Here is a 72,089-nt window from a genome sequence, read left to right as displayed (position 1 = left end):
AATATCTTCAGATAAAAACCGGGGAGAAGCTTTCTGAGAAACTGCTTTGTGATGTGTGCATTCCACTCAGGGAGTTATACCTCTTTTCTCATAAGGCAGTGTTTGAACACTGTTCCTGTAAAACCGAAAAAGTGATATTTCGGAGCGTATGGAAGACTATGGCAAAAAGTGAAATATCCTGAAATAAACCCAGAAAGAAGCATCCCAAGAAACTACTCTCTTATATGTGCATTCATTTCACAGTGTTAAAACTTACTCTACGTTGCTCGGTTTGGAAACTCTATCTTTGAGGAATCTGCGAAGGGATATTAAGTGGCGTCCAGAGGCCTATGGTGAGCAAGGAATGGTCTTCTGACCAGAGAGGAGCTTTCTGAGCAACTGCTTTGTGATATGTGTATCCATCTCATAGATTTAAATCATTCTTTGTATTGAGCAGTTTGAAATAAGTGTTTCTGTGGAACCTGAGAAAGGACATTTGGAAACGCTCTTTAGAATATGCTAAAAAAAAAAAAAATCCTCAGATAAAAACCAGAAGGAAGTTTTCTGTGAAACAGCCCTGTGTCGTGTGAATTCTAATCACAGAGTTCAGCTTCTCTTTTCATTGAGCAGTACTCTAACACTGTGTTTAGTTCCCAAAGGGATATTCGGGAGTGCTTTCTGGCATATGGTGAAAATGGAAATATCTTCAGATAGAAACTGGAAAGAAGATTTCAGAGCAGCTGCTTTGTGGTGTGTGCATTCCACTCACAGAGATATACCTTTCTTCTCATACAGCATCGGGGAAACTCTTTTGGAGAAATAGGTACCAAGTGAAATTCAGGAGCATGCTGACTCCTATGGTGAAAGGGAAAATAGCCTCAGACAAAAACTGGAAAGAAGCTTTCTATGAAACTGTTCTGTGATATGTGTACTAATGTCACATAGATAAAGCTTTTTTTGCATTACGCAGCTTGGAAACTCTGTCATGGATGGTTCCGCGAAGGGATATTTGGGATCACATTTGGGCCTATAGTGAAAAAGAAAATATCATCAGATAAAAACTGGAGAGAAATTTTATGTGAAACTGCTTGGTGATGTGTGCATTCCACTCAGGGAGTTATAACTTTTTCTTATAAGGCAGTGTTTGAACACTGTTCCTGTAAAACTAAATAAGTGATATTCGGAGCACATTGAAGGCTATGGCAAAAATGAAAAATCATCAAATAAAACCCAGAAAGAAGTATTCCAAGAAACTGCTCTCTGACATTTTCATTGATTTCACAGTGTTAAAGCTTACTCTACATTTCTCAGTTTGGAAAGTTTGTCTTTGAGGATTCTGTGAAGGGATATTAAGTGACACTGGAGGCCTGTGGCGAACAAGGCAATGTCTTCCATTGAAAATTGGAGAGAAGATTTCTCAGCAACTCCTTTGTGATGAGTATTAATCTCATAGAGTTAAATCATTCTTTGGATTCAACAGTTTGAAGTCACTGTTTCTGTGGAATCTGAGAAAGGACACTTGAGAACACTCTTTAGAATATCCTGTAAAATAAATAACCTCAGATAGAAACCAAAAGGAAGCTATCTGTGAAATTGCTCTGTGTCGTATGAATTCCACTCACACAGTTAAGCTTCTCTTTTCATTGAGAAGTATTTTAACACTGTTTTTGTTTAGCCTGCGAAGGGATATTCAGGAGTGCTTTGAGGCTTACGGTGAAAAAGGAAATATCTGCAGACAGAAACTGGAGAGGAGTTTCCGAGGAGCTGCTTTGTGACGTGTGCATTCCATTCACAGAGTTATACTGTTCTTTTCATAGTGGATTGGGGAATCCTTTTTGGAGAAAAAGCTACCAAGGGACATTCGGAAGTTTATGGGTGGCTGTGGTGAAAAAGGAAATATCCTCAGACAAAAATTGGAAAGAAGATTTCTGTGAAACTACTTTGTGATAGATATGTTTATTCATCTCACATAGATAAAACTTTCCTTATATTACTCAGTTTGGAAACTCCATCAGAGATGGATCCGCGAAGGGACACATTCGGAAGCACATTCAGGCCTACGGTGAAAAAGCAGATATCTCCAGATAAAAACTGCACAGAAGCTTTCTGAGAAACTGCTTTGTGATGTGTGCATTCCACTCAGGGGTTTTTATCTCTTTTCTCATAAGGCAGTGTTTGAACACTGTTCCTGTAAAACACAGAAAGTGATATTTCAGAGTGCATTGAAGACTATGGCGAAAAGTGAAATATCGTCAAATAAAACCAAGAAAGAAGTGTTCCAAGAAACTGCTCTCTGATATGTGCATTCATTTCACAGAGTTAAAGCTTACACTACGTTGCCCAGTTTGGAAACTCTGTCTTTGAGGAATCTGCGAAGGTATGTTAAGTGGCACCCGGAGGCCTGTGGTGAGCAAGGAAATGTCTTCCGATGAAAACTGGAGAAAAGGTTTCTGAGTAACTGCTTTGTGATGTGTGTATTCATCTCATAGAGTTAAACCATTTTTTTGTTTGAGCGGTTTGAAATCACTGTTTCTGTGGAATCTGAGGAAGCACATTTGGGAACACCCTTTAGAATACGGAGAAAGAAATAACCTCAGATAAACACCACAAGGAAGCTTTCTGTGAAACTGCTATGTGTCAAGTGAATTCCCCTCACACGTTAAGCTTCTCTTTTCATTGAGCAGTTTTCTAACACTGTTTATGTTTAGTCTGCGAAGGGATATTCCGGAGCACTTTGAGACTTATGGTGAAAACGGAAATATCGTCAGATAGAAACTGGAGAGAAGCTTTCCAAGGAGCTGCTTTGTAACGTGTGCATTCCACTCACAGAATTATACCTTTTTTCTCATAGAGGATTGGGAAATTCCTTTTGGAGAAAAAGATACCAAGGGACATTCACCAAATGGAGGGCTACGCTGAAAAAGGAAATATCCTCAGGCAAAAACTGAAAAGAAGCTTTCTGTGTAAATGCTTTGTGATAGATATGTTTATTCATCTTAAATAGATAAAACTTTCTTTATATTACACAGTTTGGAAACTCTGTCATGGACGGATTTGTGAAGGGACATTAGGAAGCACATTCAGGCCTATGATGAAAAATAAAATATCTTCAGATAAAAACCAGAAAGAAGCTCTCTACGAATCTGCTTTTTGCTATATTTTTCATCTAACATCAATAAAGCTTTCTTTATGTTACTCAGCCTGGAAACTCCATCATGGATGGATCCATGAAGGGACATACACGATCATACTCAGGCCTATGGCGAAAAAGGAAATATCTTCAGATAAAAACTGGAGAGAAGCTTTCTGTGAATCTGCTTTTAGCTATGTTTATTCATCTCATGACGATAAAGCTTGATTTACAATACGCAGTGTGGAACCTCTGTCATGGACAGATCCACAAAGGGACATTCAGGAGCCCATTCAGGACTATGTTGAAAGAGGTAATTTCTTCACATAAAAACTGGAGAGAAGCTTTCTGAGAAACTGCTTTGTGATGTGTGCATTCCGCTAAGGGAGTTACACCGTTTTTCTCATAAGGCAGTGTTGGAACACTGTTCATTTAAAACTGAAAAAGTGATGTTTCGGAGCGCATTGAAGACTATGGCGAAAAGTGAAATATCCTCAAATAACACCCAGAAAGAAGCGTTCCAGGAAACTACTCTCTGATATGTGCATTCATGTAACAGAGTTAAAGCTTACTCTACATTTCCTAGTTTGAAAACTGTCTTTGAGAAATCTGCGTAGGGATATTAAGTGACGACCGGAGGGCTGTGGTGAGCAAGAAAATGTCTTCCCTTCAAAACTGGAGAGAAGTTTTCTGAGCAACAGTTTTGTGATGTGTTTATTCATCTCATAAAGTTACATAATTCTTTGGATTGAGCAGTTTGAAATCACTGTTTCTGTGGAACCTGAGAAAGGACATTTGGGAACGCTCTTTAGAATATGCTGAAAAATTAATACCTTCAGATAATAACCAGAAGGAATCTTTGTGTAAAATAGCTCTGTTTTGTGTGAATTCCACTCACATAGTTAAGCTTCTCTTTTTATTGAGCATTATTCTAATACTATTATTGTTTAGTCTGTGAAGGGATATTTGGGAGTCCTTTGATGCTTACAGTGAAAACAGAAATATCTTCAGATAGAAACTGTAGAGAAGCTTTCCGAGTATCTGCTTTGTGACGTTTCCTTTCCACTCACAGAGTTATATCTTTCTTCTCATAGAGGATTGGGGAATCCCTTTTGGAGAAAAAGCTACCAAGGGACATTCAGGAGTATATGGATGGCTATAGTGAAAAAGGAAATATCCTCAGACAAAAATTGGAAACAAGCTTTCTGTGAAACTGCTTTGTGATAGATATGTTTGTTCATCTCACATAGATAAAACTGTCCTTATATTATGCAGTTTGAGAACTACGTCATGGACGGATCCACGAAGGGATATTAGGGAGCACATTCAGGTCTATATTGAAAAAGGAAATACGTTCAGATAAAAACAGGAAAGAAGCTTTCTGTATATCTGTTTTGTATTATGTTTATTCATCTCACATAGATAAAGATTTCTTTACATTACACAGCTGGGAAACTCCATCATGGACGGATCCTCGAAGGGACATTCGGGTGCACATTCAGGGCAATGGTGAAAAAGGAAATGTCTTCAGATAAGAACCAGAGAGAAGCTTTCTGAAAAACTGCTTTGGGATATGTTTATTCCACTCAGAGGGTTATACCTCTATTCTCATAACGCAGTGTTTCAACACTGGTCCTGTAAAACAGAAAGAGTGACATTTTGGAGCGCATTGAAGACTATGTTGAAAAGTGAACTATCCTCAAATAAAAACGAGAAAGAAACGTTACAAGAAACTGCTTTCTGATAAGTCCATTGAGTTCACAGAGTTAAAGCTTGCTGTATATTGGGAATGCTCTTTAGAATATGGAGAAAGAAATACCCTCAGATAAAAACCAGAAGGAAGCTTTCTGTGAAACTGCTATGTGAGGTGTGAATTCCTCTCGCTGAATTAAGCTTCACTTTTCATTGAGCAGTTTCCTAACCCTGTTTATGTTTAGCATGTGAAGGGAGATTCTGGAGCGCTTTGAGGCTTATGGTGAAAAAGGAAATATGTTCAGACCAAAACTGGAGAGAAGCTTTCCGAGGAACTGCTTTGTGACGTGTGCATTTCCCTCACAGTGTTACACCTGTCTTCTCATACAGAACCGGGGAAACCCATTTGGAGAAAAAGGTACCAAGGGATATTCGGGAGCACGTTGACACCTATGGTGAAAAGGGAAATAGCCTCAGACAAAAACTGGAAAGAAGCTTTCTATGAAACTGCTCTGTGATATGTGTAGTCATCTCACATACATAAAGCTTTCTTTATATTACACAGCTTGGAAACACTGTCATCGACGGATCCATGAAGGAACATTCGAGAGCACATTCAGGAGAATGGTGAAAAAGGAAATATATTCAGATAAAAACTGGATAGAAGCTTTCTGTGAATCAGCTTTTTGCTATGTTTATTCATTTCACACAGATAAAGCTTTCTTTACATTACATAGCTTGGAAACTCCGTCATGGATGGGTCCGTGAAGGGATATTCGGGATTGCATTCGGGTCTATAGTGAAAAAGGAAATATCGTCAGATAAAAACTGGAGAGAAGATTTCTGAGAAACTGCTTTGTGGTGTGTGCATTCCACTCAGAGTGTTATACCTCTTTTCTCATAAGGCACTGTTTGAACACTGTTCCTGTAAAACCAAAAAAAGGAATATTTTGGAGCACATAAAGGACTATGGAGAAAAGTGAAATATCTTCAAATAAAACCCAGAAAGATACGTTCTAAGAAACTACACTCTGACAATGTGCATTCATTTCACAGAGTTAAAGTTTACACTATATTGCCCAGTTTGGAAACTCTGTCTTTGAGGAATCTGAGGAGGTATATTAAGTGGCTCCCGGAGGCCTGTGGTGAGCAAGGAAATGTCTTCCGTTGAAAACTGGAGACAAGCTTTCTGAGCAACCGCTTTGTGACGTGCTTATTCATCTCATAGAGTTAAATCATTTTTTGGATTAAGCAGTTTGAAATCACTGTTTCTCTGGAATCTGAGGAAGGACATTTGGGAATGCTCTTTACAGTATGGAGAAAGAAATATCCTCACATAAAAACCAGAAGGAAGCTGTCTGTGAAACTGTTATGTGTCATGTGAATTCCTCTGGCTCAGTTAAGCTTCTCTTTTCATTGAACAGTATTCTAACACTGTTTTAGTTTAGTCAGCTAGGGGATACTCGGGAGTGCTTTGAGGCTTATGTTGAAAACGGAAATATCTTCAGATTGAAACTAGAGAGAAGATTTCCGAGGATCTGCTTTGTGACATGTGCTTTCCATTCACAGTATTATACCTCTCTTCTCATACAGCATCAGGGAAACTCTTTTGGAGAAAAAGATATCAAGTGATACTCAGAACATGTTGATGCCTATGGTGAAACTGGAAATAGTCTCAGACAAAAACTGGAAAGAGCTTTCTATAAAACTGCTCTATGATATGTGTATTCACCTAACATAGATAAAACTTTTTTACATTACGTAGCTTGGAAACTCTGTTTTGGACAGATCCATGAAGGGACATTCGGGAGCACATTCTGGACTATACTGAAAAAGGAAATATCTTCAGATACAAATTGGAAAGAAGCTTTCTGTGAATCTGCTTTTGCTATGTTTATTCATCTCACATAGATAAAACTTTCTTTACATTATGTAGTTTGGAAACTCTGTCATGGATGGATCCGCGAAGGGATATTCAGGATCACCTTTGGGCCTATGGTGAAAAAGGAAATATCATCAGATAAAAACTGGAGAGAAGCTTTCTGAGAAACTGTTTCATGATATGTGCATTCCCCTCAGGGAATACCTTTCTTGTCATAAGGCACTGTTTGAACACTGTTCCTGTAAAACAAAAAAAGGTGATATTCGGAGCACATTGAAGACTATGGCGAAAAGTGAAATGTCATCCAATAAAAGCCAGAGAGAAGCATTGTAAGAAACTGCTCTCTGACATGTCCATTAATTACACAGAGTTAAAGCTTACTCTAAAATTCCCGGTTTAAAATGTTTTTTTTTTGTTTGTTTGTTTGTTTGTTGTTTTTTTTTTAGGATTCTGCGAAGGGATATCAAGTGGCAACAGGAGGCAGGTGGCAAGCAAGGAAATGTCTTCCATTGAAAATTGGAGAGAAGCTTTCTGAGCAACTCCTTTGTGATGTTTGTATTCATCTCATAGAGTTGAATCATTCTTTGGATTGAGCAGTTTGAAATCACTGTTTCTGTGGAATATGAGAAAGGACATTTGGGAACGCTCTATAGAATATCCTGAAAAAGAAATAACCTCAGATAGAAACCAGAAGGAAGCTTTCTGTGAAACTGCTCTGTGTCGTGTGAATTCTGTTTGTACACTTAGGCTTTGCTTTTCAATCAGCAGCATTCTAACACTGTTTTTGTTTAGTCTGTGAAGGGATATTTGGGAGTGCTTTGAGGCTTATGGTGAAAAAGGAAATATCTTCGGTTAGAAAGTGGAGCGAAGCGTTACGAGGAGCTGCTTTGTGACGTGTGCATTCCACTCACAGAATTATACCTATCTTCTCATAAAGGGTTAGGGAATCCCTTTTGGAGAAAAAGCTACCATGGGACACTAGGGAGTATAGGGACGGCTATGGTGAAAAAGGAAATATCCTCACAGAAAAACTGGAAAGAACCTTTCTGTGAAACTGTTTGTGATAGATATATTTATTCATCTCACATAAATAAAACTTTCTTTCTATTATGGAGGTTGGAAACGTCATCATGGAGGGACCCGTGAAGGGACATTCGGGAGCACATTCAGGCCTACGGTAGAAAAGGAGATATCTTCAAATAAATATTGGATAGAAACTTTCTGAGAAACTGCTTTGTGATGTGTGTATTGCACTCAGGGTATTATATCTCTTTTGTCATAAGGCAGTGTTTGAACCCTGTTCCGGTAAACCGAAAAAGTGATATTTCGGAGCGCATTGAAGACTATGGTGAAAAGTGAACTACCCTCAAATAAAACCCACAGAGAAGCGTTCCAAGAAACTGCTCTCTCATATGTGCATTCATTTCACAGAGTTAAAGCTTACTCTACATTGCCCAGTTTGGAAACACTGTCTTTGAGGAATCTGGGAAGGGATATTAAGTGTCGCCCAGAGGCTTGTGGTGAGCAAGGAAATGTCTTCCGATGAAAAAGGAGAGAACCTTTCAGACCAACTGGTTTGTGATGTGTGTATTCGTCTCTTAGAGTTAAACCATTCTTTGGATTCAGAAGCTTGAAATCACTGTTTCTGTGGAATCTGAGAACGGACATTTGGGAACGCTCTTTAGAATATCCCAAAAAAGAAATAACCTCAGATAAAAACCAGAAGGAATCTTTCTGTGAAACTGCTCTGGGTCGCATGAATTCCACTTACACAGTTAAGTTTCTCTTTTCATTGCACAGTATTCTAACACTGTTTTTGTTTAGTCTGCCAACTGGATATTTGGGAGGGCTTTGAGGTTTACGGTGAAAAAGGAAATGCCTTCAGATAGTAACTGGAGACAAGCTTTCAGAGGAGCTGCTTTGTGACATGTGCATTCTACTCACAGAATTATATTTTTCCTCTCATAGTGAATTTGGGTATTCCTTTTGGAGAAAAAGCTACCAGGGGATATTCGGGCGTATATGGATGGCTATGGTGAAAAAGGAAATATCCTCAGACAAAAACTGGAAACAAGATTTCTGTGAAACTGCTTTGTGATAGATATGTTTTTGCATCTCAAATAGATAAAACTTCCCTTATATTATACAGTTTGGAAATTCCGTCATGGACGAATCCATGAAGGGACATTTTGGAGCACATTCAGGCCTACGGGGAAAAGGTAGATATCTTCAGATAAAAACTGGATAGAAGCTTTCTGAGAAACAACTTTGTGATGTGTGCATTCCACTTGGGGAGTTACACCTCTTTCCTCAAAAGGCAGTGTTTGAACACTGTTCTTGTAAAACCGAGAAAGTAATATTTCGGAGCACATGAAAGACTATGGCGAAAAGTGAAATATCCTGAAATAAAACCCTGAAAGAAGCATTCCAAGAAACTGCTCTCTGACACGTGTATTCATTTCACAGAGGTAAAGCTTACTCTACATTTCCCAGTTTGGAAAGTCTGTCTTTGAGAATTCTGCGAATGGATATTAAGTGGCAACCGGAGGCCTGTGGCGAGCAAGGAAATGTCTTTCATTGAAAATTGGAGAGAAGCTTTCTGTTCAACTGCTTTGTGATGTGTGTATTCATCTTATAGAGTTAAATCATTCTTTGGATTGAGCAGTTTGAAATCACTCTTTCTGTGAAACCTGAGAAAGGACGTTTGGGAACGCTCTTAAAAATATGCTGAAAAAGAAATATACTCCGATAAAAACCAGAAGGAATCTTTCTGTGAAACTGCTCTGTATCATGAGAATTCCACTCGCACAGTTAAGCTTCTGTTTTCATTTAGCAGTACTCTAACACTGTTTTAGTTTAATCAGCTAAGGGATACTCGGGAGTGCTTTGAGGCTTATGATGAAAACAGAAATATCTTCAAATAGAAACTGGAGAGAAGATTTCCGAGAAACTGCTTTGTGATGTGTGCATTCCACTCACAGAGTTACATTTTTCTTCTCATAGAGGATTGGAGAATCCCTTTTGGAGAAAATGCTACCAGGGGACATTCGCAAGTATAAGAACGGCTACAGTGAATAAGGAAATATCCTCAGACAAAAACTGGAGGGAAGCTTTCTGTGAAACTGCTTTGTGATAGATTTGCTTATTCATCTCACATAGATAAAATTTTCTTTCTATTACACAGTTTTGGTATGCCGTCATGGACGAATTCACGAAGGGACATTCGGGAGCACATTCAGGCCTATGGTGAAAAAGGAAATATTCAGATAAAAACTGAAGAGAACCTTTCTGCGAAACTGCTTTGTGATGTGTGCATTCCACTCAGCGAGTTATACCCCTTTTCTCATAAGGCAGTGTTTGAACAATGTTCCTGTAAAACGAAAATTGATATTTCCTAGTGCATTGAGGACTATGGAGAAAAGTGATATATCCTCAAATAAAACCCAGAAAGAAGCATTGCAAGAAGCTGTTCTTGGATATGTGCATTCATTTCATAGAGGTAAAGCTTACTCTACATTGCCCAGTTTGCAATTTCTGTCTTTGAGAAATCTGCGAAGCGATATTAAGTGGCACCCAGAGGCCTGTGGTGGGCAAGGAAACGTCTTCTGTTGAAAACTGGAGATAAGCTTTCTGAGCAACTGCTTGGTGATGTTTGCATTCATCTCATAGAATTAAATCATACTTTGGATTGAGCAGTTTGAAATCACTGTTTCTGTGGAATCTGAGGAAGGACATTTGGGAACACTCTTTAGAATGTGGAGAAAGAAATACCCTCAGATAAGAAAAAAGAAGGAAGCTTTCTGTGAAACTACTATGTGTTCTGTGAATACCTCTGGCTCAGTTAAGCTTCTTTTTTCTTTGAGCAATTTTCTAACACTGTTTATGTTTAGTGTGTGAGGGGATATTCAGGAGTGCTTTGTGGCTTATGGTGAAAAAGGAAACTTGTTCAGATAGAAACTGGCAAGAAGCTTTCCAAGGAACTGCTTTGTGACGTGGGCATTCCACTCACAGTGTTATACCTCTCTTCTCATACAGCCTCAGGGAAACCCTTTTGGAGAAAAACGTACCGAGAGATATACGGAGGCACACTTACCCCTGTGGTGAAAAGGGAAATAGCTTCAGACAGAAACTGGAAAGAAGCTTTCTGTGAAACTGCTCTGTGATATGTGTATTCATATCACATAGATAAAGCTTTCTTTACATGACACAGCCTGAAAACTCCGTCATGGACAGATTCACGAAGGGACATTCAGGAGCACATTCAGGACTATGGTGAAAAAGGAAATACATTCAAATAAAAACTGGATAGAAGCTTTCTGTGAATCTGCTTTTTGCTATGTGTATTCATCTAACACAGATAAAGCTCTCTTTACATTACGTAGCTTTCAAATTCTGTCATGGACGGAACCACGAAGGGATATTCGGGATCACATTCAGGCCTATGGAGAAAAAGGAAATATCTTCAGATAAAAACTGGAGAGAAGCTTTCTGAGAAACTGCTTTGTGATATGTACATTCCACTCAGGGAGTTATACCACTTTTCCTCTAAGGCAGTGTTTGAACACTGTTCCTGTAAAACCGAAAATGTGATATTTTGGAGAGCATTGAAGAATATGGTGAAAAGTGAAATATCCTCAAATAAAATCCAGAAAGAAGCGTTCCAAGAAACTGTTCTCTGGAGTTAAAGCTTTCTCTACATTGCTCACTTTGGAAAATCTGTCTTTGAGGAATCTGCGAGGGGATATTAAGTGGTGCCTGGAGGCCTGTGGTGAGCAAGGAAGTTTCTTTTATTGAAAATTGTAGAGAAGGTTTCTGAGCAACTGCCTGTGATGTGTGTTTTCATCTCATAGAGTTTAGTCATTGTTTGGAGTGAGCAGTTTGAAATCACTGTTTCTGTGGAACCTGAGAAAGGACATTTGGGAACGCTCTGTAGAATATGCTGAAAAAGAAATACCCTCAGATAAAAACCAGAAGCAAGCTTTCTGTGAAACTCCTCTGAATCGTGCGAATTCCACTCACACAGTTAAGCTTCTCTTTTCATTGAGCAGTATTGTACCATTGTTTTTGATTAGTCTGTGAAGGGATATTTAGGAGCACTTTGAGGTTCATGGTGAAAGCGGAAATATCTTCAGATAGAAACTGTAGAGAAGCTTTCCGAGGAGTTGCTTCATGACGTGTGCATTCCACTCACAGAGTTATAGCTTTCTTCTCATAGAGGATTGGGGAATCCCTTCTGGAGAAAAAGCCACCAAGGGACATTTCGGAGTTTATGGACGGCTATGGTGAAAAAGGAATTATGCTCAAACAAAAACTGGAAAGAAGCTTTCTGTGAAACTGCTTTGTGATAGATATATTTATTCATCTCACATAGATAAAACTTTCTTTATATAATACAGTTCGGAAACTCTGTCGTGGACGGATCCGCTAAGGGACATTCGGGAGCACATTCAGGACTATCGTGAAAATGGAAATATCTTCAGATAAAAACTGGAGGGAAGCTTTCTGAGAAACTGCTTTGTGATGTGTGCATTCCTCTCAGAGAGTTATACCTCTTTCTCGTAAGGTAGTGTTTGAACATTGTTTCTGTGAAATGGAAAAAGTGATATTTTGGAGAGCATTGAGGACTCAGGTGAAAAGTGAAATATTTTGAAATAAAACCTGGAAAGAAATGTTCCAAGAAAATGCCCTCGGATATGTGTATTCATTTCACAGAGTTAAAGCTAACTCTACATTGCCAAGTGTGGAAACTCCTTCTTTAAGGAATATGTGAAGGGATATAAAGTGGCTCCTGGAGACCTGTGGTGAGCAAGGAAATGACTTCCGGTGAAAACTGGAGAGAGGCTTTCTGAGAAACTGCTTTGTGATGTGTGTATTCATCTCACAGAGTTAAATCTTTCCTTGGGTTGAGTAGTTTGAAATCACTGTTTCTGTGAAACATGAGAAAGGAAATTTGGAACGCTCTCTAGAATATGCTGAAAAAGAAATACCTTCAGATAAAAACTAGAAGTAAGTTTTCTCTGAAATTGCTCTGTATTGCGTGAATTCCACTCACACAGATAAGCTTCTCTTTTCATTGAGCAGTTTTCTACACTGTTTATGTTTAACGTGTGAAGGGATATTCAGGAACGCTTTGAGGCTTATGGTGGAAAAGGAAATATGTTTAGATAGAAACTGGAGAGAAGATTTCCGAGGAGCTGCTTTGTGACATGTGCATTCCAATCACAGACTTACACCTTTCTTCTCCTAGAGAATTGGGGAATCCCTTTTGCAGAAAAAGCTACCAAAGGGACATTCGGGAGTGTATGGATGGCTATGGTGAAAAAGGATACATCCTCAGACAAAAACTGGAAAGAAGCTTTCTGTGAAACTGCTTTGTGATAGATATGTTTATTCATCTCACATAGATAAAACTTTCTTTCTATTATGCAGTTTTGAAACGCCGTCATGGACGAATTCGTGAAGGGACATTCGGAAGCACATTCACGCCTATGGTGAGAAAGGAAATATCTTCAGATAAAAACTGGAGAGAAGCTTTCTGAGAAACTGTTTTGTGATGTGTGCATTCCATTCAGGGAGTTATACCTATTTTCTCATAAGGCAGTGTTTGAACACTGTTCCTGTAAAACCGAAAAATGATATTTCGGAATGCATCGAAGACTATAGCGAAAAGTGAAATATCCTCAAATGAAACCCAGAAAGAAGTGTTCCAAGAAATTGCTCTCTGATATGTGCATCCATTTCACAGAGTTAAAGCTTACTCTATGTCACTCAGTTTGGAAACTCTGTCTTTGAGTAATTTGTGAAGGGATATTAAGTGGTGCCCGGAGGCTTGTGGTGAGCAAGGAAAAGTCTTCTGATGAAAACTGGAGAGAAACTTTGTGAACATCTGCTTTGTGATGTGTGTATTCATCTCATAGAGTTAAATCAATCTTTGGATTGAGCAGTTTGAAATCACTGTTTTTGTGGAATCTGAGGAAGGACCTTTGGGAACGCTCCTTAGAATATGGAGAAAGAAATATCCTTAGGTAAAATCCAGAAGGAAGCTTTCTTTGAAACTGCTCTGTGTCGTCTTAATTCCTCTCACTCAATTAAGCCTCTCCTTTCATTGAGCAGTTTTCTAACCCTGTTTATGTTTAGCTTGTGAAAGGATATTCAGGAGCGCTTTGAGGCTTATGGTGGAAAAGGAATTATGTTCAGACGGAAACTGTAGATAAGCATTCTGAGGAACTGGTTTGTGACGTGTGCATTCCACTCATAAGGTTATACCTCTCTTCTCATAGAGCATTAGGGAACCCCTTTTGGAGAAAAAGGTATAAAGTAATATTTGGGAGCATGTTGATGCCTATGGTGACAAGGGAAATAGCCTCAGACAAAAACTAGAAACTTTCTATGAAACTGCTCTGTGATATGTGTAATCATCTGACATAGATAAAGTTTTCTTTACATTACACAGCTTGGAAACTCTCATGGACAGATCCACGAAGGGACATTCGGGAGCACATTCAGGACTATGGTGAAAAAGGAAATATCTTCAGATAAAAACTGGAAAGAAGCTTTCTGTGAATCTGCTTTTTGCTATGTTTATTCATCTCACATAGCTAAAGCTTTCTTTACATTACGCAGCTTGGAAACTCCCTCATGGATGGATCCGTGAATGGATATTTGGGATCACTTTCAGGCCTATGGTGAAATAGAAAATATGGTCAGATAAAAACTGGAGACAAGCTTTCTGAGAAACTGCTTGGTGATGTGTGCATTCCACTCAGGGAGTTATAACTTCTTTCTCATAAGGCACAGTTAGAACACTGTTCCTGTAAAACTAAAAGAGTGATATTCGGAGCACATTGAAGACTATGGCAAAAAGTGAAATGTGAAATGTCGTCCAATAAAAAACAGAAAGAAGCACCTCAAGAAACTGTTCTCTGACATGTCCATTCTTTTCACAAAGTTAAAGCTTACTCTACATATCCCAGTTTGTCTTTGAGGGTTCTGCGAAGTGATATTAAGTGGAAACTGGAGGCCTGTGTCGAGCAAGGAAATGTCTTCCATTGAAAATTGGAGAGAAGCTTTCTGTGCAACTCTTTTGTGATGTTTGTATTCATCTCATAGAGTTAAATCATTCTTTGGATTGAGCAGTTTGAAATCACTGTTTCTGTGGAATCTGAGAAAGGACATTTGGGAATGCTCTTTAGAATATCCTAAAAAAGAAATAACCTCAGATAGAAACCAGAAGGAAGCTTTCTTTGAAACTGCTCTGTATCACATGAATTCCACTCACACTGTTAAGCCTCTCTTTTCATTAAGCAGTATTATAACACTGCTTTTGTTTAATCTGCGAAGGGATATTCAGGAATGCTTTGAGGCTTACGGTGAAAAAGGAAATATCTTCAGATAGAAACTGGAGAGAAGATTTCTGAGGAGCTGCTTTGTGACGTGTGCATTCCACTTACATAAATGTACCTTTCTTCTCATAGAGGATTCCGGAATCCCTTTTGGAGAAAAGGCTACCAAGAGACATTGGGGAGTATAGGGATAACTATGGTGAAAAAGGAAATATCCTCAGACAAAAACTGGAAAGAAGATTTCTGTGAAACTGCTTTGTGTTAGATATATTTATTCATCTCACATAGTTAAAACTTTTCTTATGTTACGCAGTTTGGAAACTCCATCATGCACGAATCCGCGAAGGGACATTCGGGAGCACATTCAGGCATGTGGGGAAGGGGAGATATCTTCAGATAAAAACTGGATAGAAGCTTTCTGAGAAACTACTTTGTGATGTATGCATTCCACTCAGGGAGTTATACCTCTTTTCTCATAAGGCAGTGTTTGAACACTGTTCCTGTGAAACCGAAAAAGTAATATTTCAGAGCACATGGAGGACTATGGTGAAAAGTGAAATGTTGCCAAATAAAACAGGGAAAGAAGCATTCCAAGAAACTTCTATCTGACATGTACATTCATTTCAGAGAGTTAAAGCTTACTCTACATTTCCCAGTTCGGAAAGTCTGTCTTCGAGTATTCTGCAAATGGATATTAAGTGGCGACCGGAGGCCTCTGGTGAGCAAGGAAATGTCTTCCATTGAAAACTGGAGAGAAGCATTCTGAGAAAGTGCTTTGAGATGTGTGTATTCATCTCATAGAATTAAATCATTCTTTGGATTGAGCAGTTTGAAATCACCCTTTCTGTGGAACCTGAGAAAGGAGATTTGGGAACGCTCTTAAGAATGTGCTGAAAAAGAAATACCCTCCGATAAAAACCAGAAGGAAACATTCTGTGAAACTGCTCTGTGTCATGTGAAATCCACTCGCAGAGTTAAGCTTCTGTTTTCATTGAGCAGTATTCTAACACTGTCTTAGTTTAGTCACCTAAGGGATACCTGGAATGCTTTGAGGCTTATGGTGAAAATGGAAATATCTTCAGATAGAAACTGGAGAGAAGATTTATGAGGAGCTGCATTTTGACGTATGCACTCCACTCACAGAGTTACACTTTTCTTCTCATAGAGGATTGGGGAATCCCTTTTGGAGAAAAAGCTACTAGGGGACATTCGGGAGTATGTGGATGGCTATGGTGAAAAAGGAAATATCCTCAGACAAAAACTGGATGGAAGCTTTCTGTGAAACTGCTTTGTGACAGATATGTTTATTCATCTCACATAGATAAAACTTTCTTTCTATTACCCAGTTTTGAAACACCGTCATGGACAGATTCACGAAGGGACATTCTGGAGCACCTTCAGGCTTATGGTGAGAAAGGAAATATCTTCAGATAAAAACTGGAGAGAAGCTTTCTGAGAAACTTCTTTGTTATGTGTGCATTCCACTCAGGGGGTTATACCTCCTTTCTCATAAGACAGTGTTTGAACACTGTTCCTGTAAAACCGAAAAAGTGGTATTTCAAAACGCATTGAAGACTATGGTGAAAAGTGAAATATCCTCAATTAAAACCCAGACAGATGCGTTTCAATAAACTGCTCTCTGATATGTTAATTCATTTTACAGAGTTAAATCTTACTCTACTTTGCCCAGTTTGGAAAGTCTGTCTTTTAGGAATTCGTGAAGGGATATTAAGTGGTGCCAGGAGGCTTGTGGTGAGCAAGGAAACGACTTCCGATGAAAACTGGAGAGAAGCTTTCTGAGCAACTGGTTTTTGATGTGTGTATTCCTCTCATAGAGTTAAACCATTCTTTGGATTGAGAAGTTTGAAATCACTGTTTCTGTGGAACCTGAGAAAGGGCATTTGGGAATGCTCTTTAGAATATGCTGAAAAAGGAATACCCTGAGATAGAAACCAGAAGGAAGCATTCTGTGAAACTGCTCTGTGCTGTGTGAATTCTGCTCACACAGTTAAGCTTCTATTTGCATTGAGCCATATTCTAACACTGCTTATGTTTAGCATGCAAACGGATTTTGAGGAGCGCTTTGAAGCTTACGGTGAAAACGGAAGTGTGTTCAGATAAAAACTGGAGAGAAGGTTTCTGAGGAACTGCTTTGTGACGTGTGCATTCCACTTACACTGTTATACCTCTCTTCTCATACAGCATCAGGGAAACCCCTTTGGAGAAAAATTTACCAAGGGATATCCTGGAGCATATTGATGCCTCTTGTGAAAACGGAAATAGCCTCAGATAAAAACAGGAAAGAAGCATTCTGTGAAACAGCTCTGTGATATATGTATTCATCTCATATAGATAAAGCTTCCTTTACAGTACACAGCTTGGAAACTCTGACATGGAAGGATCCGCAAAGGTACATTTGGGAGCACATTCACGACTATGGTGAAAAAGGAAATATTTTCGGATGAAAACTGGAAAGAAGCTTTCTGTGAATCTGTTTTTTGCTGTGTTTATTCATCTCACATAGATAAAGCTTTCTTTACGTTATACAGCTTGGTAACTCTGTCATGGACGGATCCCCAAAGGGACATTCGGGAGCACATTCAAGACTCTGGTGAAAATGGAAATGTCTTCAGATAAAACCTGGAAAGAAGCTTTTTGTGAAACTGCTTGGTGATGTGTGCCTTCCACTCAGGAAGTTATACCTCTTTTCTCATAAGGCAGTGTTTGAACATTGTTCCTGTAAAACCAAAAAAGTGATTCTTCGAAGCGCATTGAAGACTATGAAGAAAAGTGAAGTATCCTCAAATAAAACCCAGAAAGAAGCATTCCAAGAAACTACTATCTGACATGTGCATTCATTTCAGAGAGTTAAAGCTTACTCTACATTTCCGAGTTTGAAAAGTCTGTCTTTGAGGATTCTGTGAAGGGATATTAAGTGGCGACCGGGAAGGCCTGTGTCAAGCAAGGAAATGTCTTCCGTTGAAAACTGGAGAGAAGCTTTCGAGCAACTACTTTGTGATGTGTGTACTCATCTCATAGAGTTAAATCATTCTTGTGCCTATGGTGAAAAAGGAAATATTGTCTGTTAAAAACTGGAGAGAAGCTTTCATTCCACTCAGTGAGTAATACATTTTTTCACATAAGGCACTGTTTCAACACTGTTCCTGTAAAACTACAAAAGTGATATTCAGAGAACATTGAAGACTATGGCTAAAAGTGAAATGTCGTCCAGTAAAACCCAGAAAGAAACATTCCAAAAAACTGCTCTCTGACATGTCCATTCATTTCACAGAAATAAAGCTTACTCTACATTTTCCAGTTTGGAAAGTCTTGTCTTTGAGGATTCTGCGAAGTGATATTAAGTGGCAACCAGAGGCCTGTGGCGAGCAACGAAATGTCTTCCGTGGAAAATTGGAGAGAAGATTTCTGATATACTCTTTTGTGATGTTTGTATTCATCTCATGGAGTTAAATCATTCTTTGGATTGAGCAGTTTGCAATCACTGTTTCTGGGGAATCTGAGAAAGGACACTTGGGAATGCTCTTTATAATATGGAGAATTAAATACCCTCAGATAAAAAAAAAAAAGGAAGGAAACTTACTGTGAAACTACTATGTGTCGTGTGAATACCTCTTGCTCAGTTAAGCTTCTCTTTTCAATGAGCAATTTTCTAACACTGTTCATGTTTAGCACATGAAGGAATATTCGGGAGTGCTTTGAAGCTTACTGTGAAAAAGGGAACACGTTCAGATAGAAACTGTAAAGAAGCTTTCCCAGGAACTGCTTTGTGACGTGGGCATTCCACTCAGTGTTATACCTCTCTTCTCATACAGCATCAGAGAAACTATTTTGGAGAAAAAGGTACCAAGAGATATTCGGGAGCACATTAACCCCTATTGGGAAAAGGGAAACAGCCTCAGACAAAAACTGGAAAGAAGCTTTCTGTGAAACTGCTCTGTGATATGTGCCTTCATGTCACATAGATAAAGCTTTCTTTACATTACATAGTTTGAAAACTCTTTCATGGACAGATCCATGAAGGGACATTCAGGAGCACATTCAGGACTATGGTGAAAAAGGAAATATCTTCAGATGAAAAGTGGAGAGAAGCCTACTGAGACACTGCTTTGTGATATGTATATCCCACTCAGGGAGTTATACCTCTTTTCTCATAAGGCAGTGTTTTGAACACTGTTCCTGTAAAACCGAAAAAGTGATATTTGGAAGCCCATTGAAGACTATGGTGGAAAGTGAAATATCCTCAAATAAAAGCCAGAAAGAAGCGTTCCAAGAAACTGCTCTCTGATATGTGCATTCATTTCACAGAGTTAAAACTAACTCTATGTTGCCCAGTTTGGAAATTCTGTCTTTGAGGAATCTGCAAAGGGATATTAAGTGGCGCCTGGAGGCCTCTGGTGAGCAAGGAAACGTCTTTTGATGAAAACTGGAGAAAACCTTTCTGAGTAACTGCTTTGTGATGTGTGTATTCATCTCATAGAGTTAAACCATTTTTTGTTTGAGTGGTTTGAAATCACTGTTTCTGTGGAATCTGAGGAAGGACATTTGGGAACACTCTTTAGAATACGGAGAAAGAAATAACCTCAGATAATCACCACAAGGAGGCTTTTTGTGAAACTACTATGTGTCAAGTGAGTTCCTCTCACACGTTAAGCATCTCTATTCATTAAGCAGTTTTCTTTTTTTTTTAAATTTATTTATTGTTATTATACTTTAAGTTGTAGGGTACATGTGCATAACGTGCAGGTTTGTTACATATGTATCCTTGTGCCTTGTTGGTGTGCTGCACCCATCAACTTGTCATTTACATCAGGTATAACTCCCAATGCAATCCCTCCCCCTCCCCCCTCCCCCCTCCCCATGATAGGCCCCGGTGTGTGATGTTCCCCTTCCTGAGTCCAAGTGATCTCATTGTTCAGTTCCCACCTATGAGTGAGAACATGCGGTGTTTGGTTTTCTGTTCTTGTGATAGTTTGCTAAGAATGATGGTTTCCAGCTGCATCCACGTCCCTACAAAGGATGCAAACTCATCCTTTTTTATGGCTGCATAGTATTCCATGGTGTATATGTGCCACATTTTCTTTTTCTTTTTTTTTTTTTTTTTTTTTTTGAGGCGGAGTCTCGCTCTGTCGCCCAGGCTGGAGTGCAGTGGCGCGATCTCCGCTCACTGCAAGCTCCGCCTCCCGGGTTCCCGCCATTCTCCTGCCTCAGCCTCCCGAGTAGCTGGGACTACAGGCGCCGCCACCACGCCCGGCTAGTTTTTTGTATTTTTAGTAGAGACGGGGTTTCACTGTGTTAGCCAGGATGGTCTCGATCTCCTGACCTCGTGATCCGCCCGTCTCGGCCTCCCAAAGTGCTGGGATTACAGGCTTGAGCCACCGCGCCCGGCCCTGTGCCACATTTTCTTAATCCAATCTGTCACTGATGGACATTTGGGTTGATTCCAAGTCTTTGCTATTGTGAATAGTGCTGCAATAAACATACGTGTGCATGTGTCTTTATAGCAGCATAATTTATAATCCTTTGGGTATATCCCCAGTAATGGGATGGCTGGGTCATATGGTACATCTACTTCTAGATCCTTGAGGAATCGCCATACTGTTTTCCATAATGGTTGAACTAGTTTACAATCCCACCAACAGTGTAAAAGTGTTCCTATTTCTCCACATCCCCTCCAGCACCTGTTGTTTCCTGACTTTTTAATGATCGCCATTCTAACTGGTGTGAGATGGTATCTCATTGTGGTTTTGATTTGCATTTCTCTGATGGCCAGTGATGATGAGCATTTTTTCATATGTCTGTTGGCTGTATGAATGTCCTCTTTTGAGAAATGTCTGTTCATATCCTTTGCCCACTTTTTGATGGGGTTGTTTGTTTTTTTCTTGTAAATTTGTTTGAGTTCTTTGTAGGTTCTGGATATTAGCCCTTTGTCAGATGAGTAGATTGCAAACATTTTCTCCCATTCTGTAGGTTGCCTGTTCACTCTGATGGTAGTTTCTTTTGCTGTGCAGAAGCTCTTTAGTTTCATTAGATCCCATTTGTCAATTTTAGCTTTTGCTGCCGTTGCTTTTGGTGTTTTAGACATGAAGTCTTTGCCCATGCCTATGTCCTGAATGGTACTACCTAGGTTTTCCTCTAGGATTTTTATGGCATTAGGTCTAACATTTAAGTCTCTAATCCATCTTGAATTAATTTTCGTATAAGGAGTAAGGAAAGGATCCAGTTTCAGCTTTCTACTTATGGCTAGCCAATTTTCCCAGCACCATTTATTAAATAGGGAATCCTTTCCCCATTTCTTGTTTCTCTCAGGTTTGTCAAAGATCAGATGGCTATAGATGTGTGGTATTATTTCTGAGGACTCTGTTCTGTTCCATTGGTCTATATCTCTGTTTTGGTACCAGTACCATGCTGTTTTGGTTACTGTAGCCTTGTAGTATAGTTTGAAGACAGGTAACGTGATGCCTCCAGCTTTGTTCTTTTGACTTAGGATTGTCTTGGAGATGCGGGCTCTTTTTTGGTTCCATATGAACTTTAAAGCAGTTTTTTCCAATTCTGTGAAGAAGCTCATTGGTACCTTGATGGGGATGGCATTGAATCTATAAATTACCTTGGGCAGTATGGCCATTTTCACGATATTGATTCTTCCTATCCATGAGCATGGTATGTTCTTCCATTTGTTTGTGTCCTCTTTTATTTCACTGAGCAGTGGTTTGTAGTTCTCCTTGAAGAGGTCCTTTACATCCCTTGTAAGTTGGATTCCTAGGTATTTTATTCTCTTTGAAGCAATTGTGAATGGAAGTTCATTCATGATTTGGCTCTGTGTTTGTCTGTTATTGGTGTATAAGAATGCTTGTGATTTTTGCACATTAATTTTGTATCCTGAGACTTTGCTGAAGTTGCTTATCAGCTTAAGGAGATTTTGGGCTGAGACAATGGGGTTTTCTAAATATACAATCATGTCATCTGCAAACAGGGACAATTTGACTTCTTCTTTTCCTAACTGAATACCCCTGATTTCTTTCTCTTGCCTAATTGCCCTAGCCAGAACTTCCAACACTATGTTGAATAGGAGTGGTGAGAGAGGGCATCCCTGTCTTGTGCCAGTTTTCAAAGGGAATTTTTCCAGTTTTTGCCCATTCAGTATGATATTGGCTGTGGGTTTGTCATAAATAGCTCTTATTATTTTGAGGTACGTTCCATCAATACCGAATTTATTGAGCATTTTTAGCATGAAGGGCTGTTGAATTTTGTCAAAAGCCTTTTCTGCATCTATTGAGATAATCATGTGGTTCTTGTCTTTGGTTCTGTTTATATGCTGGATTATGTTTATTGATTTGCGAATGTTGAACCAGCCTTGCATCCTAGGGATGAAGCCCACTTGATCATGGTGGATAAGCTTTTTGATGTGTTGTTGAATCCGGTTTGCCAGTATTTTATTGAGGATTTTTGCATCGATGTTCATCAGGGATATTGGTCTAAAATTCTCTTTTTTTGTTGTGTCTCTGCCAGGCTTTGGTATCAGGATGATGTTGGCCTCATAAAATGAGTTAGGGAGGATTCCCTCTTTTTCTATTGATTGGAATAGTTTCAGAAGGAATGGTACCAACTCCTCCTTATACCTCTGGTAGAATTCAGCTGTGAATCCATCTGGTCCTGGACTTTTTTTGGTTGGTAGGCTATTAATTATTGCCTCAATTTCAGAGCCTACTATTGGTCTATTCAGGGATTCAACTTCTTCCTGGTTTAGTCTTGGAAGAGTGTAAGTGTCCAGGAAATTATCCATTTCTTCTAGGTTTTCCAGTTTATTTGCGTAGAGGTGTTTATAGTATTCTCTGATGGTAGTTTGTATTTCTGTGGGGTCGGTGGTGATATCCCCTTTATCATTTTTAATCGCGTCGATTTGATTCTTCTCTCTTTTCTTCTTTATTAGTCTTGCTAGGGGTCTGTCAATTTTGTTGATCTTTTCAAAAAACCAACTCCTGGATTCATTGATTTTTTGGAGGGTTTTTTGTGTCTCTATCTCCTTCAGTTCTGCTCTGATCTTAGTTATTTCTTGCCTTCTGCTAGCTTTGGAATGTGTTTGCTCCTGCTTCTCTACTTCTTTTAATTGCGATGTTAGAGTGTCAATTTTAGATCTTTCCTGCTTTCTCTTGTGGGCATTTAGTGCTATGAATTTCTCTCTGCACACTGCTTTAAATGTGTCCCAGAGATTCTGGTATGTTGTATCTTTGTTCTCATTGGTTTCAAAGAACATCTTTATTTCTGCCTTCATTTCGTTATGTACCCAGTAGTCATTCAGGAGCAGGTTGTTCAGTTTCCATGTAGTTGAGCGGTTTTGATTGAGTTTCTTAGTCCTGAGTTCTAGTTTGATTGCACTGCTGTCTGAGAGACAGTTTGTTATAATTTCTGTTCTTGTACATTTGCTGAGGAGTGCTTTACTTCCAGTTATATGGTCAATTTTGGAGTAAGTACGATGTGGTGCTGAGAAGAATGTATATTCTGTTGATTTGGGGTGGAGAGTTCTATAGATGTCTATTAGGTCTTCTTGCTGCAGAGATGAGTTCAATTCCTGGATATCCTTGTTAACTTTCTGTCTTGTTGATCTGTCTAATGTTGACAGTGGAGTGTTGAAGTCTCCCATTATTATTGTATGGGAGTCTATGTCTCTTTGTAAGTCTCTAAGGACTTGCTTTATGAATCTGGGTGCTCCTGTATTGGGTGCATATATATTTAGGATAGTTAGCGCTTCCTGTTGAATTGATCCCTTTACCATTATGTAATGGCCTTCTTTGTCTCTTTTGATCTTTGATGGTTTAAAGTCTGTTTTATCAGAGACTAGGATTGCAACCCCTGCTTTTTTTTGTTCTCCATTTGCTTGGTAAATCTTCCTCCATCCCTTTATTTTGAGCCTATGTATGTCTCTGCGTGTGAGATGGGTCTCCTGAATACAGCAGACTGATGGGTCTTGACTCTTTATCCAGTTTGCCAGTCTGTGTCTTTTAATTGGAGCATTTAGTCCATTTCCATTTAAGGTTAAGATTGTTATGTGTGAACTTGATCCTGCCATTATGATATTAACTGGTTATTTTGCTCGTTAGTTGATGCAGTTTCTTCCTAGCCTCGATGGTCTTTACATTTTGGCATGTTTTTGCCATGGCTGGTACCGGTTGTTCCTTTCCATGTTGAGTGCTTCCTTCAGGGTCTCTTGTAAGGCAGGCCTGGTGGTGACAAAATCTCTAAGCATTTGCTTATCTGTAAAGGATTTTATTTCTCCTTCACTTATGAAACTTAGTTTGGCTGGATATGAAATTCTGGGTTTAAAATTCTTTTCTTTAAGAATGTTGAATATTGGCCCCCACTCTCTTCTGGCTTGGAGAGTTTCTGCCGAGAGATCTGCTGTGAGTCTGATGGGCTTCCCTTTGTGGGTAACCCGACCTTTCTCTCTGGCTGCCCTTAAGATTTTTTCCTTCATTTCAACTTTTGTGAATCTGGCAATTATGTGTCTTGGAGTTGCTCTTCTCGAGGAGTATCTTTGTGGTGTTCTCTGTATTTCCTGGATTTGAATGTTGGCCTGCCCTACTAGGTTGGGGAAGTTCTCCTGGATGATATCCTAAGAGTGTTTTCCAACTTGGTTCCATTTTCCCCCTCACTTTCAGGCACTCCAATCAGACGGAGATTTGGTCTTTTTACATAATCCCATACTTCTTGCAGGCTTTGTTCATTTCTTTTTCTTCTTTTTTCTTTTGGTTTCTCTTCTCGCTTCATTTCATTCATTTGATCCTCAATCGCTGATACTCTTTCTTCCAGTTGATCAAGTCGGTTACTGAAGCTTGTGCATTTGTCACGTATTTCTCGTGTCATGGTTTTCATCTCTTTCATTTCGTTTATGACCTTCTCTGCATTAATTACTCTAGCCATCAATTCTTCCACTTTTTTTTCAAGATTTTTAGTTTCTTTGTGCTGGGTACGTAATTCCTCCTTTAGCTCTGAGAAATTTGATGGACTGAAGCCTTCTTCTTTCATCTCGTCAAAGTCATTCTCCGTCCAGCTTTGATCCGTTGTTGGCGATGAGCTGCACTCCTTTGCCGGGGGAGATGTGCTCTTATTTTTTGAATTTCCAGCTTTTCTGCCCTGCTTTTTCCCCATCTTTGTGGTTTTATCTGCCTCTGGTCTTTGATGATGGTGACGTACTGATGGGGTTTTGGTGTAGGTGTCCTTCCTGTTTGATAGTTTTCCTTCTAACAGTCAGGACCCTCAGCTGTAGGTCTGTTGGAGATTGCTTGAGGTCCACTCCAGACCCTGTTTGCCTGGGTATCAGCAGCAGAGGCTGCAGAAGATAGAATATTTCTGAACAGCGAGTGTACCTGTCGGATTCTTGCTTTGGAAGCTTCCTCTCAGGGGTGTACTCCACCCTGTGAGGTGTGGGGTGTCAGACTGCCCCTAGTGGGGGATGTCTCCCAGTTAGGCTACTCAGGGGTCAGGGACCCACTTGAGCAGGCAGTCTGTCCCTTCTCAGATCTCAACCTCCGTGTTGGGAGATCCACTGCTCTCTTCAAAGCTGTCAGACAGAGTCGTTTGCGTCTGCAGAGGTTTCTGCTGCTTTGTTGTTGTTGTTGTTGTTGTGTAGCTGTGCCCTGTCCCCAGAGGTGGAGTCTACAGAGACAGGCAGGTTTCCTTGAGCTGCTGTGAGCTCCACCCAGTTGGAGCTTCCCAGCAGCTTTGTTTACCTACTTAAGCCTCAGCAATGGCGGGCGCCCCTCCCCCAGCCTCGCTGCTGCCTTGCCGGTAGATCACAGACTGCTGTGCTAGCAATGAGGGAGGCTCCGTGGGCGTGGGATCCTCCCGGCCAGGTGTGGGATATGATCTCCTGGTGTGCCTGTTTGCTTAAAGCGCAATATTGGGGTGGGAGTTACCCGATTTTCCAGGTGTTGTGTGTCTCAGTTCCCCTGGCTAGGAAAAGGGATTCCCTTCCCCCTTGCGCTTCCCAGGTGAGGCGATGCCTCGCCCTGCTTCAGCTCTCGCTGGTCGAGCTGCAGCAGCTGACCAGCACCGACTGTCCGGCACTCCCCAGTGAGATGAACCCAGTACCTCAGTTGAAAATGCAGAAATCACCGGTCTTCTGTGTCGCTGGCGCTGGGAGTTGGAGACTGGAGCTGTTCCTATTTGGCCATCTTGCTCCGCCCCCGAGATCCATTAAGCAGTTTTCTAACACTGTTTATGTTTAGTCTGCAAGGGGATATTCCGGAGCACTTTGAGGCTCATGGTGAAAACGGAAATATCTTCAGATAGAAACTGGAGAGAAGCTTTCCAAGGAGCTGCTTTGTGATGTGTGCATTCCACTCACAGAATTATACCTTTTATCTCATAGAGGATTGGGAAATTCCTTTTGGAGAAAAAGCTACCAGGGGACATTCACTGTATGGAGGGCTACAGTAAAAAGGAAATATCCTCAGGTAAAAAACTGAAAAGAAGCTTTCTGTGTAAATGCTTTGTGATAGATATATTTATTCATCTTAAATAGATAAAACTTTCTTTATATTACGCAGTTTGGAAATTCTGTCATGGACGGATCCGCGAAGGGACATTCGGAAGCACATTCAGGCCTATGGTGAGAAAGGAAATATCTTCAGATAAAAACTGGAAAGAAGTTCTCTGTGAGTCTGCTTTTTGCTATGTTTATTCGTTGCACATCAATAAAGCTTTCTTTATGTTACTCAGCCTGGAAACTCCATCATGGACGGATCCATGAAGGGACATTCACAATCATATTCAGGCCTATGGCAAAAAAGGAAATATCTTCAGATAAAACTGGAGAGAAGCTTTCTGTGAATCTGCTTTTTGCTATGTTAATTCATCTCATGATGATAAATCTTGATTTACATTACGCAGTGTGGGACCTCTGTCATGGACGGATCCACAAAGGGACATTTGGGAGCCCATACATGACAATGGTGAAACAGGTAATCTCTTCAGATAAAAACTGGAGAGAAGCTTTCTTTTTTTTTTTTTTTTTTTTTTTTTTTTTTTTTTGAGATGGAGTCTCGCTCTGTCGCCCAGGCTGGAGTGCAGTGGTGCGATCTCGGCTCACTGCAAGCTCCACCTCTCGGGTTCCCGCCATTCTCCTGCCTCAGCCTCCCGAGTAGCTGGGACTACAGGCACCCGCCATCTCGCCCGGCTAGTTTTTTTCTATTTTTTAATAGAGACGGGATTTCACCGTGTTAGCCAGGATGGTCTCGATCTCCTGACCTCATGATCCGCCCATCTCGGCCTCCCAAAGTGCTGGTATTACAGGCTTGAGCCACCACGCCCAGCTGGAGAGGCTTTCTATGAAACTGTTCTGTGATATGCGACATGTGCATTCCACTCACTGTGTTATACCTCTCTTCTCATACTGCATTGGGGAAACCCTTTTGGAGAAACAGGCACCAAGTGACATTCGGGAGCATATTGATGCCTATGGTGAAAAGGGATATAACCTCAGATAAAAACTGGAAAAAAGCTTTCTATGAAACTGCTCTGTGACATGTGTATTCATCTCACATAATTAAAGCTTTCTTTACATTACGCAGTTGGAAACTCTGTCATGGATGGATCCACGAAGGGATATTCGGGAGCACATTCAGGACTATGGTGAAAAAGGAAATATCTTCAGATAAAAACCAGAAAGAAGCTTTCTGTGAATCTGCTTTTTGCTATGTTTATTCATCTCACATAGATAAAGCTATCTTTACATTACGCAGCTTAGAAACTCCGTCATGGATGGGTCTGCATGGGGATATTCAGGATCACATTCAGGCCTATGGTGAAAAAGGAAATATCGTCAGATAGAAACTGGAGAGAAGCTTTCTGAGAAACTGCTTGGTAATATGTGCATTCCTCTCAGGGAATTTTACCTGTCTTCTCATAAGGCACTGTTTGTACGCTGTTCCTGTAAAACTGCAAAAGGGATATTCGGAGCACATTGAAGACTATGGCAAAAAGTGAAATGTCATCAAATGAAATTCAGAAAGAAACATTCCAAGAAAATGTTCTCTGACATGTCCAGTCATTTCACAAAGTTAAAGCTTACTCTACATGTTCCAGTTTGGATAATCTGTCTTTGAGGATCCTGCCAGGGATATTATGTGGCAACCGGAGGCCTGTGGCGAGCAAGGAAATGTCGTCTGTTGAAAATTGGAGAGAAGCTTTCTGAGCAACTCTTTTGTGATGTTTGTATTCATCTCATAGAGTTAAATCATTCTTTGGATTGAGCAGTTTGAAATCACTGTTTCTGTGGAATCTGAGAAAGGACATTTGGGAATGCTCTTCAGAATACCCTGAAAAAGAAATAAACTCAGATAGAAACCAGAAGGAAGTTTTCTGTGAAACTGCTATGTGTCATGTGAATTCCTCTCACTCATTTAAGCTTCTCTTTTCATTGAGCAGTTTTCTAACCCTGTTTATGTTTAGCATGCAAAGGGATATTCAGAAGCACTTTGAAGCTTATGGTGAAAAAGGAAGTATGTTCAGATACAAACTGGAGAGAAGCTTTCCTAGGAACAGCTTTTGACGTGTGCATTCCACTCACAGTGTTATACCTCTCTTCTCATACAACATCGGGGAAACTCTTGGATAAAAAGGTACTATGGGATATTCGGGAGCATATTGACGCTTATGGTGAAAAGTGAAATAGCTTCACACAAAAACTGGAAAGAGGCTTTCTGTGAAACTACTCTGTGCTATGTGTATTCATCTCACATAGATAAAGCTTTCTTTACATTATGCAGCAGGAAAACTCTGTCATGGAAGGATCCACGAAGGGACATTCGGGAGCACATACAGGACTATGGTGAAAAAGGAACTATCTTCAGATAGAAACTGGAAAGAAGCTTTCTGTGAATCTGTTTTTTACTAGGTTTATGCAGCTCACATAGATAGAGCTGTTGTTACATTACATAGCTTGGAAACTCCGTCATGGATGGATCTGTGAAGGGATATTCAGGATCACATTCGGGCCTATAGTGAAAAAGGAAATATCATCAGATAAAAACTGGAGAGAAGCTTTCTGAGAAACTTCTTTGTGATGTGTGCATTCCACTCAGGGAGTTATATCTTTTTTCTCATAAGGCATTGTTTGAACACTGTTCGTGTAAAACCAAAAAAGTGATATTTTGGAGCGCATTGAAGACTATGGTGAAAAGTGAAATATCCTCAAATAAAACGAAGAAAGAAGCATTTCAGAAAACGGCTCTCTGATATGTGCATTCATTTCACAGAGTTAAAGCTTACTCTATGTAGCCCAGTTTGGAAACTCTGTCTTTGAGGAATCTGTGAGGGTATATTTAGTGGCACCCGGAGGCTTGGGGTGAGCAAGGAAACGTCTCCTGATGAAAACTGGAGAGGAGCTTTCTGAGCAACTGCTTTGTGGCGTGTGTATTCATGTCATAGAGTTAAACCATTCTTTGCATTGAGCACTTTGAAATCACTGTTTCCATGGAATCTGAGGAAGAACATTTGGGAATGTTCCTTAGAATATGGAGAAAGAAATATCCTCAGGTAAAATCCAGAAGAAAGCTTACTGTGAAACTGCTCTGTGTCTTCTTATTTCCTCTCACTCAGTTAAGCCTCTCTTTTCATTGAGCAGTTTTGTAACCTTGTTTATGTTTAGCGTGTGAAGGGATATTCGGGAGCATTTTGAGGCTTACGATGAAAAAGGAAATATCTTCAGATAAAAACTGGAAAGAAGCTTTCTGTGAATCTGCTTTTTGCTATGTTTATTCATCTCACATAGATAAAGCTTTCTTTACATTACACAGCTTGGAAACTCTGTCATGGATGGATCGACAAAGAGATATTCAGGAACACATTTGGACCTATGGTGAAAAAGGAAATATCGTCAGATAAAAACTGGAGAGAAGTTTCTGAGAAACTGATTGATGATACGTGCATTCCACTCAAGGAGTTATACCTTTTTTCTCATAAAGCACTGTTTGAGCACTGTTCCTGTAAAACAAAAATGTTATATTCAGAACCCATTGAGGAATATGGCGAAAAGAGAAATGGCGTCAAATAAAACCCAGAAAGAAGCATTTCAAGAAACTGCTCTCTGACATGTCTATTCATTACACAGACTTAAAGCTTACTCTACATTCCCAGTTTGGAAAGTCTACCTTTGAGGATTCCACGAAGGGATATTAAGTGGCAACTGGAGGCCTGTGGCGGGCAAGGAAATGTCTTCCATTGAAAATTGGAGGGAAGCTTTCTGAGCAACTCTTTTGTGATATTTGTATTCATCTCAAAGAGTTAAATCATTGTTTGGATTGAGCAGTTTGAAATCACTGTTTCTGTGGAATCTGAGAAAGGACATTTGGGAATGCTGTTTAGAATATCCTGAATAAAAGTAACCTCAGATAGAAACCAGAAGGAAGCTATCTGTGAAAACGTTCTCTGTCGTATGAATTCCACTCATACAGTTAAGCTTCTTTTTTCATTGAGCAGTACTCAAACACCTTTTTAGTTTAGTCTGCGAGGGGATATTGGGGAGCCCTTTGAGGCCTACAGTGAAAAAGGAAATACCTTCAGATAGAAACTGGGAGAAGCTTACTGAGGAGCTGCTCTGTGACGTGTGCATTGCACTCACAGAATTATACCCTTCTACTCAGATAGGAGTGGGGAATCCCTTTAGGAGAAAAAGCTACCAAGGGACATTCAAGAGCATACGGACAGCTATGGTGAAAAAGGAAATATCCTCAGACAAAAACTGGAAAGAAAATTTCTGTGAAACTGCTTTGTGAGAGTTATTATTATTCATCTCACAAAGATAAAACTTTCCTTATTTTACAGCATTTGAAAACTCCATTATGGACAGATCTGCGAAGGGACATTTGGGAGCAGATTCAGGCCTATGGTGGAAAAGGAGATATCTTCAGATAAAAACTGGATAGAAGGTTTCTGAGAAACGGCATTGGATGTGTGCATTCCACTCAGGGAGCTATACCTCTTTCCTCATAAGGCAGTGATTCAACACTGTTCCTGTAAAACCGAAAGAGTAATATTTCGAAGTGCATGGAAGACTATGGCGAAAGGTGAAATATCCTGAAATAAAACCCAGAAAGAAGCATTCCAAGAAACTGCTCTCTGACATGTGCATTCACTTCAGAGAGATAAAGCTTACTCTACATTTCCCAGTTTGGAATGTCTGTCTTTGAGGATTCTGTGAAGGGATATGAATTGGCGACTAGAGGCCTGTGGTGAGCAAGGAAATGTCTTCCATTGAAAATTGGAGAGACGATTTCTGAGCAACTCTTTTGGGATGTTTGTATTCATCTCATAGAGTTAAATCATTGTTTGGATTGAGCAGTTTGAAATCACTGTTTCTGTGGAATCTGAGATAGGACATTTCAGAATGGTCCTCAGAATACCCTGAAAAAGAAATAACTTCAGATCGAAACCAGAAGGAAACTTTCTTTCTTTCTTTTTTTTTATTATTATACTTTAAGTTCTAGGGTACATGTGCATAATGTGCAGGTTTGTCACATATGTATACTTGTGCCATGTTGGCGTGCTGCACCCATCAACTCGTCAGTACCCATCAACTCGTCATTTACATCAGGCATAACACCCAATGCAATCCCACCCCCTCCCCCCTAGCCATGATAGGCCCCAGTGTATGATGTTCCCTTTCCCGAGTCCAAGTGATCTCATTGTTCAGTTCCCACCTATGAGTGAGAACATGCGGTGTTTGATTTTCTGTTCTTGTGATAGTTTGCTGAGAATGATGGTTTCCAGATGCATCCATGTCCTTACAAAGGACACAAACTCATCCTTTTTTATGGTTGCATTGTATTCCATGGTGTATATGCCACATTTTCTTAATCCAGTCTGTCACTGATGGACGTTTGGGTTGATTCCAAGTCTTTGCTATTGGGTATAGTGCCACAATAAACATATGTGTGCATGTGTCTTTATAACAGCATGATTTATAATCCTTTGGGTATATACCCAGTAATAGGATGGCTGGCTCATATGGTGCCTAGTTCCTAGTTCCTTGAGGGTGCACACATAATGGTTGAACTAGTTTGCAATCCCTGTAGTGTAAAGTGTTCCTATTTCTCCACATTCCTCCCCAACACCTGTCGTTTCCCTGACTTTGTGGTGCCATTCCACAACTGGTGTGAGATGGGTATCTCATTGTGGTTTGATTTGCATTTCTCTGATGTGGCCAGTGATGATGAGCATTTTTCTCTCATGTCTGTTGGCTGTATGAATGTCCTCTTTTGAGAAATGTGTGCTCCTTTGCCCACTTTTTAGGTGGTTGTTTGTTTTTCTTATGGGAATTTGTTTGAGTTCTTTGTAGGTTCTGGATATTAGCCCTTTGTCAGATGAGTAGATTGCAAATTTTCTCTCCCATTCTGTAGGTTGCCTGTTCACTCTGATGGTAGTTTTTCCTTTGCTGTGCAGAAGCTCTTTAGTTTAATTAGATCCCATTTGTCCAATTTTGGCTTTGTTGCGTTGCTTTGGTGTTTTAGGCGTGAAGTCCTTGCACCTATGTCCTGAATGGGTACGACCTAGGTTTTCTTCTAGGGTTTTTTTATTAGGTCTAACATTTAAGTCCCTCTAATCCATCTTAATTGATTTTCAGAATAAGGGGAGTAAGGAAGAATCAGAACCAGCTTTGTACATATGGCTAATGAATTTTCCCAGCACCATTTATTAAATGGGAATCCTTTTCCCCATTTCTTGTTTCTCTCAGGTTTGTCAAAGATCAGATGGCTATAGATGTGTGGTATTGACTACAGGGACTCTGTTCTGTTCCATTGATCTATATCTCTGTTTTGGAACCACTACCATGCTTGTTTGGATTTACTGTTGCCTTAAAATAGTTTAAAAAAGTCAGGTGAATTGTGATGCCTCCAGCTTTATTTCTTTGACTAGGATTGTCTTGGCAATGCGGGCTCTTTGGTTCCATATGTGAACTTCAAAGTAGTTTTTTCAATTCTGTGAAGAAACTCATTGGTAGCTTATGGGATGGCATTGAATCTGTAAATAAACTTGGGTATTATGGCCATTTTTCATGATATTGATTCTTGCTTCTCCATGAGCATGGTATGTTCTTCAATTTGTTTGTGTCCTCTTTATTTCACTGAGCAGTGGTTTGTAGTTGTCCTTGAAGAGGTCCTTTGCATCCCCTTGTAACTTAGTTCCTAGGTGGTACCCATTCTCTGGAAGCAATTGTGAATGGAAGTTGTGATTTGGCTCTCTGTTTTGTTATTTCGATGTCTACGAAGATGTGATTTTGCACATAATTTTTGTATCTGAGACTGCTGAAGTTGCTTATCAGCTTAAGGAGATTTTGGGCGGACAATGGGGTTTCTGATAATCATGTCATCTGCAAGTAGGGACAATTTGACTTCTTCTTTTCTTTGGAACACTATGATTTCTTTCTCTTGCCTGATTGCCCTAACCAGAACTTCCAGCACTATGTTGAATAGGAATTGGTGAGAGGGCACATCCCTGTCTTATTACTTGGTTTTAGAGAATTTTTCCAGTTTTTGCCCATTCCAGTATGATATTGGCTGTGGGTTTGTGTAAATAGCTCTTATTTTGAATCGTTCCATCAATACCGAGATTTATTGGTTTTGCGCAAGGGCTGTTGTTGGTGTCAAAGCCTTTTCTGCATCTATTAGAGATAATCATGTGGTTTTGTCTTTGGTTCTGTATATATGCTGAATTACGTTTGTTGATTTGCGAATGTTGAACCAGCCTTGCATCCCAGGGATGCAGCCCATGATCTCATGGTGAATAACTTTTGATATGCTGCTGAATCCGGGACATTCTTTGTGAAGATTTTTACATCGATGTTCATCAGGGATATTGGTCTAAGAATTCTCTTTTGTTGTGTCTCTCTGCCAGGCTTTGGTATCAGGATGATATTGGCCTCATAAAATGAGGTAGGGAGGATTCCTCTTTTTCTGTTGATTGGGACAGTTTCAGAAGATGGTACCAACTCCTCCTTGTGCCTCTGGTACAATTCAGCTAATGAATCCATCTGTTATGGACTTTTTTTTTTCGTTGGTATTCGTAATAGTGGCCTTTAATTCCAGAGCCTGCTATTGAGTCTATTCCAGAATTAACTGCTGGTTTTGAGACAGGAGAGCCAGTATCCATTTTCTTCAGAATTTTTTAGTTTTTTATAGGGTTTATGGTATTCTGATGGTGGTTGTATTTGTGGGGTTGGTGGTGATATCCTTGTAATTTTGCATGTTTGATTCTTTCTTTTTTTGAGTGTGGTCAATTTTGTTGATCTTTTTGAAGCCAGTTCCTGGGAGGAGGGAGGGAGGGAGGAGGGGGAGGGCATCTCCAGAAGGAAGCTTTCTGTGAAACTGCTATCTGTCGTGTGAATTCCACTTGCACAATTAAACTTCTCTTTTCATTGAGCAGTATTCTGACACTGTTTTTGTTTAGTCTATGAAGGGATATTTGGGAATGCTTTGAGGTTTATGGTGAAAAGGAAATAATTTCAGAGAGAAACTGGAGAGAAGCTTTCCGAGTAGCTGCTTTGTGACGCGTGTATTCCACTCACCGAATTATACCTTCCTTCTCATAGAGAATTGGGGAATAACTTTTGGAGAAACAGCTACCAAGGGACATTCGGGAGTACAAGGACTGCTATGGTGAAAAAGGAAATATCGTGAGACAAAAACTGGAGAGAAGCTTTCTGTGTAAATGCTTTGTGATAGACATGTTTATTCATCTCGCATAGATAAAACTTTCTATTATGCAGTTTTGAAACTCCATCATGGACGGATTCGCGAAGCGACATTCAGGAGCACATTCAGGCCTATCATGAAAAAGGTAATATCTTCAGATAAAAACTGGATAGAAGCTTTCTGAGAAACTGCTTTGTGATGTGTTCATTGCACTCAGGAAGTTATACCTGTTTTCTCAGAAGGCAGTGGTTGAACACTGTTGCTGTAAAACCGAAAAAGTAATGTTTCAGAGCGCATGGTAGACTATAGCGAAAAGTGAAATATCCTAAAATAAAACCCAGAAAGAAGCATTACAAGAAACAGCTCTCTGACATGTGCATTCATTTCAGAGAATTAAAGCTTACTCTACATTTCAAAGTTTTTAAAGTCTGTCTTTGAGGAATCTGCAAATGTATATTAATTGTCGAATGGATGCCTGTGATGATAAAGGAAATGTCTTCCTTTGAATACTGCAGAAAGGATTTCTGAGCAACTGCTTTGTCATGTGTGTGTTCATGTCATAGTGGTAAATCATTCTTTGGATTGAGCAGTTTGAAATCACTCTTTCTGTGGAACCTGAGAAAGGACATCTGGGAACGCTCTTAAGAATATGCTGAAAAAGAAATACCCTCCGATAAAAACCAGAAGGAAGCTTTCTGTGAAACTGCTCTGTGTCATGTGAATTCCACTCACACAGTTAAACTTCTGTTTTCAATGAGCAGTATTCTAACACTGTTTTAGTTTAGTCAGCTAAGGGATACTCGGGAAGGCTTTGAGGTTTATGGTGAAAATGGAAATATCTTCACATGGAAACTTGAGAGAAGATTTCCGTGGAGCTGCTTTGTGACGTGTGCATTCCACTCACAGAGTTATACTTTTCTTCTCATAGAGAATTATGGAATCCCTTTTGGAGAAAAAGCCACCAGGCGACATTCAGTAGTATATGGATGGCTATGGTGAGAAAGGTAATATTCTGAAACAAAAAATGTAAAGAAGATTTCTATGAAACTGCCTTGTGATAGATATGTTTATTCATCTCACATAGATAAAGCTTTCTTTCTTTTACGAAATTTTGAAACGCCATCATGGACGGATACGCGAAGGGTCATTTGGGAGCACATTCAGGCCTATGGTGAAATAGGAAATATCTTCAGATGAAAACTGGAGAGAAACTTTCTGAGAAACTGTTTGTGATGTGTGCATTCCACTCAGGGAGTTATACCTCTTTCTCATAAGGCAGTGTTGGAACACTGTTCCAGTAAAACCCAAAATGTGGTATTTTGGAGCGCATTGAACACGATGGTGAAAAGTGAAATATCCTCAAATAAAACACAGAGAGAAGTGTTCCAAGAAACTGCTTTCTGATATGCGCATTCATTTCACAGAGTTAAAGCTAACCCTACCTTGCCCAGTTTGGAAACTCTGTCTTTGAAGAATCTGTGAAGGCATATTAAGTGGCACCAGCAAGCTTGTGATGAGCAAGGAAACGTCTTCCAATGAAAACTAGAGAGAAGCTTTGTGAGAAACTGCATTGTGATGTTTGTAATTGTCTCATAGAGTTAAAACATTCTTTGAATTGAGCAGTTTGAAATTGCTTTTTTTTTGTTTAATCTGAGGCAGGGAATTTGGGAATGCTCCTTAGAATATGGAGAAAGAAATATCTTCAGGTAAAATCTAGAAGGAAGCTTTCTGTGAAACTGCTCTGTGTCTTTTTAATTCCTCTCACTCAGTTAAGCCTCTCCTTTCATTGAGCAGTTTTCTAACCCTGTTTATGTTTAGTGAGTGAAGGGATTTTCGGGAGCACTTTGAGGCTTACGGTGAAGAAGGAAGTATGTTCAGAACGAAACTGGAGAGAAGCATTCTGAGGAACTGCCTTGTGGCGTGTGCATTCTACTCACAGTGTTATACCTCTCTTCTCATACAGCATTGGGGAAACCCTTTTGGAGAAAAAGGTACCAAGTGATATTCGGGAGCATGTTGATGCCCATGGTGAAAAGGGAATTACCCTCAGGTAAAAACTAGAAAGAAGTTTTCTATGAAACTGCTCAGTGATGTGTGTATTCGTGTCCCATAAATAAAGCTTTCTTTACATTACGCAGCTTGGAAACTCTGTCATGGAAGGATCCGCGAAAGGACATCTGGGAACACGTTCAGGACTATGTTGAAAAAGGAACTATATTCAGATAAAAACTGGAAAGAAGCTTTCTGTGAATCAGGTTTTTGCTATGTTTATGCATCTCACATAGTTAAAATTTTCTTTACATTATGTGGTTTGGAAACTCCGTCATGGATGGATTGGCAAAGGAATATTTGGGAGCATATTCGGGCCTCTGGTGAAAAAGGAAATATCGTCAGATAAAAACTGGAGAGAAGCTTTCTGACAAACTGCTTGGAGATGTGTGCATTCCACTCAGGGAGTTATGTCTTTCTTCTCATAAGGCACAGTTTGAACACTGTTCCTGGAAAACTAAAAAGGTGATATTCGGAGCACATTGAAGACTATGGTGAAAAGTGAAATGTTGTCAAATAAAACGCAGAAATAAGCATTCCAAGAAACTGGTCTCTGACATGTACATTCATTTCACAGAGTTAAAGCTTACTGTACATTTCCTAGTTAAGAAAGTCTGCCTTTGAGGATTCTGCGCAGGGATATTAACTGGCAACCGGAGGTCTGTGGTGAGCAAGAAATGTCTTCCATTGAAAATTGGAGAGAAGCTTTCTGAGCAACTCCTTTGTGATGTTTGTATTCATCTCATAGAGTTAAATCATTCTTTGGATTGAGCAGTTTGAAATCACTGTTTCTGCGGAATCTGAAAGAGGACATTTGGGAACGTTCTATAGAGTATCCTGAAAAAGAAACAACTTCCGACAGAAATCAGAAGGAAGCTTTCTGTGAAACTGCTCTGTGTCATGTGAATTCCACTCGCACAGTTAAGCTTCTGTTTTCATGAGCAGTACTCTAACACTCTTTTAGCTTAGTTAGCTGAGGTAGAGTCGGGAGCACTTTGAGGCTTATTATGAAAACTGAAATATCTTCAGATAGAATCTGGAGAGAAGATCTCTGAGCAACTACTTTGTGACATGTACATTCCACTCACAGAGTTACACTTTACTTCTCATAGAGGAATGCGGAATCCCTTTTGGAGAAAAAGCTACCAGGGGACTTCCAGGAGTATACGGACAGCTATGGTGAAAAAGGAAATATCCTCAAACAAAAACTGGAAAGAAGATTTCTGTGAAACTGCTTTGTGATAGATTTGCTTATTCATCTCTCACATACATAAAACTTTCCTTATATTACACAGTTTGGAAACTCCGTCATGGATGGATCTGCGAAGGGACATTTCAGAGCACATTCAGGCCTATGGTGAAAAAGGACTTATCTTCAGATTACAAGTGGATAGAAGTTTTCTGAGAAACTGCTTTGTGATGTGTGCATTCCACTCAGGGAGTCATACCTCTTTTCTCATAAGGCAGTGTTTCAACACTGTTCCTGTAAAATCGAAAAAGTAATATTTTGAAGCGCATGGAAGACTATGGCGAAAAGTGAAATATCCTGAAATAAAACCCAGAAAGAAGCGTTCCACGAAACTTCTCTCTGTCATGTTCATTCATTTCACAGAGTCAAAGGTTACTCTACATTTCCCAGTTTGGAAAGTCTGTCTTTGAAGATTCTGTGAAGGGATATTAAGTGGCGACCGGAGGCCTGTGGCGAGCAAGGAAATGTCTTCCGTTGAAAACTGAAGAGAAGCTTTCTGAGCAACTACTTTGTGATGTGTGTATTCATATAATAGAGTTAAATCATTATTTGGTTTGAGCAGTTTGAAATCACTCTTTCTGTAGAACCTGAGAAAGGATATTTGGGAATGCTCTTAAGAATGTCCTGAAAAAGAAATACCCTCTGATAAAAACCAGAAGGAACCTTTCTGTGAAACTGCTCTGTGTCATGTGAATTCCATTCACACAATTAAGCTTCTGTTTTCATTGAGCAGTTTTCTAACTCTGTTTTAGTTGAGTCAGCTAAAGGATACTCGGGAGTGCTTTGACGCTTATAGTGAAAACGGAAATATTCAGCTAGAAACTGGAGAGAAGCTTTCTGAGGAGCTGCTTTGTGACATGTGCATTCCACTCCCACTCACAGAGTTATACTTTTCTTCTCATAGAGGATTGGGGAATCCCTTTTGGAGAAAATTCTACCAGGCGACATTCGCGAGTATGTGGACATCTATGGTGGAAAAGGAAATATCCTCAGAAAAAAACTGGAAAGAAATTTCTGTGAAACTGCTATGTGATAAATATGTTTATTCACCTCACATAGATAGAACTTTCTTTCTATTACACAGTTTTGAAACGCCATCATGGACGGATTAGCGAAGGGACATTAGGGAGGACATTCAGGCCTATGGTGAAAAAGGAGATATCTTCTGATAAAAACTGGATAGAAGCTTTCTCAGAAACTTCTTTGTGATGTGTGCATTTCACTCAGGGAGTTATAACTTTTTTCTCCTAAGGCAGTGTTTTAACACTGTTCTTGTAAAACCGAAAAAGTAATAATTCAGAGCACATGGAAGACTATGGTGAAAAGTGAACTCTCCTAAAATAAAACCCAGAAAGAAGCATTCCAAGAAACTACTCTCCAATATTTGCATTCACTTCACAGAGTTAAAGCTTACTCTATGTTGCCCAGTTTGGAAAGTCTGTCTTTGAGGAATCTGTGAAGGGATATTAAGTGGCACTGGAGGCTTGTGGTGAGCAAGGAAATGTCTTCCGATGAAAACTGGAGAGAAGCTTTCTGAGCAACTGTTTTGTGACGTGTGTATTCGTCTCATAGAGTTAAACCATTCTTTGGATTGAACACTTAGAAATCACTGCTTTTGTGAAATCTGAGTAAGGACATTTGGGAACCCTCCTTAGAATATGGAGAATGAAATATCTTCTGGTAAAATCCAGAAGGAAGCTTTCTGTGAAACTTCTGTGTTTCTTATTAATTCCTCTCACTCAGTTAAGCCTCTCTTTTCATTGAGTAGTTTTCTAACACTGTTTATGTTTTGCATGTGAAGGGATATATGGGAGTGCTTTGGGACTTACAGTGAAAAAGGAAATATGTTCAGACTGAAACTGGAGATTAGCTTTCCGAGGAACTGCTTTGTGGCGTGTGCATTCCACTCACAGTGTTACACCTTTCTTCTCATACAGCATCAGGGAAACCCTTTTGGAGAAATAGGTATGAAGGGATATTGGGGAGCATATTGACGCCTGATGTGAAAAGGGAAATAGCCTCAGGCAAAAACTGGAAAGAAAGTTTCTGTGAAACTGCTCTGTGATATGTGAATTCATGTCATATAGTTAAAGCTTTCTTTACATTATGAAGCTTGGAAACTCTGTAATGGACGGATCCATGAAGGGACATTTGAGAGCACATTCAGGACTATGGTGAAAAAGGAAATATCTTCAGATAAAAACTGGACAGAAGCTTTCTGTGAATCTGCTTTTTGCTACATTTATTCATCTCACGAGGATAAAGCTTTATTTACATTACGCAGCTTGGAAACTCTGTCAAGGATGGATCCACGAAGGGCATTCGGAGCACATTCAGGACTATGGTGAAAAGGGAAATATCTTCAGAAAAAAATCAGAAGGAAACTTTCTGTGAAACTGCTCTGTGTTGTGTGAGTTCCACTCGCACAGTTAAGCTTCTATTTTCATTGAGTAGTATTCTAACACTGTTTATGTTTAGCATCTGAAGGGATTTTCAGGAGCGCTTTGAGGCTTATGGTGAAAAAGGAAATATGTTCAGATAGAAACTGGAGAGAAGCTTTCCTAGGAACTGCTTCATGACGTGTGCATTCCACTTACAGTGTTATACCATTCTTCTCATACAGCATCAGGGAAATCCCTTTGGGGAAAATTTATCAAGGGATATCTGGGAACATATTGATGCCTATTGTGAAAAGGGAAATAGTCTCAGACAAAAACAGGAAAGAAGCATTATGTGAAACTGCTCTGTGATATATGTATTCACCTCACAGAGATAAAGCTTCCTTTACAGTATGCAGATTGGAAACTCTGTCATGGACGGATCCACGAAGGGACATTCGGGAGCACATTCAGGCCTAAGGTGAAAAAGGAGATATCTTCAGATAAAAACTGGATACAGGATTTCTGAGAAACTGCTTTGTGATGTGTGCATCCCACTCAGGGAGTTATACCTCTTTTCTCATAAGGCAGTGTTTGAACACTATTCCTGTAAAACCAAAGAAGTAATATTTCGGAGTGCATGGAAGACTATGGCAAAAACCAAAATATCCTGAAATAAAACACAGAAAGAAGCATTCCAAGAAACTGCTCTCTGACATGTGCATTCATTTCAGAGATTTAAAGCTTACTTTACATTTCCCAGTATGGAAAGTCTGTCTTTAAAAATAGAGCGAAAGAATATTAAGTGGCAACCGGAGACCTGTGGTGAGCAAGTAAATGTCTTCCGTTGAAAACTGAAGACAAGCTTTCTGAGCAACTGCTTTTTCATGTGTGTGTTCATCTCATAGAGTTAAATAATTCTTTGGATTGAGCAATTTGAAATCACTCTTTCAGTGGAACCTGAGAAAGGACATTTGGGAATGCTCATTAGAATATCCTGAAAAGGAAATAACCTCAGATAGAAACTAGAAGGAAGCTTTCTGTGAAACTTCTCTATGTCATGTAAATTTCACTCGCACAGATAAGCTTCTGTTTTCATTGAGCAGTCTTCTAAAACTGTTTTACTTTAGTCAGCTAAGGGATACTCGGGAGCACTTTGAGGCTTATGGTGAAAATGGAAATATCTTCTGATAAAAACTGGAGAGAAGATTTCTGAGAGGCTGTTTTGTGATGTGTACACTCCACTCACAGAGTTATACTTTTCTCTCATAAAGGAATGGGGAATCCCTTTTGTAGAAAAAGCTACCAGAGGACATTTGGGAGTATAGGGACGGCTATGGTGATAAAGGAAATATCCTCAGACAAAAGCTGGAAAGAAGCTTTCTGTGAAACTACTTTGTGATAGATATGGTTATTCATCTCACATTGATAAAAATTTTCCTTATATTAGGCAGTTTGGAAACTCCATCATGGACGAATCTACAAAGAGACATTCAGAAGCACATTCAGGCCTATGTTGAAAAAGGAGATATCTTCAGATAAAAACTGGATAGGAGCTTTCTGAGAAACTTCTTTGTGATGTGTGCATTCCACTCAGGGATTTATACCTCTTTTCTCATAAGGGAGTGTTTGAACACTGTTCCAGTAAAACCAAAAAAGTAATATTTTGGAGCGCATGGACGACTATGGCGAAAAGTGAAATATCCTGAAATAAAACCGAGAAGAATCGTTCCAAGAAGCTGCTCTCTGACATGTGCATTCATTTCAGAGTGTTAAAGCTTATTCTACATTTCCCAGTTTGGAAAGTCTGTTTTTGAGGATTCTGTGAAGGGATATTAAGTGGCGACCTGAGGCCTGTGGCGAGCAAGGTTATGTCTTCTGTTGAAAACTGGAGAGAAGCTTTCTGAGCAACTGCTTAGTGATGTCTGTATTCATCTCATAGAGTTAAATCATTCTTTGGATTGAGCAGTTTGAAATCACTCTTTCTGTGGAACCTGAGAAAGGACATTTGGGAATGCTCATTAGAATATCCTGAAAAAGAAATAACCTCAGATAGAAACCAGAAGGAAGCTTTCTGTGAAACTACTCTGTGCTGCATGAATTCCCTTCTCACAGTTAACCTTCTCTTTTCATTGAGCAGTATTCTAACACTGTTTTTGTTTAGTCTGCGAAGGGATATTCGGGAATACTTTGAGGCTTACAATGAAAAAGGAGATATCTTCAGATAAAAACTAGATAGAAGCTCTCTGTGAGTCTGCTTTTTGCTATGTTTATTTGTCTCACATAAATAAAGCTTTCTTTATGTTACTCAGCCTGGAAACTCCATCATGGATGGATCCGTGAATGGACATTTGGGATCATATTCAGGCCTATGGCGAAAAAGGAAATATCTTCATATAAAACCTGGAGAGAAGCTTTCTGAGAATGTGCTTTTTGCTATGTTTATTCATCTCATGATGACAAAGCTTGATTTACATTACGCAGCATGGAAACTCTGTCATGAACAGATCCGCAAAGGGACATTTGGGAACCCATTCAGGACAATGGTGAAACAGGCAATCTCTTCAGATAAAAACTGTAGAGAAGCTTTCTGAGAAACTGCTTTGTGATGTGTGCATTCCACTCAGGGATTTATAACTCTTTTCTCATAAGGCATTGTTTGAACACTGTTCCTGTAAAACTGAAAAACTCATATTTTGGAGTGCATTGAAGACCATGGCGAAAAGTTAAATATCTTCAAATAACACCCAGAAAGAAGCATTCCAAGAAACTGCTCTCTGATATGTGCATTCATGTAACAGAGTTAAAGCTTACTCTACATTTCCCAGTTTGGAAACTCTGTCTTTGAGCAATCTGCAAAGGGATATTAAGTGACGACCGGAGGCCTGTGGTGAGCAAGAAAATGTCTTCCCTTGAAAACTGAAGAGAAGATTTCTGAGTAACAGTGTTGTGATGTGTTTATTCATCTCATAAAGATACATCATTCTTTGGATTGAGCAGTTTGAAATCACTGTTTCTGTGGAACCTGAGAAAGGATATTTGGGAACGTTCTTTAGAATATGCTGAAAAATTAATACTTTCAGATAAAAACCAGAAGGAATCTTTCTGTAAAACAGCTCTGTTTCGTGTGAAATCCACTCTCATAGTTAAGCTTCTCTTTTCATTGAGCAATATTCTAATACTATTATTGTTTAGTCTGCGAAGGGATATTAGAGAATGCTTTGAGGCTTATGGTGAAAATGGAAATATCTTCACATTGAAACTGTAGAGAAGCTTTCTGAGAAGCTGCTTTGTGACGTTTGCATTCCACTCACAGAGTTATACCTTTCTTCTCATAGAGGATTGGGGAATCCCTTTTGGAGAAAAAGCTACCAAGGGACATTTGGGAGTATATGGACGGCTATAGTGAAAAAGGAAATATCCTCAGACAAAAATTGGAAAGAAGTTTTTTGTGAAACTGCTTTGTTACAGATATGTTTATTCATCTCACATAGATAAAACTGTCCTTATATTATGCAGTTTGGAAACTCTGTCATGAATGGATCCGCGAATGGATATTCGGGAGCACATTCAGGACTATGGTGAAAAAGGAAATATGTTCAGATAAAAACTGTAAAGAAGATTTCCATGTATCTGTTTTTTGCTGTGTTTATTCATCTCACCTAGATAAAGCTTTCTTTACATTACACAGCTTGGAAACTCTGTCATGGACGGATCCACAAAGGGACGTTCGGGTGCACATTCAGGACTAGGGTGAAAAAGGATATATCTTTAGATAAGAAATGGAGGGAAGCTTTCTGAGAAATTGCTTTGGATGTGTGCATTCTACTCAGGGAGTTATACCTCTATTCTCATTAGGCAGTGTTTTAGCACTTTTCCTGCAAAACCGAAAAAGTGATATTTCGGAGCGCATTGAAGACTATGGCGAAAATTTAACTATCCTCAAATAAAAACGAGAAAAAAACGTTACAAGAAACTGCTCTCTGATATGTGCATTCAGTTCACAGGGTTAAAGCTTGCTTTACATTTCCCAGTTTGGAAACTCTGTTTTTGAGGAATCTGTGAAGGGCTATTTAGTGGCACTGGGAGGCCTGTGATGAGCAAGGAAGTCTTCCATTGAAAACAGGGGAGAAGCTTTCTGAGCACCTGCTCTGTAAGTTTTGTAGTCATCTCATAGAGTTAAATCATTCTTGGGATTAAGCAGTTTGAAATCACTGTTTCTTTGGAATCATAGGAAGGACATTTGGGAATGCTCTTTAGAATATGGAGAAAAAAAATCCTCAAATAAAAACCAGAAGGAAACTTTCTGTGAAACTGCTATGTGTGGTGTGAATTCCTCTCACTCAGTTAAGCTTCTCTTTTCATTGAGCAGTATTCTAACACTGTTTATGTTTAGCGTGCGAAGGGATATTCAGGAGTGCTTTGCGGTTTACAATGAAAAAGGAAATATGTTCAGATAGAAACTGGAGAGAAGCTTTCTGAGTAGCTGCTTTGTGAAGTGTGCTTTCCACTCACAGTGTTATACCTCTGGTCTCATATGGCATTGGGGAAGCCCTTTTGGAGGAAAATGTACCAAGGTATATTCGGGAGCATATTGACGCCTATGGTGAAAAGGGAAATAGCCTCAGACAAAAAGAGAAAAAAAGTTTTCTGTGAAAGTACTCTATACTATGTGTATTCATCTCACATAGATAAAACTTTCATTACATTACGCAGCTTGGAAACTCTGTCATGGATGGATCCACGAGGGGACATTCAGGAGCACATTCGGGACTAGGTTAAAAAAGGAAATATCATCAGATAAAAACGGCAAAAAAGCTTTCCATGAACCTGCTTTTTGCTATGTGTATTAATCTCACATACATAAAGTTTTTTATGTTACACAGCTTGAAAACTAAGTCATGGACTGATCCACGATGGGACATTTGGGAGCATATTCAGGACTCTGGCGAAAAAGGAAATATCTTCAGATAAAAACTGGAAAGAAGCATTGTGTGAATCTGCTTTTTGCTACATTTATTCATCTCATATAGGTAAAGCTTTCTTTACATTATGCAGCTTGAAAACTCCATCATGGACTGATCTGTGAAGGGACAATCAGAAGCACATTCAGGACTATGATGAAAAAGGAAATATCTTCAGATAAAAACCACAGAGGAGCTTTCTGAGAAACTGCTTTTGGATGTGTGCATTCCACTCAGGGAATTTTACCTCTTTTCTCATAAGGCAGTGTTTAAACACTGTTCCTGTAAAACCGAGAAAGTGGTATTTCAGAGCGTGTTGAAGACTATGGTGAAAAGTGAAATATCCTCAAATAAAACCCAGAAAGAAGCATTGCAAGAAATCACTGTGTGATATGTGCATTCATTACACGGAGTTAAAGTCTACTTTACATTGCCCAGTTTGGAAACTGTCTTTGAGGAATCTGCGAAGGGATATTAAGGGACTCCCGGAGCCCCTTAATTTTGAGCTCCCTTGTTTTGAGCAAGGAAATGTTTACCGTTGAAAACTGGAGAGAAGCTTTCTGAGCAGTTGCTTTGTGATGTGTGTATTATTCTCATAGAGTTAAATCATTCTTTGGATTGAAGAGTTTGAAATCATTGATCCTATGGAATCTGAGGAAAGACATTTGGGAATGCTCCTTAGAATATGGAGAAAGAAATACCCTTAAATAAAAACCAGAAGGAAGATTTCTGTGAAACTGCTGTGTGTCGTGTGAATTTCTCTCACTCAGTTAAGCTTTTCTTTTCATTGAACAGTTTTCTAACTTTGTTCATGTTTAGCGTATGAAGGGATATACGGGAGCATTTTGAGGCTTATGGTGAAAAAGAAAATATGTTCAGATAGAAACTGGAGAGAGGTTTTCCACAGAACTGCTTTGTGATGTGTGCATTCCACTCACAGTGTTACACCTCTCTCTCGTACAGCATTGGGGAAACCCTTTCTGTGATACTGTTCTGTGATATGTGTATTTATCTCACATAGATAAAGCTTTCTCTACATTACACAGATTGGAAACTCTGTCGTGGATGAATTTGCGAAGTGATATTCAGGAACACATTCAGAACTACGTTGAAAAAGGAAATATCTTCAGTTAAAAACTGAAAAGAAATTTTCTGTGAATTTGCTTTTTGTTATGTTTATTCATCTCAAATAGATAAAACGTTTTTTACATTATGCAGTTTGGAAAATCTGTCATGGACGGACCCACGACGGGATATTTGAAAGTGCATTCAGGCCTATGGTGAAAAAGAAAATTTCTTCAGAAAAAAAAATGGAGAGAAGCTTTTTGAGAAACTGCTTTGTGATGTGTGCATTCCACTCAGGGAGTTATACCTCTTTTGTCATAAGCCAGTGTTTGAACACTGTTCCCAAAAACGAAAAAGTGATATTTCAGAGCACATTGAAGACTCTGGTGAAAAGTGATATATCCTCAAATAAAACCCAGAAAGAAGCGTTCAAAGAAACCACTCTCAGATATGTGCATTCATTTCACAGAGGTAAAGCTTACTCTACATTACCCAATTTGTAAATTCTGTCTTTCAGTAATCTGTGAAGGGATATTAAGTGGCGCCCAGAGGCCTGTGGTGAGCAAGGAAATGTCTTCCGATGAAAACAGGAGAGAAGCTTTCTGAGCAACTCCTTTGTGATATGTGTATTCATCTCATGGAGTGAAATCATTCTTCGGATTGAGCAGTTTGAAACCACTGCTTCTGTGGAATCTGAGGAGGGACATATGGGAAAGATCTTTACAATATGGAGAAAGAAATATCCTCAGATAAAAACCAGAAGGAAGATTTCTGTGAAACTGCTGTGCGTCGTTTGAATTCCTCTCGCTCAGTTAAGCTTTTCTTTTCATTGAGCAGTTTTCTAACATTCTTCATGTTTAGAGTACGAAGGGATATACGGGATCACTTTGAGGCTTATGGTGAAAAAAAAAAAATGTTCATATAGTAACCAGATAGAAGCTTTCCGCAGAACTGCATTGTGACGTGTGCAATCCAATCACAGTGTTATACCTCTGTTCTCATACAACATCGGGGAAACCCATTCTGTGATACTGTTCTGTGATATGTGTATTCATCTCACATAGATAAAGCTTTCTCTACATTACACAGCTTGGAAACTCTGTCATGGATGAATCTGCAAAGGGACATTCAGGAGCACATTCAGGACTTTGTTGAAAAAGCAAATATCTTCACATAAAAACTGGATAGAATCTTTCTGTGAATCTGCTTTTTGGTATGTTTATTCATCTCACATAGATAAAAGTTTCTTTACATTACACAGTGTGGTAACTCCGTCATGGATGGATTCATGAAGTGACATTTCGGAGCACATTCAGGCCAATGGGGAAAAAGGAAATACCTTCAGATAAAAACTGGCAAGAAGCTTTCTGAGAAACTGCTTTGTGATGTGTGCATTCCACTCAGGGAGTTATACCTCTTTCTCATAAGGCAGTGTTTAAACACTGTTCCTCTGAAACTGAAAAAGTGATATTTCGGAGCGCATGGAAGACTATAGCGAAAAGCGAAATATCCTGAAATAAAACCCAGAAAGAAGCACTCCAAGAAACTGCTCTCTGACATGTGCATTCATTTCAGAGTCAAAGCTTAGTCTACATTTCCCAGTTTGGAATATCTGTCTTTGAGGATTCTACGAAGGGAGGTTAAGTGGCGACCGGAGACCTGTGGTGACAAAGGAAATGTATTCCATTGAAAACTGTAGAGAAGCTTTCTGAGCAACTGCTTTTTGATGTGTGTATTCATCTCATAGGGTTAAATCATTATTTGGATTGAGCAGTTTGAAATCACTCTTTCTGTGGAACCTGAGAAAGGACATTTGGAAACATTCTTTAGAATATGCAGATGGAAACTGGAGAGAAGATTTCTGAGGACCTGAGTTGTGACGGGTGCATTCCACTCACAGAGTTACACTTTTCTTCTCATAGAGGATTGGGGAATCCCTTTTGGAGAAAAAGCTACCAGGGGACATTTGGGAGTATATGGACAGCTATAGTGAAAAAGGAAATATCCTCAGACAAAAACTGGAAAGAATCTTAATGTGAAAGTGCTTTGCGATAGATATGTTTATTCATCTCACATAGATAAAAATTTCTTTCTATTATGTAGTTTTGAAATGCCGTCATGGACAGATTTGCAAAGGGACATTTGGGAGCATATTCAAGCCTATGGTGAAATAGAAAATATTGTCAGATAAAAACCGGAGAGAAGCTTTCTGAGAAACTGTATTGTGATGTGTGCATTCCACTCAGACAGTCATACCTGTTTTTTTGTAAGGCAGTGTTTGAACACTGTTCCTGTAAAACTGAAAAAATGATATTTCGGAGTGCATTGAAGACTATGGTGAAAAGTGAAATATCCTCAAATAAAACCCAGAAAGAAGCGTTCCAAGAAACTACTCTCTGATATGTGCATTCATTTCACAGAATTAAAGCTTACTCTACGTTGCCCAGTTTGGAAACTCTATCTTTGAGAAATGTGTGAAGGGATCTTAATTGGCGCCCAGAGGCTTGTGGTGAGCAAGGAAACGACTTCCGATGAAAACTGCAGAGAAGCTTTCTGAGCAACTGCTTTGTGATGTGTGTATTCGTCTCATAGAGTTAAACCATTCTTTGGATTGAGCAGTTTGAAATCACTGTGTTTGTGGAATCATAGGAAGGACATTTGGGAATGTTCCTTAGATTATGGAGAAAGAAATATCCTCAGATAAAATCCAGAAAGAAGCTTTCTGTGAAACTTCTCTGTGTCATCTTAATTCCCCTCGCTCAGTTAAGCCTTTGTTTTCACTGAGCAGTTTTATACCCTGTTTATGTTTAGCATGTGAAGGAATATTCAGGAGCACTTTGAGACTTACGGTGAAGCAGGAAGTATCTTCAGATAGAAACTGGAGAGAAGCTTTCCAAGGAACTGCTTTGTGACGAGTGCATTCCACTCATAGAGTTATATCTTTTTTTCTCATAGAGGATTATGAAATCCCTTTTGAAGAGAAAACTACCAAGGGACATTCACCATATGGAGGGCTACAATGAAAAAGGGAGTATTCTCAGGCAAAAACTGAAAGGAAGCTTTCTGTGTAAATGTTTTGTGATAGATATGTGTATGCATCTCACATACATAAAACTTTCTTTACATTATGCAGCTTGGAAACTCCGTCATGAATGGATCTGTGAAGGGATATTCGGGATCACATTTGGGCCTATGGTGATGAAGGAAATATTGTCAGATAAAGACTGGAGAGAATCTTTCTGAGAAACTGCTTGGTGATTTGTGCATTCCACTTAGGGAGTTATACCTTTTGTCTCACAAGACACTGTTTGAACACTGTTCCTGTACAACTAAAAAAAGTGATATTCGGAGAACATTGAAGACTATGGTGAAAAGTGAAATGTCGTCCAATAAAACCCTGAAAGAAGCATTCCAAAAAAAAAAAAAAAAAGAAGAAGAAGCACTCCAAGAAACTGCTCTCTGACATGTCCATTCATTTCACAGAGTTACAGCTTGCTCTACATTTCCCAGTTTGGAAAGTCTGTCTTTGAGGATTCTGCGAAGGGATATTAAGTGGCGACCAGAGGCCTGTGGTGAGCAAGGAAATGTCTTCCGTTGAAAATTGGAGAGAAGCATTCTGAGTAACTCTTTTGTGATGTTTGTATTCATCTCACAGAGTTAAATCATTCTTTGGATTGAGCAGTTTGAAATCACTGTTTCTTTGGAATCTGAGGAAGGACATTTGGGAATGCTGTTTAGAATATCCTGAAAAAGAAATGACCTCAGATAGAAACCAGAAAGAAGCTGTCTGTGAAACTACTCTTTGTTGAGTGAATTTCGCTCTCACAGGTAAGCTTCTCTTTTCATAAAGCAATATTCTAACACTGTTTTTGTTTAGTCTGCAAAGGAATATTCGGGAGTGCTTTGAGGCTTATGATGAAAAAGGAGATATCTTCAGATAAAAACTGGATAAAAGGTTTCTGAGAAACTGCTTTGTGATGTGTGCATTCCACTCAGGGAGTTATACCTATTTTCTCATAAGGCAGTGTTTGAACACTGTTCCTGTAAAACCGAAAATGTAATATTTCGGAGTGCATGGAACACTATCTTGAAAAGTGAAATATCCTGAAATAAAACCCAGAAAGAAGTGTTCTAAGAAATGGCTCTGACATGTCCTTTCATTTCAGAGAGTTAAAGCTTACTCTACATTTCCCAGCTTGTAAAGTCTGTCTTTGAGGATTCTGCAAAGGGATATTAAGTGGTGACCCGAGGCCTCTGGCGAGCAAGGAAATGTCTTCTGTTGAAAGCTGGAGAGAAGCTTTCTGAGCAACTGCTTTGTGATGTGTGTGTTTACCTCATAGTGTTAAATCATTCTTTGGATTGAGCAGTTTGAAATCACTCTTTCTGCGGAGCCTGAGAAAGGACATTTGGGAATGCTCTTAAGAATATGATGAAAAAGAAATACCCTCCGATAAAAATCAGAAGGAAGCTTTCTGTGAAACTGCTCTGTGTCACGTGAATTCCACTTGCACAGTTAATCTTCCGTTTTCATTTAGCAGTATTCTAATACTATTTCAGTTTAATCTGCTAAGGGATACTCGGGAGCACTTTGAGGCTTGTGGTGAAACTGGAAATATCTTCAGATGGAAACTGGAGAGAAGATTTCAGAGGAGCTGCTTTGTGACGTGTGCATTCCACTCACAGAGTTATACTTTTCTTCTCATAGAGGATTGGGGAATTCCTTTTGGGGAAAAAGCTGTCAGGAGACATACAGGATTATATGGACGGCTATGGTGAAAAAGGAAATATCCTCAGACAAAAACTGGAAAGAAGGTTTCTGTGAAACTGCTTTGAGATAGATATGTTTATTCATCTCACACAGATAAAACTTCCCTTATATTACGCAGTTTGGAAATTCCGTTGTGGATGGATCCGCAAAGGGACATTTGGGAGCACATTCAGGTCTACGGTGAAAAAGAGATATCTTCAGACAAAAACTGGATAGAAACATTCTGAGACACTGCTTTGTGATGTGAGCATTCCACTCAGGGAGTTATACCTCTTTCCTCATAAGATAGTGTTTGAACACTGTTCCTGTAAAGCCAAAAAAGTAATATTTTGGAGTGCATTTAAGACTATGGCAAAAAGTGAAATATCCTGAAATAAAACCCAGAAAGAAGCATTCAAAGAAACTGCTCTCTGACATATGCATTCATTTCAGAGAGTTCAAGCTTACTCTACATTTCCCAGTTTAGAAAGTCTGTCTTTGAGGATTCTGGGAAGGGATATTAAGTGGTGACCGGAGGCCTGTGGCAGACAAGGAAATGTCTTCCGTTGAAAACTGGAGGGAAGCTCTCTGAGAAACTGCTTTGTGATGTGTGTATTCATCTCATAGAGTTAAATCATTCTTTGGACTGAGGAGTTTGAAATCACTCTTTCTGTGGAACCTGAGAAAGGACATTTGGGAATGCTCTTTTGAATATGCTGAAAAAGAAATACCCTCCGATAAAAACCAGAAGGAAGCTTTTTGTGAAACTGCTCTGTGTCATGTGAATTCCACTCTCACAGGTAAGCTTCTGTTTTCATTGAGCAGTATTCTAACACTGTTTTAGCTTAGTTAGCTAAGGTAGAGTTGGGAGCACTTTGAGGATTATTGTGAAAACTGAAATATCTTCAGATAGAATCTGGAGAGAAGATTTCCGAGCAACTACTTTGTGATGTGTGCATTCCACTTACAGAGTTATACTTTACTTCTCATAGAGGAATGGGGAATCCCTTTTGGAGAAAAAGCTACCAGGGGACATTCGCGAGTATATGGATGGCTATTTTGAAAAAGGAAATATACTCAGACAAAAACTGGAAAAAAGATTTCTGTGAAACCGCTTTGTGATACATATGTTTATTCATCTCACATTGATAAAACTTTGCTTATATTCCACAGTTTGGAAACTCCATCATGGACGGATCCGTGAAGGGAAATTCGGAAGCACATTCAGACCTACAGTGAAAAAGGAGATATCTTCAGATAAAAACTGGATAGAAGCTTTCTGACAAACTGCTTTGTGATGTGTGCATTCCACTCAGGGAGTTATACCTCTTTTCTCATAAGGCAGTGTTTGAACACTGTTACTGTAAAACCGAAAAAGTGATATTTCGGAGCACTTTGAAGACTATGGTGAAAAGTGAAATAGTCTCAAATAAAACCCAGAGACAAACGTTCTAAGAAACTGCTCTCCGATATGTGCATTCATTTCACAGAGTTAAAGCCTACTCTACGTTGTACAGTTTGGAGACTCTGTCTTTGAGGAATCTGTTAAGGAATATTAAGTGATGCCTGGAGGCTTCTGGTGAGCAAGAAAGGTCTTCCGATGAAAACTGGAAAGAAGCTTTCTGAGCAATTGTTTTGTGATGTGTGTATTCACCTCATAGACTTAAACCATTCTTTGGATTGAGCAGTTTGAAATCCCTGTTTCTGTGGAATCTGAGGAAGGACATTTGGGAACGCTTTTCAGAATATGGAGAAAGAAATATCCTCAGGGAAAATGTGGAATGATGCTTTCTCTGAAACTGCTCTGTGCATTCTTAATTCCTCTCTCTCAGTTAACCCTCTCTTTTCGTTGAGCAATTTTCTAATCCTGTTTATGTTTAGCATGGGAAGGGATATTCAGGAGCGGTTTGAGGCTTACGGTGAAAAAAGAAATGTGTTCTGACAGAAACTGAAGGGAAGCTTTCTTAGGAGCTGCTTAGTGACGTGTGCATTACAGTCACAGTGTTGTACCTCTCTTCTCATACAGCATTGGGGAAATCCTTTTAGAGAAAAAGGTACCAAGTGATATTCGGGAGCATATTGACGCCTACGGTGAAAAGGAAAATAGCCTCAGACAAAAACTGGAAAGAAGCTTTCTATGAAACTGCTCAGTGATATATATATTCATGTCACATAAATAAAGCTTTCTTTACATTACGCAGCTTGGAAACTCTGTACTGAACAGATCCGTGAAGGGACATTCAGGAGCACATTCAGGACTATGGTGAAAAAGGAAACATCTTCAGATAATAACTGAAAAGAAGCTTTCTGTGAATCTGTTTTTTACTATATTTATTCATCGCACATATATAATGCTGTCTTTACATTACGTAGCTTGGAAACTCCGTCATGGATGGATCTGTGAAGGAATATTCGGGAACACATTTGGGCCTAGGGTGAAAAAGGAAATATCGTCAGAGGAAAACTGGAGAGAAGCTTTCTGAGAAACTGCTCTGTGATGTGTGCATTCCACTCAGGGAATTATACCTCTTTTCCTATAAGGCAGTGTTTGAACACTGTTCCTGTAAAACTGAAAAAGTGATATTTCATAGTGCCTTGGAGACTACGGTGAAAAGTGAAATATAATAAAATAAAACCGAGAAAGAAGCATTCCAAGAATCTGCTCTCTGATATATGCATTCATTTCACAGAGTTAAAGCTTACTCTACATTGCCCATTTTGGAAACTATGTCTTTCATTAATCTGCGAAGAGGTATTAAGTGGCCCCTGGAGGCCTGTGTTGAGCAAGGAAATGTCTTCTGTTGAAAACTGGAGAGAAGCTTTGTGAGCAACTGCTTTGTGATGTGTGTATTCATTTCATAGAGTTAAATCATTCTTTGGATTCAGCAGGTTGAAATCACTGTTTCTGTGGAACCTGAGAAACGACATTTGGGAACGCTTTAAAAAATGTGTGAAAAAGAAAGACCCTCAGATAAAAACCAGAAGGAGGCATTCTGTGAAACTGCTCTGTGTCATGTGAATTCCACTCACACAGTTTAGCTTCTGTTTTCATTGAGCAGTATTCTAACACTGTTTTAGATTAGTCTCCTAAGGGATATTCAGGAGCACTTCGAGGCTTATGGTGAAAACGGAAATACCTTCAGATAGAAACTGGAGGGAAGCTTTCTGAGGAGCTGCTTTGTGACTTGTGTATTGCACTCACAGAATTATACCTTTCTTCTCATACAGCATCAGAGAAACCCTTTTGGAGAAAAAGGTACCAAGGGATAACTGGGAGAATATTGGGGCCTATGGTGAAAAGGGAAATAGTCTGAGACAAAAACTGGCAAGAAGCTTTTGGTGAAACTGCTCTGTGCTATGTGTACTCATCTCACATAGATAAAGCTTTCTTTACATTATGCAGCTTGGAAACTCTGTCAAGGACGGATCCATGAAGGGAAATTCAGGAGCACATTCAGGACTATGGTGAAAAAGGAAAGGTACCCACACAAAAACTGGAAAGAATATTTCTGTGAAACTGCTTTGTGATAGATATGTTTATTCATCTCACATAGATAAAACTTTCTTTATATTACATAGTTTGGAAACTCTATCATGGACGGATCTGCAAATTGACATTCAGGAGCAAATTCAGGCCTATGGTGAACAAGGAAATATCTTCAGATAAAAACCAGAGAGAAGCTTTCTGAGAAACTACTTTGTGATCTGTGCATTCCACTCAGGCTGTTATACCTCTTTTCTCATAAGACAGTGTTTGAACACTTCCTGCAAAGCCGAAAAAGTGATATTTTGGAGTACATTGAAGACTATGGAGAAAGTAAAATATCCTCAGATAAAACCCCGAAAGAAACGTTTCAAGGATCTGCTCTCTGATATGTGCATTCATTTCACAGATTTGAAATTTACTCTACATTGTCCAGTATGGAAACTCTGTCTTTGAGGAATCTGCGAAGGGATAGTAAGTGGTGCCCGGAGGCCTATGGTAAGCAAGGAAATGATTTCCTAGGAAAACTGGACAGAAGCCCTCTGAGTTACTGCTTTGTGATGTGTGTATTCATCTCATAGAGTTAAATCATTCCTTGGATTGATCAGTTTGAAATCACTGTTTCTGTGGAATCTGAGAAAGGACATTTGGGAATGCTGTTTAGCATATTCTGTTCAGGAAATAGCTCAGAGAAAAACCAGAAGAAAGCTTTCTGTGAAACTGCTGTGTGTCGTTTGAATTAAACTTGCACAGTTCAGCTTCTCTTTGCATTGAGCAGTGTTCTAACACTGTGTTTAGTCTTCGAAGTGATATTCAGGAGCGCTTTGAGGCTTATGGTGAAAACAGAAATATCTTCAGGTAGAAACTGGAAAGAAGCTTTCCGAGGAGCTGCTCTGGGACATGTGCATTCCACTCACAGAGTTATGCCTTTCTTCTCATAGAGGATTGGGGAATCCCTTTTGGAGAAAAAGCTGCCAAGGGACATTCGGGAGTATATGGATGGCTACGTTGAAAAAAGAAATATCCTCAGACCAAAACTGGAAAGAAGCTTTCTGTGAAACTCCTTTGTGATAGATATGTGTATTCATCTGACGTAGATAAAACTTTCTTTATATTATGCAGTTTGGAAACTCCATCATGGACAGATCCGCAAAGGGGCATTCGGGACATCATCATGCCTATGGTGAAAAAGGGAATCTCTTCAGATTTAAACAGGAGAGAAACTTTCTAAGAAACTGCTTTGTGATGTGTGCATTCCACTCAGGGAGTTATATATCTTTTCCCATAGGGCAGTATTTGAACACTGTTCCTGAAAAACCGAAAAATGATATTTCAGAGTGGTTTGTAGACTATGGCAAAAAGTGAAATATCCTCAGATAAAACCCAGAAAGAAGCTTTCCAAGGAACTGTTCTCTGATATGAGCATTCATTTCCCAGAGTTAAAGCTTACTCTAAATTACTCAGTTTGGAATCTCTGTCTCTGACGAATCTGTGAAGGGATATTTAGTGGTGCCCAGAGGCCTGTGGTGGGCAATGACATGTCTTCTGATGAAAACTGGAGAGAAAATTTCTGAGCAACTGCTTTGTGGTGTGTGTATTGATATCATAGAGTTAAACCATTGTTTGGATTGAGCAGTTTGAAATCACTGTTTCTGTGGAATCTGAGGAAGAATATCTGGGAACGCTCTTTAGAATATGGAGAAAGAGATATCCTCAGATAAAAAGCAGAAGTAAGCTTTCTGTGAATTTGCTTTGTGTCATATGAATTCCTTTCGCTCAGTTAAGCTTCTCTTTTTCATTAGGCAGTTTTCAAACTCTGTTTAGTCTGTGAAGGGGTATTCGGTACGCTTTGAGGCTTATGATGAAAACGGAAATGTCTTCAGATAGAAACTGGGGAGAAACTTTCAGAGGAGCTGCTTTGTGATGTATGCTTTCCACTCACAGAGTTATACCTTCCTTCTCATAGAGGATTAGAGAATCTCTCTTGGAGAAAATGCTAAATAGGGACCTTCGGGAGTATATGGACAGCTATGGTGAAAAAGAAAATATCCTCAGACAAAAACTCGAAAGTCGCTTTCTATGAAACTGCTTTGTGATAGATATGTATATTCATCTCACAGAGATAAAACTTTCTTTCTATTACGTAGTTTTCAAACGCCATCATGCACGGATTCGTGAAGGGACATTCAGTAGCACATTCGGCCTATGGTGAAAAAGGAAATAACTTCAGATAAAAACTGAAGAGAAGCTTTCTGAGAAACTACTTTGTGATGTGTGAATTCCACACAGGGAGTTATACCTCTTTTCTCCTAAGGCAGTGTGTGAACACTGTTCCTGTAAAACAGAAAAATTGATATTTTAGTGTGCATTTAAGACTAGTGTGAAAAATGAAATGTCCTCAAATAAAACCTACAAAGAAGCGTTCCAGGAAACTTTTTTCTGATATGTGCATTCATTTCACAGAGTTAAAGCTTACTCTAAATTGCCCTGTTTGGAAACTCTGTCTTTGAGGAATCTGTGAAGGGATATTCGGTGGCGCCCAGAGGACTGTGTTGAGCAAGGAAATGTCTTCCAATGAAAACTGGAGAGAAGCTTTCTGAGCAACTACTTTGTGGTGTGTGTATTTATCTCATAGAGTTAAATTATTCTTTGGATTGAGCAGTTTGAAATAATTGTTTCTGTGGGATCTGAGATAGGACATCTGAGAATGCTCTTAGAATATGAAGAAAGAAATATCTTCAGATAAATCCAGAAGGAAGCTTTCTGTGAAACTGCTATGTGTCATGTGAATTTCTCTTGCTCAGTTAAGCTTCTCTTTTCATTGAGAAGTTTTCTAACACTGTTTATGTTTAATGGGCGAAGGGATATTCAGGAGTCCTTTGAGACTTATGGTAAGAAAGGAAATATGTTTAGATAGAAAATGGAGACGAGCTTTCCGAGGAACTGCTTTGTGATGTGTGCATTCCCCTCACAGTGTTATACCTCTCTTCTCATACAGCATCGGGGAAACCGTTTTGGATAAAAAGATACCAAGGGATATTCGGTGGCGTATGGATGCCTCTGGTGAAAAGGGAAATAGCCTCAGACAAAAACTGGAAAGAAGATTTTTGTGAAACTACTCTGTGATACGTGTATTCATCTCACATAGATAAAGCTTTCTTTACATTACGCAGCTTGGAAACTCCACTATGGATGATTCCGAGAAGGGACATTCGAGAACACATTCAAGACTATGGTGAAAAAGGAAATATCCTCAGATGAAAACCGGAGAGAAGCTTTCTGAGAAACTGCATTGTGATGGTGCATTCCACTAAGGGAGTTATACCACTTTTCTCATAAGGCAGTGTTTGAACACTGTTCCTGTAAAACCAAAAATTTGATATTTCAGAACGCATTGAAGACTATGGCGAAAAGTAAAATATCCTCCAATAAAATCCATAAAGAAGCGTTCGAAGAAACTGTTCTCTGATATGTGCATTCATCTCACAGAGTTAAAGCTTACTCTACTTTGCCCAGTTTGGAAACTCTGTCTTTGAGGAATCTGCGAAGGGATATTAAGTGGCGCTGGGAATCCTGTGGTGACCAAGGAAATGTCTTCCATTGAAAACTGGAGAGAAGCTTTCTGGGAAACTGCTTTGTGATGTGTTTGTTCAAGTCATAGAGATAAATCAGTCTTTGGATGGACTGGTTTAAAATCACTGTTTCTGTGGATCCTGAGAAAGAACATTTGGGAACGCTCTTTAGAAAATGCTAAAAAAGAAATACTGTCTGATAAAAACCAGAAGAAAGTTTCTGTGAAATGGCTCTGTGTCGAATGTATTCCACTCACACAGTTCAACTTCTCTTTTCATTGAGCAGTATCCTAACATGTTTTTGTGTAGTCTGCGAAGGGATATTTGGGAGCGCTTCAAGGCTGACGGTCAAAATGGAAATATCTTCAGATAAAAACTAAAGAGAAGATTTCCGAGGAGCTACTTTGAGACGTGTGTATTCCACTCACAGAGTTATACCTTTCTTCTCATAGAGGATTGGGGAATCCCTTTTGGAGAAGAAGCTACCAAGAGACATTCAGGAGTATATGGATGGCTATGGAGAAAAAGGAAATAATATCAGACAAAAACTGGGTAGAAGCTTTCTGTGAAACAGCTTCGTAATAGATATGTTTATTCGTCTCACATAGATAAAGTGTTCTTCACATTACACAGCTTGGAAACTCTGTCATGGATGGATTTGTGAAGGGACATTCAGGTACACATTGAGGACTATGGTGAAAAAGGAAATATCTTCATATAAATACTAGAAAGAAGCTTTCTGTGAATCTGTTTTTTACTATTTTTCGTCTCACATAGACAAAGCTTTCTTTACCTTATGCAACATGGAAACTCCATCATGGAAGGATCCGCGAAGGGACATTCGGGAGCACATTCAGGGGTATGGTGAAAAAGAAAATGTCTTCAGAAAAAATTGGAGAGATGCTTTCTGAGAAACTCCTTTGTGATGTGTGCATTCCACTCAGGGTGTTATACGTCTTTTCTCATAAGGCAGTGTTTAATCACTGTTCCTATAAAACCAAAAAAGTGATATTATGGAGTGAATTGAAGGCTATGGCAAAAAGTGAACTATCCTTAAATAAAACACAGAAAGAAGCGTTCCAGGAAACTGCTCTCTGATATGTGCATTCACTTCATAGAGTTAAAGCTTACTCTATGTTACCCAGTTTGGAAACTCTGTCTTTGAGGAATCTGCGAAGGGATATTAAGTGTCGCCTGGAGGCCCGTGGTGAACAAGGAAATGTCTTCGGTTGAAAAGTGGAGAGAAACTTTTGAGAAACTGCTTTGTGATGTGTGTAATCATCTCATAGACTTAAATCCTTGTTTAGATTGAGCAGTTAGAAATCACTGTTTCTGTGAAACCTGAGAAAGGACATTTGGGAACGCTCTTTAGAATATGCAGAAAAATAAATACTCTCAGATAAAAGTCAGAAGGAATCTTTCTGTGAAACTCCTCTGTGTCGTGTGAATTCCACTCACACAATTAAGCTTCTGTTTTCATTGAGCAGTATTTTAACATTGATTTTGTTTAGTCTGCAAAGGGATATTCCCGAGCACTTTGAGGCTTATGGTGAAAACGGAAATATCTTCAGATAGAAACTGGTGATAACCTTTCCAAAGAGCATTCGGGAGCACATTCAGGACTATGGTGAAAAGGGAAATATCCTCAGGTTAAATCCAGAAGGAAGCTTTCCTTTTTTAGAGCAACTGCTTTGTGATGTGTGTATTCATCTCATAGATTTCAACCATTCTTTGGATTGAGCAGTTTGAAATGATTGTTTTTTGGGCAAGGACATTTGGGTACCCTCCTTAGAATATGGAGAAAGAAATATCCTCAGGTAAAATCCAGAAGGAAGCTTTCCGTGAAACTGCTCTGTGTCGTCTTAAATCCTCTCACTCAGTTAAGCCTCTTTTATAATTGAGCAGTTTTCTAACCTTGTTTATGTTTAGCGTGAGAACGGATATTCAGGAGCTATGATAAAAACGGAAATATCTTCAGATAAAAACTGGATAGAAGCTTTCTGTGAAACTGCTTTTTGCTAGGTTTATTCATCTCACATAGATAAAGATTTCTTTACATTGCGAAGCTTAGAAACTCTGTCGTGGATGGAACGGTGAAGGGATATTCGGGATCACATTCAGGATTATGGTGAAAAAGGAAATATTGTTAGATAAAAACTGGAGAGCAGATTTCTGAGAAACTGCTTGGTGATGTGTGCCTTCCACTCCGGGAGTTATAACTTTCTTCTCATAAGGCACTGTTTGAATTCTGTTCCTGTAAAACTAAAAAAGTGATATTCGGACCACATTGAAGACTATGCTGAAAAGTGAAATGTTGTCATATAAAACTCAGAAAGAAACATTCCAAGAAATTGATCTCTGACATCTCCATTCATCGCACAGTGTTAAAGTTTACTCTACATTTCCCAGATTGGAAAGTCTGTCTTTGAGGATTCTGTGAAGGGACATTAAGTGCCAACTGGAGGCCTGTGACAAGCAAGGAAATGTCTTACCTTGAAAACTGGAGAGAAGCTTTCTGAGCAATTGCTTTGTGATGTGTGTATTCATCTCAGAGAGTTAAATCATTCTTTGGATTGAGCAGTTTGAAATCACTGTTTCTGTTGAATCTGAGAAAGGACATTTGGGAACGCTCCTTAGAATATCCTGAAAAGAGAAATAACCTCACATAGAAACCAGAAGGAAGCTTTCTGTGAAACTGCCCTAGGTTGCGTGAATTCCACTCACACAGTTAAGCTTCTCTTTTCATTGAGCAGTATACTAACACTGTTTTTGTTTAGTCTGTCTACTGGATATTCGGGAGCGCTTTGAGGCTTATGGTGAAAAGGGAAATATCTTCAGATAGAAACTGGAGAGAAGCTTTCCAAGGAGCTGCTTTGTGATGTGTGCATTCCACTCACAGAATTATACCTTTGTTCTCATAGAGGATTGGGGAATCCCTTTTGGAGAAAAAGCTACGAGCAGACATTCGGGAGTATATGGACAGCTATGGTGAAAAAGGAAATATCCTCAGACAAAAACTAGAAAGAAGCTTTCTGTGAAACTGCTTTGTGATAGACATGTTTATTAATCTCACCTAGATAAAACTTTATTTCTATTATGCAGTTTTAAATCTCCCTCATGGATGGATTCGCGAAGGGACATTCGGGAGCACATTCAGGTCTATGATGCAATAGGAAATTACTTCAGATAAAGACTGGAGAGAAGCCTTCTGAGAAATTGCTTTGTGACGTGTGCATTCCACTCAGGGAGTTATACCTCTTTTCTCATAAGGCAGTGTTTGAACACTGTTTCTCTAAAACCGAAAAAGTGATATTTGGGAGCGCATTTGAAGACTATGGTGAAAAGTGAAATATCCACAAATAAAACTCAGAAAGAAGCGTTTCAAGGAACTGTTCTCTGATATGTGCATTCATTTCACAGAGTTAAAGTTTACTCTATTTTACCCGGTTTGGAAACTCTGTCTTTGAGGAATCCGTGAAGGGATATTAAGTGGCGCCCGGAGGCTTGTGATGAGCAAGGAAACGTCTTCCGATGAAAACCGGAGAGAAGCTTTGTGAGCAACTGCTTTATGATGTGTGTATTCGTCTCATAGAGCTAAACCATTCTTTGAATTGAGCAGTTTGAAATCACTGTTTCTGTGGAATCTGAGGAAGAAATTTGGAATAATGCTTGGAATATATAGAGAGAAATATCCTCAGTTAAAATCCAGAAGGAAGCTTTCTGTAAAACTGCTCTGTGTCATCTTAATTCCTCTCACTCACTTAAGCTTCTCTTTCCATTGAGCAGTTTTCTAACCCTGTTTATGTTTAGCATGTGAAGGGATATTCGGGAGCACTTTGAGGCTTATGGTGAAAAAGGAAATATGTTCGGACCAAAGCTGGAGAGATGCTTTCCGAGGAACTGCTTTGTGATGTGTGCATTCCACTCACTGTGTTATACCTCTCTTCTCATACAGCATTGGTGAAACCCCTTTGGAGAAAAAGGTACCAAGTGGTACTCGGGAGCATGTTGATGCCTATGGTGAAAAGGGAAATAGCCTCAGACAAAAACTGGAAAGAAGCTTTCTATGAAACTGCTATGTGATATGTGTATTCATCTCACATAGCTAAAACTTTCATTACATTATGCAGTTTGGAAACTCTCTCATGGACGGATCTACGAAGGGACATTCAGGAGCACATTCCGGACTATGGTGAAAAAGGAAATATCTTCAGATAAAAACTGGAAAGAAGCTTTCTGTGAATCTGCTTTTTGCTATATTTATTCAACTCACATTGATAAAACTTTCCTTATATTACACAGTTTGGAAACTCCGTCATGGAGGAATCTGTGAAGGGACATTCGGGAGCACATTTGGGCCTATGTTGAAAAAGGAGATATCTTCATATAAAAACTGGATAGAAGCATTCTAATAAACTGCTTTGTGATGTGTGCATTCCACTCAGGGAGTTATACCTCTTTTCTCATGAGGTAGTTTTGAACACTGATCCTGAAAACCCAAAAAAATGATATTTTGGAGCGCATTACTACTATGGCAAAAAGTGAAATATCCTCAAATAAAACCCAGAAAGAAGTGTTCCAAGAAACTGCTCTCTGACATGTGCATTCATTTCAGAGAGTTTACTCTACATTTCCCCTTTTGGAAAGTCTGTCTTTGAGGATTCTGCGAAGGGCTATTAAGTGGAGACCAGAGGCCCATGACCGAGCAAGGAAATGTCTTCCACTGAAAACTGGAGAGAAGCTTTCTGAGCAGCTGTTTTGTGATGTGTTTATTCATCTCATAAAGTTACATCATTCTTTGTATTGAGCAGTTTGAAATCACTGTTTCTGTGGAACCTGAGAAAGGACATTTGGGAACACTCTTTAGAATATGCTGAAAAATTAATACCTTCAGATAAAAACCAGAAGGAATCTTTCTTTAAAACAGTTCTCTTTCTTGTGAATTCCACTCGCATAGTTAAGCTTCTCTTTTTATTGAGCATTATTCTAATACTATTATTGTTTAGTCTGCAAAAGAATATTCCTTTGAGGCTTATGGTGAAAACGGAAATACCGTCAGATAGAAACTGTAGAGAAGCCTTCCAAGTATCTGCTTTGTGACATTTCCATTCCACTCATAGAGTTATACCTTTCTTCTCATAGAGGACTGAGGAATCTCTTTTGCAGAAAAAGCTACCAAGGGACATTCGGGAGTATATGGATGGCTAAGGTGAAAAAGGAAATATCCTCAGACAAAAATTGGAAACAAACTTTCTGTGAAACTGCTTTGTGATAGATATGTTTATTCATCTCGCATAGATAAAACTGTCTTTATATTATGCAGTTTGGAAACTTCGCCATGGACAGATCCATGAAGGGATATTCGGGAGCACATTCAGGCATATGGTGAAAAAGGAAATATGTTCAGATAAAAACAGGAAAGAATGTTTCTGTATATTTGTTTTTTGCTATGTTTATTCATCTCACAAAGATAAAGATTTATTTACATTACACAGCTTGGAGACTCCATCATGAATGGTTCCGCGCAGGGACATTCGGGTGCACATTCAGGCCAATGGTGGAAAAGGAAATGTCTTCAGATAAGAACAGGAGAGAAGCTTTTTGAAAAACAGCTTTGTGATATTTATATTCCACTCAGAGAGTTTTACCTCTATTCGCATAAGGCGGTGTTTCAACACTGTTCCTGTGAAACTGAAAAAGTGATATATTGGAGTGCATTGAAGACTATGACGAAAATTTAACTATCCTCAAATAAAAATGAGAAAGAAGCGTTCCAAGAAACTGCTCTCTGATATGTGCATTCAGTTCACAGAGTTAAAGCTTGCTCTACATTACCCAGTTTGGAAATTCTGTTTTTGCGGAATCTGCGAAGGGATATTTAGTGGTGCCTGGAGGCCTGTGGTGAGCAAGGAATGTCTTCCGTTGAAAACTGGGAAGAAGTTTTCTGAGCATCTGCTTTGTAACTTGTGTATTCATCTCATAGAGTTAAATCATTCTTGGGATTGAGCAGTTTGAAATCACTGTTTCTGTGGAATCTGAGGAAGGACATTTGAGAATGCTCTTTAGAATATGGAGAAAGAAATATCCTCAGATAAAAACCAGAAGGAAGCTTTCTGTGAAACTGCTAGGTGTGGTGTGAATTCCTTCTGCTCAGTTGAGCTTCCTTTTTCATTGAGCAGTTTTCTAACCCTGTTTATGTTTAGCGTGTGAAGGGAGATTCGGTAGCCCTTTGAGGCTTATGATGAAAAAGGAAATATGTTCAGACCGAAACTGGAGAGAAGTTTTCCTAAAAACTGCTTTGTGACATGTGCATTTCACTCACAGTGTTATATCTCTCTTCTCATACAGCATTGGGGAAACCATTTTGGAGAAAAAGGTAGCAAGTGATATTTGGGAGCATGCTGATGCCTATGATGAAAAGGGAAATAGCCTCAGACAAAAACTGGAAAGAAACTTTGTATGAAACTGCTCTGTGATATGTGTACTTATCTCCCAAAGATTAAGTTTTCTTTACATTATGCAGCTTGGAAACACTGTCATGGATGGATCCATGACGGGACATTTGGGAGCACATTCAGGACTATGGTGAAAAATGAAATATATTCAGATAAAAAATGGCTTTCTGTTAATCTGCTTTTTGCTATGTTTATTCATCTCACACAGATAAAGCTTTCTTTACATTCCACAGCTTTCAAACTCGGTCATGGAAGGATCTGTGAAGGGATATTTGGGATCACATTCAGGACTATGGAGAAAAAGGGAATATCTTCAGATAAAAACTGAAGAGAAGCTTTCTGAGAAACTGCTTGGTGATGTGTGCATTTCGCTCAGGGAGTTACACCTTTCTTCTCATAAGGTACAGTTTGAACACTGTTCCTGTACAACTAAAAATGTGACATTTGAAACTCATTGAAGACTATGGCAAAAAAGTGAAATGCCGTCCAATAAAACCCGGAAAGAAGCATTCCAAGAAACTGCTCTCTGTCATGTACATTCATTTCACACAGTTAAAGCTTACTCTACATTTCCCAGTTCAGAAAATCTGTCTTTGAGAATTCTCCGATGGGATATTAAGTGGCGACTGGAGGCCTATGGCGAGAAAGGAAATGTCTTTGTTTGAAAACTGGAGAGAATCTTTCTGAGCAACTGCTTTGTGATGTGTGTATTCATCTCATAGAATTAAATCATACTTTCAATTGAGCAGTTTGAAATCACTGTTTCTGTGAAATCTGAGGAAGGGCATTTGGGAACACTCTTTAGAATATGGAGAAAGAAATATTCTAAGATAAGAAAAAAAGAAGGAAGCTTTCTGTGAAACTATTATGTGTCATGTGAATAACTCTCACTCAGTTAAGCTTCTCTTTTCATTGAGCAATTTTCTAACACTGTTTATGTTTAGCGTGCGAAGAGATTTTCAGGTGCGCTTTGAGGCTTATGGTGAAAAAAGAAACATGCTCTGATAGAAACTGTAGAGAAGGTGTTTGAGGAACGGCTTTGTGACTTGGGCATTCCACTCACAGTGTTATAACTCTCTTCTCATAAAGCATCAGGGAAACCCATTTGGAGAAAAAGGTACCAAGAGATATTCGGGGGCACATTAATGCCTATGGTGAAAAGGGAAATAGCCTCAGACAGAAACTGGAAAGAAGCTTTCTGTGAAACTGCTCTGTGCTACGTGTGTTCATCTCACATAGATAAAGCTTTCTTTACATTATGCAGTTTTAATCTCTGTCATGCAGGGATCCACGAAGGGACATTCAGGAGCAAATTCAGGACTATGGTAAAAAAGGAAATATCTTCAGATAAAAACTGGAAAGAAGCTTTCTGTGAATCTGCTTTTTGCTATGTTTACTCACCTCACATAGATAAAGCTGTCGTTACATTACATAGCTTGGAAACTCTGTCATGGATGGAATCGCAAAGGGATATTCAGGATCACATTCGGGCCTATGGTGAAAAAGGAAATATCATCAGATAAAAACTAGAGAGAAGCTTTCTGTGCTTTGTGATGTGTGCATTACACTCAGGGAGTTATATCTCTTTTCTCATAAGGCAGTGTTTGAACACTGTTCCTGTAACACCGAAAAAGTGATATTTTGGATCACATTGAAGACTGTTTCGAAAAGTGAAATATCCTGAAATAAAACCCAGAAAGAAGCATTCCACGAAACTGCTTTCTGATATGTGCATTGACTTCACAGAGTTAAAGCTTACTCTACGTTGCCCACTTTGGAAACACTCTCTTTGAGGAATCTGTGAAGGGATATTAAGTGGTGCCCGGAGACTTGTGGTGAGCAAGAAAACGTCTTCCGATGAAAACTGGACAGAAACATTCTGAACAACTGCTTTGTGATGTGTGCATTCATCTCATAGAGTTAAACCATTCTTTGGATTGAGCAGTTTGAAATCACTGTTTTTGTGGAATCTGAGGAAGGACATTTGGGAACGCTCCTTAGAATATGGAGAAGGAAATATCCTCAGGTAAAATCCAGAAGGAAGCTTTCTGTGAAACTGCTCTGTGTCATCTTAATTCCTCTCACTCACTTAAGCCTGTCTTTCCATTGAGCAGTTTTCTAACCCTGTTTATGTTTAGCGTGTGAAGGGATATTCGGGAGTGCTTTGAGGCTTAGGGTGAAAAAGGAAATATGATCAGACCGAAACTGGAGAGAACCTTTCCGAGGATCTGCTTTTTGACATGTGCATTCCACTCACAGTGTTTACCTCTCTTCTCATACAGCATCAGGGAAACCCTTTTGGAGAAATTGGTACGAAGGGATATTGGGGAGAATATTGATGCCTATGGTGAAAAGGGAACTAGCCGCAGGCAAAAACTGGAAAGAAGTTTTCTGTGAAATTGTTTGGTGATATGTGTATTCATGTCACATAGTTAAAGCTTTCTTTACATTATGAAGCTTGGAACTTTGTCATGGACAGATTCGGGAAGGGACATTTGGGAGCACATTCAGGACTATGGTGAAAAAGGAAATATCTTCAGATAAAAACTGGAAAGAAGCTTTCTGTGAATCTGCTTTTTGCTATATTTATTCATCTCACGCAGACAAAGCTTCTTTTACATTACGCAGCTTGGAAACTCTGTCATGGACGGATCCGAGAAGGGCATTTGGGAGCACATTCATTACTATGATGAAAAGAGAAATATCTTCAGATAAAAACTAGAACGAAGCTTTCTGTGAAACTGGTCTGTGTTGTGTGAATTCCACTCGCACTGTTAAGCTTCTATTTTCATTGAGCAGTATTCTAACACTGTTTATGTTTAGCATGCGAAGGGATTTTCAGGTGCACTTTGAGGCTTACGGTGAAAAGGGAAACATGTTCAGATAGAAACTGGAGAGAAGTTTTCCGAGGAACTGCTTTGTGATGTTTGCATTCCACTTACAGTGTTATACCTCTCTTCTCATACGGCATCAGGGAAACCCCTTTGGGGAAAAATTTACCAAGGGATATCCGGGAGCATATTGATGCCTATTGTGAAAAGGGAAATAGCCTCAAACAAAAACAGAAAAGAATCCTTCTGTGAAACTGCTCTGTGATATATGTATTCATCTCACATAGATAAAGCTTCCTTTAGAGTACACAGCTTGGAAACTCTGTCATGGAAGGATCCGCGAAGGGACATTCGGGAGCACATTCAGGACTATGGTGAAAATGGAAATATCTTCAGATAAAAACTGGAGAGAAGTTTTCTGGGAAACGGCTTTGTGATGTGTGCATTCAGGGAGTTCTACCTCTTTCCTCATAAGGTAGTGTTTGAACACTGTTCCTGTAAAACGGAAAAAGTGATATTTCGGAGCACGTGGAAGACTATGGCGAAAAGTGAAATATCCTCAAATAAAACGCAGAAAGAAGCGTTATAAGAAACTGCTCTTCGATATGTGCATTCATTTCACAGAGATAAAACTTACTTTACATTGCCCAGTTTGGAAACTATTTTTGAGGAATCTGCGATGGGATAGTTAGTGGCACCCTGAGGCATTTGGTGAGCAACGAAATGTCTTCCGTTGAAAACTGGAGGTCAGCTTTCTGAGCAACTGCTTTGTGATGTATTTATCTCATAGAGTTAAATCATACCTTGAATTGAGCAGTTTGGTATCACTGTTTCTGTGGAATCTGAGGAAGGAGATTTGGGAATGCTCTTTAGAATATGGAGAAAGAAATATAATCAGATAAACAAGAGAAGGAAGCTTTCTATGAAACTACTATGTGTCGTGTGAATTCTGCTTGCTCAGTTAAACTTCTTTTTCATTGAACAATTTTCTAACAGTGTTTATTTTTAACATGTGAAGGGATATTCGGGAGGGCTTTGAGATTTATGGAGAAAAACGAAATATGTTCAGATAGAACCTGGAGAGAAGCATTCCGAGGAACTGCTTTGTAACGTGTGCATTACACTCACAGTGTTATACCTCTCTTCTCATACAGCATCAGGGAAACCCTTTTGGAGACAAAGGTACCAAGAGATATTCAGGGGCATATTAACGCCTATGGTGAAAACGAAAATAGCCTCAGACAGAAACTGTATAGAAGCTTTCTCTTAAACTGCTCTGTGCTATGTGTATTCATCTCACATAGATAAAGCTTTCTTTACATTACGCAGCTTCAAAACTCTGTCATGGACAGATCCACAAAGGGACATTCGGGAGCACATTCAGGACTATGGTGAAAAAGGAAATATCTGCTGATAAAAACTGGAAAGAAGCTTTCTGTGAATCTGCTTTTTGCTATGTTTTTTCATTTCACGTAGACAATGCTTTCTTTACATTATGCAGCTTGGAAACTCTGTCATGGACGGATCTGTGAAGGGCATACGGGAGCACATTCAGGACTATGGTGAAAAGGGAAATATCTTCTGATAAAAACCAGAAGGAAGATTTCTGTGAAACTACTGTGTGTCTTGTGAATTCCTCTCACTCAGTTAAGCTTCTCTTTTCATTGAGCAGTTTTCTAACACTGTTCATGTTTAGGGTGTGAAGGGATATTTGGGAATGCTTTTAGGATTATGGTGAAAAGGGAAATATGTTCAGGTAGAAACTGGAGAGAAGCATTTCGAGAAACTGCTTTGTGATATGTGCATTCCACTCAGGGAGTTATACCTCTTTTCTCATAAGGCAGTGTTTGAACTCTGTTCTTGTAAGACGAAAAAGTGATATTTCGGAGTGCTTTGAAGACTATGGCAAAAAGTGAAATATCCTCAAATAAAACCCAGAAAGAAGCATTCCAGGAAACTGCTCTCTGAAATGTGCATTCATTTCAGAAAGGTAAAGCTTACTCTACATTTCCCAGTTTGGCAACTCTGTCTTTGAGGAATCTGTGAAGGGATATTAAGTTATGCCCCGAGGATTGTGGTGAGTAAGGAAACGTCTTCTGATGAAAACTGGAGAGAAGCTTTCTGAGCAACTGCTTTGTGATGTGTGTATTCATCTCATAGAGTTAAACCATTCTTTGGATTGAGCACTTTGAAATCACTGTTTTTGTGGAATCTGAGAAAGAACATTTGGGAACGCTCCTTAGAATATGGAGAAAGAAATATCCTCAGTTTAAATCCAGAAGGAACTTTCTGTGAAATTGCTCTGTGTCATCTTAATTTCGCTCACTCAGTTAAGCCTCTCTTTTCATTGTGCATTTTTCTAAACCTCTTTGTATTTAGCGTGTGAAGGGATATTCGGGAGTGCGTTGAGGCTTTCAGGGAAAAGGAAATATGTTCAGACAGAAAATGGAGAGAAGCTTTTCGAGGAACTGCTTTGTGACGTATGTATTGCACTCACCGTGTTGTACCTCTCTTCTCATACAACATTGGGGAAACCCTTTTGGAGAAAAAATACCAAGTGATATTCAGGAGCATTTTGATGCTTAAAGTGAAAAGGGAAATTGATTCAGACAAAAACTGGAAAGAAGAATTCTATGAAACTGCTCTGTGATATGTGTATTCATCTCACATAGATCAAGCTTTCTTTACATTACGCAGCTTGGAAACTCTGTCATGGACGGATCCACGAAGGCATATTTGGGAGTACATTCAGGACTATGGTGAAAAAGGAAATATCTTCAAATAAAAGCTGGAAAGAAGCTTTCTGTGAATCTGCTTTGTGATGTCTGCATTCCACTCAGGGAGTTATACCTTTTTTCTCATAAGGCTCTGTTTCAACACTGTTCCTGTAAAATTAAAAAAGTGATATTTGGAGCACATTGAAGACTATGGGGAGAAGTGAAATGTCGTCCAATAAAGCCCAGGAGGAAGTGTTCCAGGAAACTGCTCTCTGACATGTCCTTTCATTTCACAGAGTTAAAGCTTTCTCTGCATTTCGCAGTATGGAAAGTCTGTCTTTGAGGAGTCTGTAAAGGGATATTAAGTGGCAAAAGGAGGTCTGTGGCAAGTAAGGAAATGTCTTAGGTTGAAAATTGCAGAGAAGCTTTCTGAGCAACTCTTTTGTGATGTTTGTATTCATCTCATAGAGTTAAATCATTCTTTGTATTGAGCAGTTTGAAATCACTGTTTCTGTGGAACCTGAGAAAGGACATTTGGGAATGCTCTTTAGAATATCCTGAAAAAGAAATAACCTCAAATAGAAACCGGATGGAAGCTTTCTGTTAAACTGTTCTGTGTCACGTAAATTCTGCTCACCCAGTAAAGCTTCTCTTTACATTGAGCAGAATTCTAACACTGTTTTTGACTAGTCTACAAAGGGATATTCGGGAGCGCTTTGAGGCCTAGGGTGAAAAAGTAAATATCTTCAGATAGAAACTGGAGAGAAGCTTTCTGAGGAGCTACTTTGTGACGTGTGCATTCTGCTCACAGAGTTATAGCTTTCTTCTCATAGAGGACTGGGGAATCCCTTTGGAGAAAAAGGTACCAAGGGGCATTCGGGAGTATATGGACTGCTATGGTGAAAAAGGAAATATCCTCAGACAAAAACTAGAAATAAGCTTTCTGTGAATCTGCTTTGTGATAGATATGTTTATTCATCTCACATCTATAAAAGTTTCTTTCTATTACACAGTTTTGAAACGCCGTCACGGAAGGATTAGTGAAGGGACATACGGGAGCACATTCAGGCCTATGGTGAAAAAGGAAATATCTTCAGATACAAACTGGAGAGAATCTTTGTGTGAAACCACTTTGTGATGTGTGCATTGCACTCAGGGCCTTATACATCTTTTCTCATAAGGCAGTGTTTGAACACTGTTCCTGTAAAACCCAAAAAGTGATATTTCAGAGCGCCATGGAGACTATGGTGAAAAGTGAAATATCCTCAAGTAAAACCTAGAAAGAAGAGTTCCAGGAAACTGCTCTCTGATAAGTACATTTTTTTCACAGAGTTAAAGTTTACTCTACGTTGCCCACTTTGGAAACTCTGTCTTTGAGGAATCTATGAAGGGATATTAAGTGGCACCCGAAGGCCTGTGGTGAGCAAGGAAATATCTTCCAAAGAAAACTGGAGAGAAAGTTTCTGAGCAACTGCTTTGTGATGGGTGTGTTCATCTCATAGAATTAAACCATTCTTTGGATTGAGCAGCTTGAAATCACCGTTTGGGTGGAATCTGAGGAAGGACATTTGGGAATGCTCTTTAGAATGTGGAGAAAGAAATATCCTCAGATGAAAGCCAGAAGGAAAGTTTCTGTGAAACTGCTCTGTGTCATGTAAATTCCTCTCACTCAGTTAAGCTTCTCTTTTCATTGAGCAGTTTTCTAACACTGTTTATGGTTATCATAGAAAGCAATATTTGGGAGTACTTTGAGGCTTATGAGGAAAAAAGATATATGTTCAGATAGAAACTGGAGAGAAACTTTCCATGGAACGGCTTTGTGATGTGTGCATTGCACTCACAGTGTT

This window comes from Papio anubis, chromosome 8 (assembly GCF_008728515.1).
Source record: "Papio anubis isolate 15944 chromosome 8, Panubis1.0, whole genome shotgun sequence".
NCBI classification, from domain to species: domain Eukaryota; kingdom Metazoa; phylum Chordata; class Mammalia; order Primates; family Cercopithecidae; genus Papio; species Papio anubis.
The sequence above is the reverse complement of the archived record's forward strand: the minus strand, read 5'-3'. Positions refer to the sequence as shown.